Genomic DNA, 72,089 nt, shown 5'->3' with positions numbered 1-72,089 from the left:
TTTCCTATTATTATCTGTTTCCTCAGCAAACAACTCATATTCCTGTCATCTTCAACTTCCTGGATTCTCCACTGCACTATCAGCTTCAGTTTCACAGCTTTACGCATTGTCACAGGGGCACACTGGTTGGACTCCAAGCCCTTTGACATATAGGTAGAAGCATCCATGATCCCACAGCATTTTCATTCTGAATGCCTGAAATCCAGTGACATGTGGATGGTGCCATAGTTAGTCACTAGCATGAACAATAGCCAGATCCCCTTGGAGCAGGACTGCAAAAATCTCTTAGTGCTTAAACTGATGGAAAGACTTCATTAAGTGACTCTGAATAGGCTGGATGACCAGGGAATCTTTTCTCAAAGGAAATTCTTTCAAAGAAAGAATTCTTTCGCTCTTCTACACTAGGCCCCACATTCTAGCAGTGCAATTTGGATATGGACTTATCTATGAATCAATCCACTGATGAGTATAGCACTGACATAAAGTCATTATCCAAAAACCTGAGCACAAGACACTTTCAGTGACATACATTCTAGGTATACATCACAGCATGGGTCTACCTGTCTACCAGGTCTACAGTTGTGCCTTCCTCTATGTTAGTTTAACTGTCTTTCTCGTTGCCATTTCAATTTCCAAAACACATTTTCATTTAAGATTCTAATTCCTGGGGAAATGTAGATAAAAATGTAACAGTTAGTGTCTTAGTCTATTTGGGCTGTGTTAATAAAAATAACATTAGCCAGGTTACTTATAAACAATAAACATTTATTCACAGTTCTGGAGATTGTAAATGCAAGGTTAAGTTCCAGTAGTTCTATGTCTGCTCTGGGACACCTCTCTAGATCAATGTCTTTACACTGTGCCCTCATAGTAGAAGGAACAAGGTGGCTTTCTGGAACCTCTGTTATAAGAACACTAATTATGTGTTCTAACAGATTTGGATCAGAATCCTCATGATCTAATGTCTCAAAAGTCCTGTCTCTGTATAATGTCATATTGATGATTAAGTATCAACAAATGAATTTTAGAGATAAACAAATTTGCAGACCACAGAATCAGATAATAAAGTAAAAAGCATTATGTGATAGTCAGTTGAGACCATTATTAAGATGTAAGCTTCTACAAACAGCAGCTATGGGTTTTGTTTGAAGTCCTGGAGGGTGGGAAGGAAGCAAGGCCTCCACTGCATTGCTGTGTTTTGCATTGGTTCATTTATTAGACAGACAATCCTTCCTCCTGTTTCCCTTCTGGCTGCCAAAATTGTAACTGTTACTTATTAAAAGCCCCAGTAAAATAATTAAGCCTTTAGTGTATTGATTTTATTTTAGGGTCAAATTAATTTCAACAAGCTCTGATATTTCAATAATAATATCCATGAATTCCAAGGAAAATGAACATTTTGTGAACATTTCATTTTATAATTCTTTGCTTCCATATTTCTGGAGGTGCTTTATTTACTTTTAGTCTATTTTCTGCCCCTTATTTCCGGCCTTTTGTTGAATTTTTATGAACCTTATTTTGTGAGTATTGAAAGTTTCTCTGGCTATTATTTTACCAATTTTCTAATAATCCCTAGATTGGATGGTTAGAAATGATATTAGACATGAACAAAAAAAGCCTACTAGAAACAGTGTCATTTCTTTTTAGTGTACAGGCCACATGTAGGTGAATTTATGAGTGTCACGCTTCCAGGGATGGGTCAGAACTCTTGTAAGTATTGAATGTAACCTTAGTTCATAATGTTTTTTTATTTAGTATGTATCTTGATACTTTCACATGCAATTATCTTTATGATTAGATTTCTGTAGAAATAAATTCAAAAAATATTTATTGTCTTCTTACTTAATGTTAGGTACTCTGGTAAACTCTCTAGTTACATAAGAATAGCACAGAATTACTTTTTGATCCCATGAAATGTCTACCCAAGAAAGAATTCATAGCAATGGCTACATTCATTATTTAACCAACCACTTTAACTTGTACTGTTTCATTTGATCTTTGCTTCATTCTGTGAGTAACAAGAATGAACATTAACATTCCAGTTTCATAGAAGAGAAAATAGTTTAGAGTGATGAGTTGAAATTCTCAAGGTGATGGTTAGTAAGGGAAGGTTTTAGGCTAGGTGAAAAGAACTCTAACTTAAGATTGTTTTATATAAATTATAGTCTTTACATATCCTTAAAACATGTGAATAAGGACATTTGTTTTATCACATCCTAAAATGCATAATAGCATTTTTCATAAAAGTCATCACCATTATCCATTTTTAAAAAAGAAAAGACCCAATGAAAGGAATTGCTGTAAAGGCAAGCTGTCTGACACTCTCCATAAAATATTATTGTTGTTTCTCAGTCTTATCCCAGAGGGACAGTTAAATCTAAGAAGCACTAATTTATATGTCAGACCAATAGTACAGTCCAACAGAAGATCAATTTAAATGGACATTTATTCGCTGATTTTTATTTTTAAAGAGACACTGGTAGAATAGAAACCATTGCATAAAAGAAATCGCTATCACTTCCTCTGCTCTGTTTCAGTTCCTGCTGAAACTCTGCTTCATTCTTGTGTGCCTTTTACAAAGCAGAGAAAAGTTGCAGGACCACTTTTTCATTAGTTGAAAGCATTGGCTTTCTTGTTACTATTAAAATGTATGCATGGTTATTTTAATTGACACTTTTACTCACATGTAATTCATGGGCCTTATCACTTTACTTCTTATTGCACTAGATCAGCAAACGTATGATAAATGCCCAAAGTTCCTTACAAGAGAAAATATTTTCTTGTCTTCATGTAGAATTTGACATTCTTAATCACTTCTTTAGTAATTTTCCCCTTACATCCTATATCTCTGCACTAATTCTTTTCCTTTCTTCAATTTTCTGACTTACTCTTTATTTTCCTTTTGCTTTCAAATGTAGCAATATTTTGAAGTTTTCTCCTGAGCTCTTATCTGACAAATTTAGTCTCATATTTTAACTGCTTTCATATTTTTCTCAGTCATAATTCAAATGACATTAAAATTATATATTTGGTTTTGAATACCAATGTATCTATTTAAGTGTGTCATCTTATATTCTGTTACTGGAAAGTCAGCATTTTAAGAACTGAATATTGTATTTAATCCTAAAATGTGTTTCACTCAGTGCCTTGGTTACTCTTCCCTTGTTGCTAAGACAAACTATCTGAAATCCAAAGTTAAGAATGGAAAGGTTTATATATCTCATATTTTGTTAAGGTTTCAGTCCAGAATCAGCTGGCTCCAAGACAAAGCAGCACGTGGCAGAAAAGCAACAGTTCATCATGGTGGAAAACAGCACAAGCAATAAGAGCAAAAGGGGAGAAGCACAGAGAGAAGACTCTTTCCCTGGTATTGTATGTAAGCCACACGTTTTTGGGTGTAACATACACACCCATACTCCCAGCATTGGACCAAGAGTCATTCCCAAACTGCAGAAGCCTGCCTCCATGACTGCATGAGGCTTTGAGGGGGCATCCAGACTCAAACCATAACTCTCAGTGTGATGGTCTTCCTGTACTTCCCTTGTCCATACTTTTCATTTTCTAATCTTGAAACTCAGTTGGCAATCTGCGTTCTTACTCTTTCCTAGTCCTTCACATTTTAAAACAGTTTCACCAGGTTCTATAATCTGAAATTTTTATCTGTAAAATTTACAATTAATTTGTATTTGTTTAGTTACATTGTCACCATGGGATTTTTTATTCCTTGGGACTGTTCAATTTTCTTAAACATGCTTATCAGTCTGTGATCATGGACAAAGGTAGTTAGTGTTTCCTGTCAGCCTTTTGATCTACGGAGAAAGTGTGTCAATATCTGCAATATCTCTATCTCACACTCATTTCTTCAACATATATTCCAGGTCCAGTGTTACATGCTGCTCAAGATGGATATTTTGTCCCACTTTTATCCTAGGATGCTGTCTGTACCTCCTCTAACTACATCACTTCACCAATGGATGTGTCTTCCTTTAAACCACAGATAGTGTTACCTGTGGCATCTAGAGCCCTCCTTCTTGGCACATGAGGAAAGTTATCCAGCATCACACTAGTAACTGAGCATTCGGGTTAATTTTATTGTTAGCATTTTGCAATAAATAATGGGTTTTGGGGTTGTAGTTTATGTACTCAATCTCTAAAACATTTGCCACCACTGATAAATAGAATTTCCAAAAATCCTCCATAATTAGTTTTATGTCCTATATTCTGTTGAAGTCATCAATGATCATCCAGTTTTTCCTGTGGATCTAGAGTGACTAATTTCATTTACTGCAAATAGTAACATTTTAATTTTTCTTTTTATGAAACTGTTTTATATTTTCCTAACATTTTTTATATTGTCTAATATCAAGGATTATGAATTATCTGTCTTTGCAGCTTCCACAATAAATCCTGAAAGGCATTTTAGGCATTCAATAAATAATTGATTGGTTGCAGATGAACAAAATAAATGCACAATGCAATTATTTTTATGCCAATAATGCCTATATGTGTGCTTTTAAAGATCATTAACAAAGAATATGCATCATAATAATTCCTCCCAAATGACTTATAATTTTGTTAGGCACACAATAAATAAAAAACTAGTAAAACTCCATTCATCACCTTCAATTAGTTTGGCAGTTAAACAAATCCCAAAAACAAATCCTGACGAAAACACATTGTCTGATTGTCTGATCATTGTCACCATGGGATGTTCTTATTTCCTTGGGACTGTTCAATTTTCTTAAACATGCTTATCAGTCTGTGATCATGGACAAAGGTTGTTAGTGTTTCCTGTCAGCCTTTTGATCTACGGAGAAAGTGTGTCAATATCTGCAATATCTCTGTCTCACATTGACACATTGTCTGATGGTTTGATCATCTGTCATTTTATTGTCTGATCCTCCAATCCAGGCCACAGACTTTGAAAGTTTGCATCCATTTGCTATCTTTCTTCTAAATGAAACAATTTTCAAGAACTTTTCCTACTTGATTGTGTTTAGGGAAGATAAACTTAGGAACAAAAATAATGAAAATAAAAAGCCCAACTTATATGAGAATTGTGCTGCAGTGGCCTGGTGGTGGGGCAGTTGCATTGTACTACATAAACTTGGTCCTGTATCTTTTAATTAGTTGGTAGTTGGGTTTAATGGCCACAGGCAAGGTCATACATTGCAAGTTAATAATTTTCTTTCTTTCATTATTCTGTACAGTCTGGAGTGCAAAAAATATGCTCTACTGATTTCAGAATATTCAATGCCCCATGGTTTTGTGGTTTTGTGTTTTTGTTTACATAATCTGGGTGTGTGATTTGTTCATTTATTTCTGTTATTAACAAGGAGGAGGGGTCTGTCTTCTCTGAAGGGAACTGCTTATTGTGCCAATTTATGAAGCTTATGTTGGGTAGCACTTAAGAACTATACAAACTAGATAAAAATATGTGCATGAAGAGAAAGAGCCCTTCCATTCATGTATATTTTTCTCTTTCCACTTGTCTTCCCACTTAATTATTTACTACACAAAAAGAAACAAAAGAATAAAATCAATCCTCCAGAGTTCTAGATTGTAATAATGTCATACCATGTTCCACCCCCTAAAACAGGAAGAATAACTTTTACCTGCAAATGGCTACCAACACCCTTTTTTTCCAAGAAAAATTACCATTCCCCTTGTAAATGAGAGTTATCAACATTATGCATAGTGTGTAAATGGAAACTTCTTGTGACTCTATTAAAGAACAGCAGCTCTGGACTTTCCTAGAGCATATTTGTGATGGTTAATCTTGATTGCCAACTTCATTCACTTGAAGGACAGATAGGAGACTAAGGAAACACACTTCTGGATTTATCTGCATGGGCCATGGAGATGTGATCTTTGGGGCCGAATTTTTTTTTCCTTGGCTCCTTTCTTTCCAAGTTGTCTTCGGCTCTCTGCTTCCTGGATGCCAAGAAATGAGCAACTTTCCTTTGCCATACTTTCTGTTGTAGTCAGTGATGGTAAAGAGAAGAATTGCATATAGAACACATAATTTATAGTGGTAACTCAAGAAGTCAAATACAATGAAAGTGCAGGAAATCTATCCATAATACTAAAGACCTAGAAAATCCAGCTGAGATTCTGTATCCGATGACAATAACCTGCATGAGTTTAGCTGAAATCTTAGAGGTCACAATAATGACACATGCAAGTCTATCCCAAAGATCTGCACTGGGAAGGCAAAAGGTCAGTGATGGAAGCTAGAAAGTCTATGCCTTCAGGGTGAAGGATCTGTGCCAGTAGGTTGAGTGTTTTGCAGTGGAGTCAAGAAGCAACATTCAAAATAAGGCCCAGAGCTCCCTCCAAAAGTACCACAGCCATCCTCAGCGACCATGAGATCCCTAACTCCTACAAAAATGAGAAAAGTCAAGTTCATATTAAGAAGCCAGCATGACAAACTTCTCTTGGAGATTAAACAGCCAACATCTTCCCATGCAGAGCCAGGAACTGATGTTTAAAGTAAGGATCAAAGATTCGCCACAGCCTTCTCATCAACAAGGTCCCAAACTCCTACGATCATAGGTAAGTTCATAGCAGGGAAGCCAACATGACAAGCTCCTGCAGGAAAAACAATTGCTCTGAACAACAACACTGCTCTTCCTCTCCAAGTCTCCTTTTTATGCTGACAACTTTCTTCAGGTGTGCCATCTACACTCGGCATCAAGCTGATTCAGTTCAGCTGGTATTTAAATTGACCACCAGTTATCAATCCATCACACTGTCTTACGTACTTTTGCCACTGCTGAGATAAAATACCTAACATGAAATTTAAAAGAGGAAAGATTTGTTTGAGCTCATGGTTTACAATGTTTCCAGTGCATAGTCATATGACTCTTAGACAGGGTGGCATGGCAGAGGAGAAACTGACCATCACAGGGGAGGCAGGAGGCACCAATGGCAAGCAGTCAGCCCCCCAACTTTCCTTTTCTGTTCTAATCAGAGTTCAAGCCTATTCATTTATGCCACCTACAACCTGGGTAGACCTTTTATTATCCAGCTGAAGAACAGTCCTGAATCAATTTAGTTACCATAGACCCATAATCTCAGTGGCACGCACCTTAATCCAGTATCACACATCCCAGCCACCTCACAAAAGCCCCACTTATGAACACATGAGGCTTTGAGGGTGTCTTTTTCACTTTTCTTGTTGCTGTGACAAAATATCTGACCCAAAGTTAAGGAAAGAAAGGTTTGTTTTGGCTCACAGTGTATAGAGATTTCAGCCTATAATCAGTTGACTCTAAGGCATGTTGGTACAGCAGAAGAGCATCACAGAGGAGGAAGCATCTGGTACTGCAATGCAGATAAAGGGCAGCAAGGAGCAAAACAACAAGGAAATATTGAAGCACGAGAAGCTTCTGTCTGTCTCTTTCTAACCTATCCAGGCTATAAGTCTATTGATTGGCGCTGACATACCCATGGTGAGGCACCTTTAATCCAAGCATCACACACTTAATCACAGCATCACTTAACCTAGATCCAGCCACCTATGAAAAGCCTCACCTATAACTCCATTAAGCTTTGGGGGGACATCAAGCAGAAGCCATAACAGTGAAGTGTGTAGATACAAGCCAAACACATATCCTTCAGCCATGATATTTCTGTCCTAGAGTTAGCCAACTAAACATTCAAATCTCCAAAGCTGAGCCAAAATAAATATTTTCTCCCATAAATTGACTTTCTTAGATATTTGATCACAATGATGGAAAACCTGAACAATAAAGAAAATTAATATCTGATAAGTGAGGCTGTTTCTATGACTATTCCTGACTACCTAGTTCAAAATCTTCTGGATGTATTTTGTGGGAAGAGACGAAGGGCTTGGAGATGTAGTTCTAGAGAAGCTTTAGAACCTGTAAAAGGAACAGTAAGGTCATTTCTGGCCAAGTTTCAAAAGCTCATAGCAAAGCACAAAGTAAAGACCTTACTCATGAGCTTTCAGAGGACAACAAAGACTCTTTTTTCATGTGCTTGTATTTTTCCCATGCCCTAAAACTTTGTGATAGGATAAGTTTAAGGGTGAGGGAGGAATTGATCTGGCAGAAAAAATTTCATGGCAGCCCTATGTTCAGGCAATAGTATTCTTACTGCTGACTGATTTTAGCCAGAACAAAAATCAGAAATATTTAATACACTTAAATTTTGTTCATAAAAGAAACATACATGCTTAAAATTAAGAACAAGGAAGATGTTGTTTTTAAAGACTTCAGTACCATTAAAAATAGGCTCAGTAATTTACACTGAGACAATAGGAAAGATACCTAAAAGTTATCTCAGAAATAAGTTATAACCCATGTACCACAGGCAGAAGGATAGACAAGTCAAGTATTGTGAAGGAGTTTGGTTTACAAGAGAACTCCAGGGAATTCTGCTCACTCAGAGTCAACTAAGGGAGTGTTTCAATGCTTACAGCCATCAATAACTATTGCAATCATCATTTAAGGAAGCCCAGCGATGGCTTGAAATCAAAGTAAAACCTGGTATGGTGTGCAGGATATGATACCAACTTTTCAGGCATAAAAGAATGCAAGACATGTGGAGTCATGAAGGAATCTGCTCATATTTCATGGGAAGACACAGGAGGCCAGACAAAATATCACAGGGTCAGAATACTGCTGACAGGTATTCTGAGAGAGCAATATATAAAGCTGTGAGAGAAGCTGAAGATGAAGTAAAAAATCTGAGGAGGATAGAGATTTCAAGAACATGTAATATTGTTGAAGAAACTTCAGACAGCAAATGGAACCAGCCCAAGTGCAACCAGCAAGGCCATAAGGGCCAGACTTCAACAGCCCTTTAGAGCTAATGTTTTACTTCCACATGCCCTGCATGCTACATGGAGATACTTGATTCACCCTGCTGTGTTTTGATCTTGCTTTGGTTTTATTTCCTTTTCTATCACTAGTGCTCTCTTGGAAAGGAAATGTTTACCCTGTAGCATTGTATCATGGGAGCATTTAATTTTTTTTTTAAACTTTTACAAAGGCTCACAGATAAGTTTGCTTGAGTGTTGGAGGACACTTTGGCCCTGAACTCCTTTTTAAACAATAAGAAGACAATTGAGATGTTGAGGAAGATATTATGATTTCTGGGTATTAAGCAGGATGGTTACATCATACTAAGTTTAATAATGCCATTATTATTGTCTCTTTTTGGAGATTAAGCATGGCCAAGGAAGGTGAGGTTGTAAAAGTGTGGAATTTGATGGTTAATCTTATTCCTCAACTCAATTAGTTCAAAAAGCTGCCTAAGAGATTAGTAAGACACAGTTTTGTGTGTGTATGGCCAGGCCAAGATGTGACCTTGGGAGCTGTATCTGTTCCCTGCATTCTTCCACTGTGACTTGTCCCTTTCAGCTGCTTCCTGGATGCAGGAGCTGAGCAGCTTTTCTTTGCAATTATTTTCTGCCATAATGTGTCTCCAGATGACCGTGGAATGAAAAAACTTCAAGTATGTGCCAAAATAAATATGTTCTCCTATAAATTAACTTTCTCAGATACTTGATGACAGCAATGAAAAATTTGACTAAATTGTTATCATTTTCTTAGGCATCTGTACCAAAATGTGTGCAGAACTTAGTATTTATCAGACTTCGTGCTAAATGCTTTTCATGGATCATCTGATCAACTTGCTTCATTCTCCTGACACTAGTATGACATGCACACTACTTTTATTCTCATTTTACCAATAAGTAAATTGAGACACATTAAAGATTTAAATTCCTGATCTGGACTCTAGTGATTGTTAGAGATAAAAATCAAAACACAAGCCTTTTAAACGATGCTATCCTCTCAATTATTGTAACATCTGTAAGATTTTCTGATTCAGTGTGTAATTTGAGACATTTGGACAACTGGATTATTTTGAGTGTCTCTAAATTTAGTAGTAATTTATATTGGATTAGTTTTTGTAAGGTGTTATACTGCTAATGTCAAATGTAAGATCTTTCAATGTTTTAGAAAAAACTTGGGTAAGGAAACCTTCAAATGAATAAAATCAAGGACTTACTTAGGGATGAGAAAGGTAAGGGGTGCCATATAGGTTGGTCGGGAAAAAGATCAGGAAGTAAATTGGCAAATGTTTTCAAGTTTAGAAAATACTGAGGGAAAGGCGAGAGTGACCATCTGTTGACCATCTAAGTATGAATACACCCTGAAGCCAGAAAGGAAGTCGCCCTGTGACGTTTGATAGATTGGAGGCCATTAATTAGGAATATTAAGATATTTTACTTCTGGAAAACTTTATAGGATCCAGAAGACTGACCATTATCCATATCAAACTAGAGGCAGCTGACTGACCTGATCCTCTTTTCATGGAATCCAGGTTTTAGTGCTCCTTCATTCCAGTATTTTGTATTATTTTTAATATTAGATTTCTCTTAGGGAACATAACTTTGGTTCTTTGTTGCTCAAATAAGCTGAACATGCCATGTGGCCATATTTTCTTCAGGGCTGCTGTTTCAAACACTGCTGGGCTGAGATGAATACAAGTCAAGTGAAGCACCGAGAACAGGGAAAGTGGAACTACTTGCATAGCTCTGAGGGTGAATGTACTCTTAAATTTTGTATCCTAGTCATGTAAATTTCCTCAAGTCAGACCTGGTTTAATATTAGTAAAGACTACCTAATTGCTTGGCCATTACCATCAGCTTCTCTCCTCACCACAGGGGAGTTAAGATAATTCTGAAAACTAAGGATGCAATCTTTCTGGGCTGGGAACATGGGGCCTCTGTTGCTTTATTAAAGGGCTGTGATTAATCTGGCCCATGACTGCGAGTGAGACAGTCTTTGACATCACTCCACTCCAGAGAATATAGCAACTGACTCAGATTTTTCAGGATTGAAAATGAATGGATGTTACCCATCTAGAAAACAACATCTTTAACTTCTGTTTACTTGAGAATTCTGCTCTTCTGCAGCATCTGGAACAAAACTTAAGGTCAACTTGATACAAGTTCATCCATGTCTTTGTTCATGTATCTCTGTTTTCAAGTTAGTGAAGAATCTTGTTGATGTATTTATTACCTTCTGTCTTTCCCAGTGTTTTTATTCTGTTTTATTTTTCTTCAGGGTATGAAAGCTAAGAAAGTTCAAATAACTGCCAAATTTTTCTACTTTTTGTTAGCTCAATGAGGACAGGAATACGATTTTTTTTTTCACTTCAGCATTTCCCAACATAGAAAGATTTGCTGACATTGAGTGGGCACTCAATAAATGTTAAAAGGTAAAAACATACAAAAAGACAGCTAAACATAAAAGATAAAAACAAATGTATGAAGTATTTTCCTCAGTCTATTTTTCTCCAAATAATGGCAATAATTACTTAATGAGTGACGAGAGTAGTGGAAGAGGCAATATTTTTTTAAGAAGGCAGATTCCCAAATTTATGCTTTAAATCAATTGTTCTGAATCAGAGATAAATTTTCCCCAAAGAAAATATCTGTTTTTGTTTGGAGATAATTTTGATTGCCACAACAGACATTTGTCTCTGTATGTGAGATTGTGCTCCAGTGATTTTGTGGGTGGAGATCTTATAAAGCACAGGACAACATGATTGAGATTGACCTCACAGTTATTCAGTCCCAAATGGAAATAGGGCCATGGTTTTGAAACTCCAGATTCTAATTCATTGACTAACCTGGGATCTCAGATTTACATTTTCAAACAAGTACTCTCTCTCTCTCTCTCTCTCTCTCTCTCTATATATATATATATATATATATATATATATATATATATCTGACTCTCTCTCTATATATATATATATTCTGACACTAATGATTCACAGATTCCTGAAATATCAACTTGTCCTCTAAACAATTATTTTATCTCTGTGTGGTTCAGTTACATGGAAAATTCAATTAAAGTATTCAGTGATTTGCATGAATAGGTATGCTTCTTGTGATTTAAAGCATTTAAAATGAACTGCATGGAATACCTGCATGGAGAGAAGTAAGCCAAAGTTAACACCCTCATCATATACTCCAGTCTAACAGGCTTGTCAGTTCTATTGTAAAGGTGTAGGCTTACACAATTACAGCATGTAGTCTGCTTCGCTGCCCCACAAAAGAAAAGTATTGTAGCAGATAAATGCTTTCAAGATCCCTACTGTCAAAGAAAATAAGAACTAACATCTTCTCAAGGGCCCTGCTCAGTGAAATTTCAGTGCTGTCTATTACAGTTTAGTTAGGTGTTTCATGGTGCTTCTCTCTGTTAAATGGTCTACCTCACTTTTGGTTTTATATTAGGTCACACATCATACTGATTTTTGCATAAAGTTGTTGAAAGATTAGCCTTTTCCATGCACCTCCCTCTTGTAAAACTTACTGCTATTTTTGATATGGTAACATGTTCTCAATCATTTCCTGGGGTGGAATCATATTTTAATGTATGTTTTCATGACATAACTTAAGTCACTGATGGAAACATCTACAGAACTCCATAAAATGGCTTGGATTTTTTTTATTCCTCCAATAATGAAATTCCAATCACAACCTTCCCTCCCACTTAAAAAGATTATTTATTGACTTGGTGTAAGAGATACTATTGTTATTATTCTCTTTCTATGCAAGGTACAATACCTTTAATTTAAAGGAAAAAAGGTTAAATTTGGTTCATAATTTTAGTTGGTTCTATCCAAGGTTGGCTGACTCCAAGATAGATGTAACATGCTAGAAGAGTAGTCACATCATGGCAGCCAGGAAGCAGAGCAAAGAATGGATTTGGGAGGGAGATATTCCTTTCCAGGTCACAACCTTACTGAACCATTTCCTTTGATCAGTTCCAGTCTACTTAAACTACAGTCAGCTTTTAGATCTTTAGTAGATTAATACATGTGAGCACAATATCAGCATGATCTGACTATCTTCCAAAACTGCCACCTCTGAACATTTTTGGGGACTTTCTATATTTAAGCCATAATCTTCTGCATCTGGCCTCCAAAATACTCATGTCCATTTGTTTATGTGAATAACATTAGTCTATATCTAAGAGACATCAACGTTTTAACAGTTTCTGCTTTTCTTAGACATCCAAATCCAAAGTCTATTCTGAGACTCAAGGCAAACTCTCAGCTGTGAAGTCCTGCAAAAATGAGAAATAAAGTTAAACGCTTTCAAAAATACAATGGCACAGGGTAAACATCTTTCCAAAACGGAAGGTTAGGGTAAAAGAAGGAAGTATAGGAAAAAGTTAGATCAAAGTAAGAATAAAACCAAGCAGTGCAAACATTAAATCAAATGGCTTTGTGTCTAGCATCTGGGGCAAGCTGTGATGACACCATGAAATCTAAAGTGTTTCCAAAGCCCTATCCAACAACATTGCTGGTTGTAGGTCTTGTAACCTCTCTCCTGGACTAGATTTGCTCACTGCCTGCAGTTTTACTTACCAGATGATCCATATTTCTGGCATCTCCAATTTTCTGGAGTTTCCTCCACATTTATCTGTTGCTCTTACAGCTTCATGCAATTCTCTATCAAAACACAGTTGGCATCCAAAGCCTTTCTTTGAAATCTGAGTGTAAGCCTCTATGGTCCCAAAACTTTTCTATTGTGTTTATCTGTAAAGCCAGTTCTGTGTGGATGATGCCAAGGTCTGCCACCTGTTTTAGCATGCCTGAAGTAGCCTGTGACTCTCTGTATAATTGAGCACTGTGAAATGAATCCTGTGGAACTATTTCTCTAAGTGTTCTATCTAAAGCAGGGACCAAAGAACTCATTTTTCAAATCAAAATTTTTTGGTTTTTCAAATTTTAGACTGTATGAAGTTGATTCTTGGATGATTTCAAATAATTATTCTTATTGTCCTGATGCAAAGTAACAGGCTTCTTTACAATGCTAATTTTTCAACAATTAATTCTCCATGATCCAATTTGCAGACAATTTTTTCCTGGTAAAACAGGAAACTGTTCATATGCCTTTTGGTTCTGCTTTTTGCTTCGAGTTTCACTGTCAGTCGGGTTAAGAGAGCCAGTAGTACCTATGCCAAAACTTGAACAGTGGGCTGCTTTGAACTTTCTTCTGCCAGATTGATTAGTCTTAGACACTTATTCTCAGTGATCCATGAAGTTTCATAGGCAAAAACCAGCAATTATTTTACCAAAGTATAACATGGACCATACCAAGTCCAACCACAAATGGAATCCTTGTTCCCAACTAAAACATCCAGAGACTAGCTTTTACTGTGTACCTGTCTATAATCATTCTCATCTTCTAAACGGTCTGGCCAGTATTGTCCATCAATCATTTTGCACAGTACTTTAGGGCTTCCATAGCTGGAATCTCCAGACTTTCAAACTCCTCTTAAAAATGAGATCCAAACACTTTTAAATCACATGATCAGGTATAATCAGCAGTGATCTCACTTGTGTGGTCCCCAAAAATGTCATAGTCACTTTTTCATTGCTGAGACAAAATGCCTAACACCCAGAATTTAAAGGAATAGAGGATTATTCTGGCTAGCCATTTCAGTTGCTTAATTCTATGATGGGCAGCTCTATGGCAGAAGTGGCATAATGGAGGAATTCCTAAAGGAAAGTAGACCATATCCCTGTGATCAGGAAGCACAGAGTCCAGGGAGAACCTTGGGAATGACATATAACTTCCCAGATTAGGCTCTCAGTGACCTACCTCTTCTGACCAGACCCCACCTTCTAACAGCACATGCAGCTCTGAATTCTCAGTGAATTAGCCCATTGATTAGCAGTGTCTCTCTGTTTTAATTTATATCCAAATCCTCATGTGCTCATAGGTGGGCCTTTGGGAGTTGATTGGATCATGGGTATGTGATAATTATCACCCCATTCATAACTAAGTGTGTTCATAACTAACTGTGTTCCTAACTAAATGTGAATGGGAGGTGAAGCCTAGTTGCAGGAAGTTCATTTATGTGGGCACAGCCTGGTTCTATTTCTTTTCACATCTTTCTTCTCTCTCTCTCTCTCTCTCTCTCTCTCTCTCTCTCTCTCTCTCATCTTCTCTTCTCTTCTCTTTTCTCTCTCGGGTGTGTTCACACACTCTCTTTCCATTTTTGTCACCAGGTCAGGAGCTGTAGTCTTCTTTGCCTGCCTCTCTGCCCTGCCTCTGCCATGTCATCATGCCTTGGAGCCAGCTAACTATGCACTTAACCTTGACAAACTGTGAGCCAATTTAAACCTTCCCATTTTTAACTTGTTACTGTTGAATATTTTATCTCAGTACAAGAATGTAATTCAGATATACCATAATCTTAGCACCTTCCAACAGCTTCACCTATGGATACATTGTATATCTAAGTCAGAACATTCTCCTCCATCTGGATTCCTGACATTCAGTTATCTGACAGTGTTTTCACTACCTCTAAGACATTGCCGGTAATCCTTCTCTATTCACCTTTCCTGCATCAGTTTAACCATTGCAATTGTTTTCCCCCCAAATGTTGCTTTCTTCATTCCACCTTCCATGTTTGTTTCTTAGTTACCTCTTAATTTATCTTCCAGATCTTTTGATTTTCTCAGGAAATGATCCTCATAATGTGACCCTGTTGGCATGATCTATAAATGACTGACCTGTTACTGATGGAATAAAATCCAATTTTGTCAGTTTTACAGTTAGAACAATTCATAATCTGTCTCTGTTCCCTGTGGCATTGTGATGTGTGCCTTTAGTATTCTAATAAAATTGTATTATTTACTTGGTAGGCATATACTTCCAGGTTTCTGATACCTGTTGTATTGTTCCTACTGGATAGAGTATACCTTTTTCTTTTTTATTAAATAAATTCTCATTAATCGTGAGAGATTTATCTTAAATTGTACAACATGTAGAAAGACCTCATTGGTCAGATTTGTATGTAAGATATTTACTTGGAATAGGTTCTTGCAATGAATATTATTATAAATGGAAAAACAAAATGGAAGCGGGGTTGTCCAGATGGAAGCTGAGCTGTGATGCATTCATAACAAGGCCTTGGCCAATTCTGCAGGTTATCTGGAATTGACTGTTATGACCAATCAGAACTGTTCTGAACTGGGGAAAAAGGGATAGCATTGTTCTGTAACAATGGTGACTCTCTTAGTGTGGACTGGAAGAGGTGCACGATGGAGCAAGGCACAAGGATAGTGGTAATTGAAGGGCTTCCTAGGAGTTTTGGCATCCACTATCCTACAGGGATCCATGTTACCTTCACACACATTTATTTTAGGACTTGGCAGTTTATCCAATGACTATTTGTTTTTTCCTCTGCTTACTAACTAGGCTAAAGTTTCTGAAAGAAGCATGTCTTGGAGTTTAACTTACAGCTCAAAGAAAAATGGAATATGTACCCAAAAGTACTAGAATAATTTGTTATTGCTGTTCTTTAAGTGTAAACATGTATCTATGTTAATGTAATTGGTGGGTATTGTGAAACCCTGTCTCAAAAAGAGAAAAATCAAAGATTATATTGGCATTCTTATTCGATTTACAATTTTAAGTGAGATTGGATTCTGTTTCCTAAATATAATGTGATCAAAATTCCACCCACCTTTCAACAGACAATGTTTATGCCTCTCATAAATAAAGAAGTTAACTTTTTAAAACATCAATAGCATAATACGTGTGCATTCGAGAGTGAAAATCTTGTCATACAAAAAGTTGGAGAAATAAATGCAAAATAATATTAAATAATTTTAAATGTATAAAAGTTCACTTACAAATAGAACTAGCAAGCCAAATATCTCTTTAATGTCTTGCAGCATAGTTATATTAAATTTTCCTCTAGAGGAAAATGTTACTTTATCAGACGGGTACACTGACAGAAAAACAACTGTGATCTTTAAATGTAGCTCATTTAGTTGTGTTCCTTAAATGATAAAACACAATTAGCTCATGATTATGAATAAAATTTGAAGAAATGTAATGGAGTTTTAATAATATGTTTAGCAAAGCATGCAGTTACTGATTTACTGTTTATACTATTCATCATGAGTTGCTTCATACCGACATTAACATTTATTTTGAATGTACTTGCCTTCTCTTTGTTTGTCTTGCAACTTGAAAGTTAAATTCTAAATGCTTTATTACTAATTATTATTTGCTTACTCCTTCAAATACAAGAACATAATGAGAAAATAAACACTTTCCTTACTTATCATTAAAGCAAGTTGCTAGATAATATTATTCAGAAAAAATATCTCAAGTTTAGGCAAGTGATGGTGTGATTTCATATCACCAAGTATTCTACAATATAAATAAATGAAATGCAGAGCAGAAAAGCAAGACACTAAATCACCTAAACTAAAAGTTTAAAATGGAGTTCCTACCCAGTGTCAAAGAGGATTCCTGTCTTTAGCCTCTTCCTATGCATTTGTCTAGTGCAAATGTTACTAGATTTTAGGATGCAACAGTCTCTTTTGCAGGTGGGTTCTAAGTTCTTTTTACTCTGATCAAAGATTTGGTCAAGACAAGCACAAATGGCGGCAAAGTACAGACTCTGCTGAGTGAGTTTGGGTCAAGTAAAAATAGTAAAAGAGTCTACCCTACTGCACTAAGGTGGACCACCATGCAAAAGAACACAGGGGAAAAAAGTCAAAGTGGACTGTTTTGGTACACCTGCTCCCCAGAGAGATGTCAGGTCTAGACTATCCTATCAATGCCCTACTTGAGTTCTCATGAGAAGACCATATGCAGGGGGCTCTGGGAACAATGTTGTTTATGTGATCCGGTATGTTGTCACACCTCCTTCCCCAACCTACCTTCTTGTCTCACTTCTTCGTGAGGGACACATAGCTCCACAGTTCTTCATGGGGTTCTGAGGGAGTGGAGATCTTCTATAGCTTCTGCTGGCAGAAAGGGGCTCTAGACCCTATTTACTGGGGGTTATGTTCTCTCCAAAATATTTTGCAGGGTTATGGGTCACTTGGCTTGGTTGAAGAGAAAGATTGTTAGAATGCAATGAGGAAAAAGTTAGCAACAATTGAGCTGTCTATTTGATGGGAGAAATATTTCATTGGGATGTAGAACCCAAATTTGAGGACATCAAATTTCCGTTTCTTGTGGAGGACAAAGTAATGCAAAGAGGGAAATTAGATAAATTATTAAGATCCTGAGAGCCACAGTCTTAGCAAGATTACCCATACTGGCTTAATTAATGTCACAAACCTCAACACAGATGCCCATTTAAAATGTGGTGAATTTGGGTCATTAGTGTCTCTACTTATTTACGACTGGAGAAATACAGGAGTTTTGCTTTCTGAAGAGAATCCTCAGGACTTGCTGAAGATCTCAGGGATAGGTTACTTCTTATTCCTATGAAAATTCTACTGACCGTTTCCTATGTAAGATTTTTATATCTTGCTCTTGAGGAAGAACAAGAATTTTTTCTCAATAACTTGGAAGAAGGGTAGGGTCTTGGGGGGCTATGGAGGCTGTCTTTCATGCCTCACTATAAGCCTTTTGCTTTTCCAGCAAGACTTCAGGCATGTCTCTTTAGAGTACCTTACAATGCATGACTGCAGCATGCTTAGGAATAGGGAATGACTCTGGGAGTTGTGAAATTTCCTGCTTCGGTTTTATAAATGTTTGTTAATTAATCAAGAAGCTCTTTTAATCTAGATTTTTGTATATTCATGTAACATCACAAATGCTGACTTGAAATCTCTACAGATATATAGCTTTTTTTTTCTTTTTTCTTAATATGAATATCCAAATTAAAGCATTCAGATCCACTTTGTAAGCAGAGGATTTGAAATAAATTGTTCTCAGTGATCTATTGTAGACTGACAGTTGCATATCCTGCCTTTTGATGTCCTCCTGGGACACAGCTTCTTCTACCAGTGACTCACACTTTTTAAGCATCTCAGAGAGGCAGGTCACTGATGCCCTGCCTGGGTTCATAGGCCTGGAAAATCATTGTTTAAAATGATTTCAGAAGTGGCTAACTTCTGAATCTATAGATAGAAGTGGCTAACTTCTGAATCTATAGATATCGAAGAGGCGGATTTAAGAGTGGTGCCAGTTTTTTATAATAATATCAGGGATGTCTAATGACATGGCCTTATAAATGGCAAGACATTTCCCTGGTAACTGCAAGTAAGCATTGGTTCCCAGAATGTTCTGACCTGATGGACAGTAAGAATACCAATAAAATTAATATTTCAGCTTTCCCTTAGTATAGCTGTAGCTACTGCTCTGAGGTAGTATGACTATTCTGAGCTACCTCATCCAACTTTTTTGAATATCATTCCACTGAGTATTGTTGAGGTCCAGCTTTGGGTCAAGACACTCAAAGTAATTCTTTTTTTTTTTTTTTAAGATATAGAATATGAAGGCTTTTCTTAAATTGAGTACTTTATTATACCGTGCAGCCGTATACATATCTTGGCTCAACAGGTCAGCAATACCTGGTATAGTCCCACAGGTAAAACCATTTTGGCCTTTCCTAGAATTGAGAATCTCTTTCAATTTTCTAGAAAATCTCTTCTTAGCAAGGAAGCAGGACTCTGTGTAAAAATTAAAACTCATAATTAAACATTTGGCTTTCAAAGTGAAATGTCAGAGGAGGGGTAAAGCTTTTGACCCCAACTACAACTGTAGATGTAGAGAAGAGTTTTACAGAGAAATAAATCAAAACTGAATAAAGTCATTGAATTAGCTCACCCATGATTTCCCGCATGACCAAGAGTTCCCCATAGCAGATGATAATACCCATGAGCACGGAATGTGTAAATTTCTTTAGGTATTTTTAGAGCAGGAAATGAGTCCTTTGTCTGACTTACCCCTCTCTGAGAGCATCTCAGTCAGTTCTCCAGTGCCATGAGTCAGGAACATTGCCTGCCTCACACTTGGTGCAAGACCCATGCAGTGCATTTCTGTGCCCAGTGTCTAGCTTTTTTGTCTTCAATCACCCATTATTTTCCATAGAAAATTTGGGTGAGGTTTTATGTATGACTGATTTCAATTTCTAGCATTCCAGCTTTTCTCTTTTCACCCTCCTCCAGATATTGACTGTCAAACACAGAAAAATCCATGCCCAGAAATTGGGTCATAGGTGTCTGGCATCTCATCAAAATTTCTACATGAAACAGAAAGGAAAGAGACATCCCCTGGAGACATAGGTAGGGATCTAAGGACAGGGCTATTAAAACTATTTCTCTCTCAAGGTTAATAACCATAGCTTTTGAACTTTTCCTGAGGTAGAGTCACACACAAAAGAAGAACACATTGATTTCATTCCATCATGTATATTTAAGCAAAAATTGTCTAACTAAAAATAGCCTCATACTTTAAACTATTATCTTTTATCCATCTTTCAGCATGTCCTAGCTCATATTGAAATTGTAGATAAGTGATTCCTTTTTCAATTGTCATGGTTAAACTTTCACAACGGATCAAATGACAAAGTCAGTGAAATTTGCGGGGCATGGTTCATAAGATTTTCCATGGCTGATCTTGGGGCTCATGGAGAGGTTCAGCTAGGTCTTGGTTTCTTAGCATGGTGTTCCATGCAGAAGAAGAAGACTCAGTCTCAGGCCACAAAACATTGTCCCTTGTGAAGTTCAAGTATTCACCACATACTTGCCTCTGTTTGAAGGTAGGAATTTGCTTGCATCTTTCATAGAAGGATAGAAAACAACCATTCTAAGGCACTGTTTTCTCCATGTTGAGGCACACCAACTCTGCATGCAAAGGGGTTTTGAGCCACTTTTTTGTGCTCCTTAGTAAAGCTCTTAAGAGTTCTACTTAAGCAGAGTGAGTCATTTGAGAAACTGTATCTTTTCCATTTATCCTAGAGGAAGTACTTTGGTACTTTCTTGAAGGCAGTAGGGATAGGAGCTTCTTTTTTTTAAGACACTCTACTTTTACAAAGTCCTAGTAACAAATTCACTCTTCCTTTGACTCAAAATCACTTGAGTTATGCTGTATTGTCTGTTCTTTTTTTCTGCTTAAGCTATCAGACATATGTTTGTAAATTATCTGTGTTTTGTTAAAGGAAATAAGGCAGGGATCTAGCCAAGTTAAAAAGAAAGGAAGGAGTAAGACCACATGCTCCTTGTAATTGAAGACTTAATTCTGCTCTACAAGTGTGCTATTTTCTGATAGACCATGAGGTCATTTGACAACAAAGATGATAGAACTCACACAGATGATTCAAAACATGTTGCAGCCATGTAACAAAATGGCAGCCAGGCATATGATGAGACAAGATGGTGGCCCTCACAAAATAGCACCCTGGTAAGGAAAAATCCACTCAGGGAATTAGTGCAGAAGACGATTTGTGGGGAAAAAGTAATAAAATGGTGTAGGTGGCTACTGAAGAAGTCTGTCAAGTTATCAACAGCTATATTTTCCCAAATGAGAAAGTTGAGAAAAGTATCACAGAGAAGAGAAATATGAGCAAAAAGGAATAACTAAAGTCTTGGTTGCACCCATGGTGTTTACATGATCGGTTCTATACCTGGGTTAATAACAGGCTCTCTGACTGTTGTTTACTGACAAAGTATCAATGATGACTGTTCAAAAATGGGAAACAGAAGAAAAGAGGAGATAAATCTGAAGTGGGCCTCTGGGCCTCCTAAATCTGGAAGGAGAATGCAGAGACCTTGCATTCTCTTCCTGGAAAATGCAAGAAATACTTCTTGGCTCAATGAGAAGTTCCTGTGTTCCCAAGCCTATAATAGGGAGAAAATGAAACAAACAAACAATAATTGCAACAAATGTACCCAAAAGACTTTACCTGTTCTCTGGACTGGCTAACTGAGTTATGTTATTCAATTTGGAGTGCTGGAGTCTCTTCTTGGTGGTGGTTTTTTTGTTCTTTCTGCCCTGAGCCAAGCCAAGCACAGATGGTAGCAAAATTATACTAAATATAAGAAAAAACAAACAAACAAACAAACAACAAAAACCAAGCTCTGCAGAGTGAGTTTGAGCCAGGTAAACGTAGAAAAAGAAGTGTAGAATCAGGGCCATCATATAAGAGGGGACATAGTGGCAAAAACTCAATGTGGACTGCCTTTTTGTATCAACCAATCCTCAGGCTAGGTCCAGGTCATCACCTTGAAAACCTGCTTGAGTTCTCCTGAGAGGTCTACCGACAGAGCTTTGGGAATGATTCTGTGTGTGTATTCTAGGGTCTTATCACTTTTCTTTCTCAGTCAGTTTTAACCATCTCCTACCTTCCTGTCTCACCATAGCCAGTCCCTTGAATGACATCCTCACATGGATTTTATACAATCTTCAATGCTTTCATATTAAGAGATTCTTTTCTAGCCCTGTGTTATAGCTTGTGTCTAGATGTCCCTCTAAAGCCCTGTGGACTTATATGGGGCTCTCTTGTTGTTCTTGCTGTCTTTCAACATCAGGAACTGTGGCCCCTCTGCCATGTAGCGAGAGCTGATTATGTGTGAACCTCTACAAACTGGGAAACAAACAAACCTTTTTCCCTTTAACTTACATGTCAGGTATTTTGTCTTAACAATGAAAAAACTAATTAAGACAGTGAGTTTTTGAGACTTAGCCATATCCAAATGATAGCACACAGGACAACCTACAGACACTTGAAAGTGAAAATGGCAAGGAAACATCCTTTCAGAGGGCTTGTGGGTGAAGCCTGAACCTGGTACAATCTTGACATCCTTATTTTGGACTCTGATCTCAAAAATCAGGAGATAAAATTTCTGTTTTATAAGTCCTGTGAAACTAATACAGAATGTATGGACTTTCTGAATAGTTATATTTTAAAAATTTAGCCAGAAACAGTATAAAAATTTTAGTCATTCTCCAGAGAGAGGGACTTCATGAACCAATAAGAGAAAAAACACAGCAAAACTGTGTAAATATTCCTACCCCATTCTCAAACTGAATCTTCACACCTTTGTCACTTAACAGGAAGAGTCTCCATGCCTTAGTTTAAAAAAAAAAGTTCATTTGCATTATTTTAGAAAAGAAAAAATTGAAGCAGTACATTTCACACATTTATTCACAGTGACACTAAGAATTAATATTTGGTTCCTGTTGGTCTAGTTCTTACAATGTTTTGCCCTCTTGTGGAGGAGATAACTGGACCTTTCACTGAAACATAAGCATTAGAAGTTTAATCGACTATAATCATTTATATTAAGAAGAAAGTATTTGTAAAAGTCTCTGCAATATTTTAAAAAAATATTTTTTACTCTCAACCTTTGTTGTGCAAATTGTATAGGTTGCTACTCAGAGCAAATAAACATTTCTAGATCACCTTTCATACACAGCACATTTTCACTTCTGTCATCGTAATGACTTCAGGTAAAGTTATTTTCCCAAGCTGAATGACAGGGCCTGGAATTCAAACACTTACTTTCCAGCTTTCAATCTACTTGTTATTGGAATATTTGTAAATGGTAGTAAGTGCAGGGTAAACATATAATTGACTGTTAAATCTGAACTACATTTAGAGTAAGTACAGTGTCATTCATAAATACACTGGGAAAACCGGTTTAAACCTGGACCATTCTGGCAAAACCAGACATAAAGGGTAAGTAAGAAGGGCATGGAATATTACCATATTTCTTTCAAACTGAATTTTTTGTTTTAAAATTTTATTTAAGGAGAAAAAGAAAAAAAAAGAGAAAAAAAAACAGCAATACAGAATTTCAAAAAAATAAACAGTAGGAAATCACTACTTAATAGATTACATACTGTCATCTTAGAAATAGTTGTTCAAGTTACAAATTAAAGCATACAATATGGACATTCAAACAGTGACACTACAAATAGTTCTGTTCAATAATCCAACAAAAATTCAGTAATATGGTTATATATCTTATACACTTAAATATACATGTAGTTATATCCTTTAGAGCACTTTCTTTTCCTCTCTTTATTAAAATGACCATTACATATTTTGGGTTTTATTACTCCCACAGTTCTTATTACTTTTTTTTAAGAGAATAAAACCAAATGTGACATAACAAAACAGAGTCAGTCAAATAAAAAGGATAGACATAGTACATGATGTAAAAATAGAATACAAGGTGATCAATGATGGTTACCATAATGCCTCTTGCTGTCTTAAAAAGAATTGCATATATCATCAGGTATAATAAAATTGAACAAAATGGTACAGAACAAAAACAATAAAACTGATAAATTAGAGACATAACAGGAATTCAAAAGAACATAATAGTCAAACCAGAATGGGTATCATAGTGAATCTTATTGTCTTCAAAGTAGTTGCATATACCCTCAAACTTGATACTATCAAGCAAAACAGAATACAGCAAAATCAGTCAAAACACGATGCTGAGAGCAATACAGGGTTTCAAATCAAGTTAATAGGATATCAAAGTGGGTTATTATAATATATCCTACAATTTTTTATTCATTGTTTCCTTTAATTAAAAATATAAAAATAAAAAAAATAAATAATAAAAAAGGAGATTGAGATAAAAGAGGATGTAACACCACAATAGCACAGGTCAGAACATAACAATTTAAGCAACATAGTGTTTCAACACAAAATATCCTGACATAACAGTAGTTACCATAGTGTCTCTTTCCTTGAAATATTTGAGTATAACTTTGTATACCATAGCATGAAACATATCAAGACAATGTAAAACCATTCAAGATAATGACAGTATTACAGAATATTTAGAACCAACTAACAGAAAACAAACAACAGTTTCCATATTATCTCCTTGTCTATAGAAATTTTTGTTTATACTATCACATATAATAAAATCCAATAAGATACAACATGTTAAGACCAATGGAGACAGAAGAACAAAAGCTTGATGGGACTTCAAAGCAAGATGATATTAAATCAACACTAGCTATTATGATGTCTTGATTTTTCCAAAATAGCTTTTCATACCTTCACAGACAATAAAATCAAACAGCCCAGAATAAAACCATTACAATTAGTGGGTGAAAACATTATAAGGCTTCAAAGCAATGTAGTGGGGAATCATGATTACCACATACTTTTATGTATTGTTATCATTTCTTACAGTAGGGAAACTATTTGGTATTTATACATGTGTGTTGGGAGCCGCGGCCAACACCGGTCGCCTTACTTGGCGGACGTAGGGCCTGTGGGTGGGAGCGGAGCCTGAGCTAGATTGCCCCTCCCATCGAGTGAGTCAAGTTGGCGCCTGCTTCCTGCCCCCTGATTGCGCTGGCGACTTAAACAACCCGCTCTGTAAGATAGTCTGCCTAGCAACAACTGATGTTAGCCAATCAGCCCGCATCGCGCGCTTTGAACTGATTGGCCACTGTTACCCTATAAAAGTAAATGCCTCTCCCGCCACAAGAGAGAAGCACAGAGGAAGCACAGAGAGAGATAGAAAAAGTCCACCGGCGAGAAAGGGCTGGTGGCAGAGTGGAGGCCTCGCGGGGCCCACGCGGAGATAAATAAAGGCAAGGTTGCACACCGCCAGACTTTGTCGTGTGTCTTTCCTGCCGGCCGGGAGCGACCCCGACACATGTGGGTTCAATATATTTTGCTTATGAGTATGGTCTCAACCTGTGCCAATTTATTTATAAATATCTCAATGTGATCCAAATTGTGCTGCTACAAACATGGGTGCACATATATCACTGTGGTACAATGCTTTCAGTTCTTCTGGGAATATGCCATAGAAATGGAATAGCTGGAACAAATGGGACTTTGATCCCAGATTTTTGAGAAATCTCCAGACTGACCTCCACAATGATTGCACCAGTCAACACTTCCACCAACAGTACAGGAGCCTCTACAACATTTGTTGTTGGTAGTTATCTTGATCCCCACAGCCTCTCCAGCATTTGTTGTTGTTGGTTTTCTTGATCCTGGCCATTCTTTCAGGAGTGAGATGGAATCTCAGTGTGGTTTTAATTTGAATTTCTCTAATAAGTAATGGCGATGAAAGTTTTTTCATGTATCTATTTGCATTTGTATTTCTTCATATAAGAATTGTGTATTCATCTCAGATGCCCATTTTTGGATTGGATTTTTTAATTTTGAGGACCTGATTTTTTTTTTAACTCTTTGTACATTTTAGATAGAAGTCCTTTGTATGAGGGACAGTTCACTAAGATTTTTTTTTTCCCAGTTAGTGGGTTTTCTTTTCACTATGCTGGAGATTTCTTTTAACATGCAGAAATTTTTAATAAGACATGATCCCAGTTATTGATTCTGGGAAGTATTTCCTGTGCAGTTTGAGTCCTGTTTATGAATTCTCTACCTTTTTGTCTTCAAGATTTTTACCCAATTTGTCTTGCAATGGATTTAGTGTTTATATTTTAATATTCAGATCTTTGATCCTTACCTAGCTTTGGTACTTCATAGGTTTCTAAGAATCTGTCTATTTCTTCCGTGTTATCAAACCTATGAGAGTAGAGGTTTTTGAAATAGGTGTCCACAATCTTCTGTATTTGTACAGAGTCTGTCGTGATTTTGCTTTTATCATTCTTATTGCATGAATCTGAGCTTTTTCTTTCCTTTTTTAAATAAGGTTGGCTTGGAGCTTATCAACTTCATTTAATCTTTCAAAGAATCAATTCTTTGATTCATTGATTCTTTGGATTGTTTTCTTAGTCTCTATTGCATTAACTTCTGCTCTGATTTTTTATAATTTCCTATCTTCTTTTGTCTTTGTGCTTGACTCACTCTTGTTTTTCTAGATGTATGAGGTGCATCATCAGGTTGTTTATTTGCATTTGTTCTGTTTTCCTGATATGGGAACTCAGTGCAATATATTTTCCTCTGAGGATGGCATTTCATTGCATCCCACAGATTCCAGTAAGTTGTATTTGTATTTTCATTTGCCTGTAGCTATTGTTTAATTTCCTCTCTAATTTTGCCTATGACTCACTGATTACTTGAGTATTATATTCAATTTCCATGTGTTTGTGGGATTTTTGCAGTATCTTTTGTCATTAATTTCTAATTTCATGGTGTATGATCTGATAACATGCAAGAGATAATTTCAACTCTTTTACATTTATTTAAATATGCTCTGTGATCTAATATATGGTCTATTTTAGAGAATGACCCATGTGCTGCTGAGAAGAAGGTTTATTCTGATGTTGTTGGATGGAACTTTCTGTATATGTCTATCAAGTCCATTTGTTCACAGGTGTGATTCAGTTCTGTTATTTCTTTGCTGAATTTCTGTCTGGTTGATCTGTCCCTTGTTGTCAATGGTGTGTTAATGTCTCCTGTTATAATTGTGTTATTGCTAATTTGGTTTTTCATTTCCATTAATACTGGTTTCATATAACTGTGTGCCCTGGAATTTGGTGCATATATATTTAAGATTGTTATCTCTTCCTCTTGAAGTGTTCCCCTAACCAGTATGTAATGACCTGCCTTATCTCTTCTGATCATTAATATTTTGAAGTTCACATTGTCTGCAAACAGAATGGCTACTTCCACTTTTATGGGGTTCCTGTTGCATAAAATATTTTTTCCATCCTTTGACTTTCGTCTGTGAATATTCTTTTGTGTTAATGAAGTTCTTGTAGACAGCATATGGTTGGATTTTGTTTCTTGATCCATTCTGCCAGTCTGTTTCTTTAATTGGTGCATTGAGTCCATTTACATTAAAAGTTTTAACTGTTATATGCTTGTTTATTGTTGTCATGTTATCTTTCTGCTGTTGCATCTTTATCTTTCTGTTCTGTTTAATTTTCTGCTTTGCTGAGTGGTTTATTTCCTAAGTGTATCTAAGCTGTCTTTCAGTTTTCTTTGCAGGGTTGGCTTGGTAATCATGAAATTCTTCAGCTGTTCTTTGTCATGGAAATATCTTATTTCTCCATCCATTCTGAAGGACAGTTTTTCAGGGTACATCAGTCTAGTTTGAAAATCATTTTCCTTTAGGATCTGAAATACTTCTTTCCATACTCTTCTTGAGTTCATTGTTTGTGTTGAGAAGTCTGCTGTGATTCTGATAGGCTTTTCTTTATAGGTGACCTGTCTTTTCTCTCAGATGGCTTTTAGTATTCTATTCTTATGTTGAACTTCTGCGATGTTGATTATCATATACCTCGGTGTAGTTTTATTTTAGTTATGGTTATTTAGAGTTCCATACATTTCACTAATCCTAATGTCAGTTTCCATTCTCATGTTTGGAAATTTTCAGCTATGACTTCTGTGAATAGCCTTTTGATATCATTTGTGCCATCCCCTCTTTTTCATTTATCCCTATTGATCTTATGTTGTTCTTCTTTGCATCACCTTGCAGCTGTTGAATTGTTATTTCCTGACTCCTTGTTTTTCTTTTTTTTTTTAAAGGTATTTGCTTTCCTGTTCATTAGCTGCAATCTTATCTTTGAGGTCTGAAATCTATCTTCACTTTTGTTGTCAGTTTTTACAACTGTTGCTCTAATTTTTGATTTCCTGTATATCTCTTTGAATCTGCTTCATGCATTCTGTTTGTTTCTTAAATTATTCATCCAGAGATTCTATCTTTTTGTTTTGTTCCTCTAATATTTTAACTGTGTCTTCTTCAGATGTGTTCAGCATCTCTTTCATTGCTTTTATCATTACTTTTTTGACATGCAAGATTATTTCTAGTTTGAATTCCTTTATGCTTCCTGGAGTTGCTTCTTTACTTCAGTTGTTATTATTACAGGTATTTCAGGTGTATGACATACATTTTCTTGTATGTACATAGCTCCTAGGTTTTCTTGGGATGGACTGGAGGCTTGAGAATGCATTTTGGTCTTTTGTTTTGTCATTTTCCTATATTTCTGTGTTTCAAGTGTTTTTCTAAGGCTTCATCTGAATTGTTGGAAATTGTATCTTATGCCTTTGGATCCTGGAACTGAATGGAGGTGGCTGAGCATCGCCCAGTCAGGCCTTCAGGCCCTCCAGTGCTACCTGCAGTATTCCAGGTACCTGGGCACATACCTACTCACTGTGCATGATGGACTAAAGCTCTCCCTGGGCAAAGACCAATGCCTTGGAACTCATTTCAACTGCTTTCCACTTCCTTTATTGAAGAAGATTGGTAATGGTAATCCACTCAGGCTGCAAAACCTCCCATGGGGAGTCTAGTGTGGCTGGGCACTGGGCAGGTCCTTGAGCCCTGGGAGCAATGATCTTAACACAGTCTCCTGGGCTCTAATTGGGGAGCAAACTCACCCCAGCTGCCAGTTGAGGTTCTGGGTTCTCGGTTCTCAAACTGAATTTCTAACATTATGTTTAAGCCTGTTTATTCTTTAGTACATGATATGTTTGTAACATAAGAAGATGACATCTCCCCAAGACACTTTAGAAGACACTCACAAATACATGCATAGAATCATATTTATACCTGAAGATTGAATATGGTGCCCAAGTTTGTGAGGAGACTCTGAGTACACCCGAAGAAATCAAAGATAGATGATTCATCCTAATTTTAGTTTGGGTTGACTCAGAATGTGGTCCTATCTCAGCAGCTGTGCATTCTGTGAAATTCCTGCTCTCTTCCCCAGGCACAGCTGGGATTATTTTCCTTTTTGCCTCTTACAGTCTGTGTTTGCCTTTCCTTAGACTACTTGCTTTATTACACTTCAATTTTCATTAATGCATTCTGTTTACCTGGGAGAATTAGTAGCTCATCACTTCATGCAGTTCTTGTCACATGGTAACAGCCACTATACTGAGATAATGGGGTAGTGAAAACATATGAAGAGCAAAGGGCCAGAAAAGAATCAAGGCTCCTTTCTCTTAAGGTAAAAACAAATACTCACTAGAACATGGGCCACAGGAAAAACCCAGGCCATGTTGGCTTGAAAAGACTTGTACAAAATCTGGTATGTTTGATTTTAATAATAATGCTATCAGTCAACGTAAAATAAATGTTGAGTATCTCCTTTAAAGATACTTTCACACGCCCTGGACACTAAGAATTAAAGCCATTTGAATATAATATTGCTACTCTATAGCTTTCATTAGCATCCTCTTTCTACTCCAGAAGACTTTCATTCAGGAAGATAAAAGTCGCAAATAAATGCACAGCTTATTAGATAAACGAGTAAGGAGCCCTGACCTCTTTAATGAACAGCGCTGGCAACAGACTGCTCAGGAGTCCTAACTTTCCCTCTCCTTCAGATGCAATCTTTGTTGTTCCGGGATTATACAATCAGGATACTTATGTGATCCTCATCTAGACTTCATCAAAAATCCTGCTTTAAATCAGTTTGTCCTTTCCCAGCACAATATGCTACCAGACTCAATAAAAGAGTTGTTTTCTAGAGTAAGCGATAGATTCACCTGTGCTTTATTAAAAGCTCTCAGTATGTACTTTAGATATAAATAGCTTCACCCTGAAAATCATTTTAGGATCTTTAGTGTATTTGAATTCCCATTTTATGAAAGAGAATCTAAGTCTGAAGTTACACAGAGTCCTGGGTAGAACTGAGATTTGAATCCACGCTGTCTGACCCTACTGCCAATGTATCTAAGTTGCTGACAGGGATTTAAAAATCTCTACCAGTGACTTCTTTAGGATTGAATTCAAATTATTGGAATAAATGAAAGACTTTTTAAAAGACACAACTAATATGCAGCATTTTAAAGAACATGTCATTCACACAAATAAGCCAATGATTTTCCTGTTCATCTTCTCTTCAGTCTTTCACTCTTAACTGAACAAAATGATGGTGGTCATCATGCAAGAAAAGTAGCATAATTCCTCCATATTTTCTGGCTTTTGAAAAATAACCATTACTTTTATTGTTCCTGATGACTACAGCATTTCCACATGAATTTCAACTTGTATCTGCACTTCTAGGAAAAGTGAAGGATCTACTGGTAATGCTTCCTTGGAGTCAAAAGCAATGGGTAAAAAGGCAGGGTAAAATATAGGAATCCTGTGAGTGAATTTCAGTGAAAAGTGTCAGAGGTAGGGGAAAGGGAGAACAGGACTTATCAGGGAAACTACTTCAGTCTGCATTCCTGCTCAACCATTATCTTACTACCATAAGGCAAATTTACATGGTTTACTAATGTTAATATCTTGGAACAAAGGCTCTATATTTTGCCAAGCTAGAAAACTGTAGCATGAGCACCATCTATTTGTACAGAAAATTATGTACTCTGATTTATTTAAAATATAAATGAATTTTTACCAACTAAAGCTAAATTACAGCAAATTAACTGGATCTTAATACACAGTTAGCCCTCTACCATAAGTATTTTTAAAAACATATATGAATTACTAATTGGAATATTCTATGTAATAGTGATATAAAATGATGTGTTAGGGGATCTCCTGCTCCTAAATCTATGCTATGGAACAGCTTGTATTGGCAGATCCATGGCCTGCACTTAAGACTTAGACTTAACACTTAGTCTTTCATCATCTCCCAATTGATGTATTTAGCAGTGGCATTTTTGACTGTTTCCTGGAAGGGTTGGAGAAAGCCTTTTATCTACTTATATATTGGTGCATATTACTTTCATCATATTCAGAAATCCTGGAGAATAAAAGGAAACTAGAAGAGAGAACTTACTGAAGATCTTGGAGTTAAAGGAATGTTTACTGCATCTAAGCTAGTAGAGGAAATGAAGAGTTTATTTTAATTCTCTGATGTGTCTAGGGTGCATTTTTATATTTGCCACAGAACCCTGGTGATAACCTATTCATTTTTTGTTAGAATTATATCCATAATTTATTTTGTTTGATACCTGTATCATATATATATATGCATATGATATATATATATATATATATATATATATATATATATATTTGAGTTTATGTATACGTTATCTGTCTTTCATCATGCAAACATGATAAACTCATTTAGTAGTTTTGGAGACTGCTATGGATAGATCTTGGTATGCTTTTACATAAGTAATTATGACATTCATGAATAGCCACAATTTCATTTGCAATCAGTAATCCATTTAATTTCTTTTCTTTCTTTATTGCACTTGGTAGCACTTCTGGCAGTGTTGAACTAAAGAGGTGCAACTTGTTACCCTGATTTTAGTGCCAAGTTTTGATGAAAGCTGGTCAGTCATTTACTATTATGCATGTGTGTGAAACACGTTTCCTTTGATAAACTTTACCAAGTGAAGGAAGTTCTTGTCCCTTCATTATTTCCCTAGAGATTTATTGTCCCTTGCTATTCTTGAGTTCATCTCTCACTGATAAGAATAATTTCTGTGAGATTAAATACTGAGAAAGGAGAGCATATTGGGAGGACATGGAGAAAGTTGGGTTTATTGCTAAATGTAAAGGGATCAAAATTGCAGTTTCTAAGATGTTCAGAGAACTTTGAATTCCAGACTTGTGGAAAAATGAATAAATAACAGTTACAAGAAAAAAAATATTTGTTGGACAATGTTTACAGGTTGGATAACACTGAAAAGAGTATTTCAAGAGAAGATGTTATATTGTAATTAATAATGCCTTTAATAATTTCATAGTCTTTTATAAAGTCATCTTTATAAGAATCACATATCCAAATAAACATAGGACAGAAGTTGTCTGTAACTAATTCTTTATGATATATGCTCCATATTTTTCCAGAAACATTTGAATTTGAAAGGTTAAAATGCATACTTATAATTTGTAATATTGATTAATTTCAAAATTAATTACTTGTTATCAATGATTTTAAAAGTTGCATTCCTTTTGGTGGTTAACTTTACTCAGCTGTCTTTGCTACTCCTCCCCTGCACATTTTGTGGTAACAATCATAATTTGAACTGTTATTTTCAGTGTATACAGTTTAAATGAATAATTACATGACACACTATGTAACGAACTACATTTCCCTGGCCTCTAGTTATTGCTGAGTGTAATATAAGGCGCCAACATTGCTATATTAATTTTTATAGTTTGTAGTTTTCACTATATTAGAAATCATTGGTACCAAAAGCAATTTTAAAATAAGTGAGATTAGCCAATGGACTGCTACTGCTATTGCCTGAAATCTACCTTTGGGTGGATGGACCATAGACATTTACTGGTGTGGCTTCATCTAAGGAAAGTCTTGTCTGTCTCTTCCCAGAAAATCAATGTTTGCTTTCTCAGTAGGTGGTGTGAGGGTATGGATTGTAGATTTGATGGTGGTATCTTGAATTTTTATAGCTTAATTTGTAAAAGAGGCAGTGTAAATTATAATGTCATAAGGAATCTCATTTGAACGCCATTATTAGCTATTTTCCCTGAAGCAATGCTTGGAAGAGAACATTTAAAATTTAAACAAACATGCAGAGGGTTTAAGAAAATGTATGACTTGGCATAATTAAAAAACTACAGTTTATTCGGTGGGTTTTCTAGTGATATTTTGTATTCTTGGACTGCTTATCTCCAGTCCAAACTTCATTAGCTTCCACTTATTTCTTTCTCATGTTAGAGTACTGATATTTAGCTTATTTTATATGCACAGTTATTCAACATAAAAGATAAAATTTATCAATCCAACCCTGACTTTTCCTAGGAGAATTGCAGTGAAGTATTGATTAAAAATGCTACAAACTCTTTGTGCCTTTTCTTACTACATTATACTAGATGATTAAAAAATTAACCTAGCTATGTAATTTCTTACGTTTGTTGATGCTGTGTAACATACATTATATGTACAAAGGTAAAAATGTGGAAGGCATGCGATTTTATGTGTGACTCACAATCTAGAACCTTGAGAAGGCAGGCTGTGGAGTTCATAGAACTGCATTTAAAGGCTAGTTTTGCCAGTAGTTCAGTAACCTGGATAAATAATTTAGGTATTTTTTGGCCTTTTACTTCCTTAATATAAAATAGGAAAGAGTACAATCTGTCCTTTAAAACTATTGTGCTAAACTAGATAAATTGTATAAAGTGAAAGCAATTAGCATGAGATTCTCAGTAATGGTAGTTTCTGTTAACTACTGTTATGTTGATGATTTTATTGGCAATCTTCTGTGAATGATGATTTTTTTTTTCTTTTTCACTTAGCTTATAAGAATAAGCCTGTTAAAATTCAGGCAGTAAGCTCCATGTTATCAATTTATAGCACTTGCTGCAAGCTAAGCAATTCTAAGACATGAGTAATGTTACATCAGCTCACCAGCTTCTAGGTTCCTACAGTTAAGGTTGCCATGTCACCTGCTTGTGGTAATATTTCCTTCTCTGTCTTAACCCCCTAAATCGCTGGTATTTTCCATTAGCAGCAACTGTAAGGGAGAAAGAAGCTGGAAGAAAGGGCAAAGATGATAAATAGGGTAAGATGTGGTTTTAAAACAGGGAATTGGGATCTTATAACTGCAAAGCCATAACAACGAGTGAGCGAGAGATGGGGGAGAGAGAGAGAGAGAGAGAGAGAGAGAGAGAGAGAGAGAGAGAGAGACAGAGAGAGACAGAGAGAGAGAGAGAGAGACAGAGACCGAGATTGTGATTGACTGCTCCATTCCAGCATCACAATCTCCTGCGTACTCTGCTCACTATTCCATCACTATGACGATTCCTCTACTCTATCATTGTCTCTTATAACTGCCTTGTTTCTTCATCTTGCTCATTTTTGACTTCCCTGTGCTCACTTATGAGACTATGGCTCTTCATTTCATTTCTTATCTCTGTTAATGTCAATCTAAACTTCTCTACTATTTTTTTAAAGTTTTATTTAAAGGAGAAAAAACAAAACAGTATAAGGGTAGAAGCAATACAGAATTTCATAAAAAAGTAAGAAATCACTAGTTAATTGATTACATATTGTCATCTTAGAAATAGTTGCTCAAGTTACAGGATTAAAGCATACAAAGTGGACATTCAAACAGTGAGACTGCAAACAGTTGTGTTCAATGATCCAACAAAAACTTAGTAATATGGTCATCTAATTTAACACACCTAAAGACACTTGTAGTTGTATCCTTTAAAGCACTTTTTCCCTCTCTTTTTGATAAAACATTAACATTCTATTTTATTTTATTAAAAGTTACTCCCATGAACCTCCAGAAGACCTGAGGCTCCTCTATATTTATTATTTTTTATTATTATCGTTATTATTATTATTTTAGGTATCAGGAATAGAACTCAGAGGGGCTGGGGATTTAGCTCAGTGGCATAAGCGCCTGCCTTGCAAGCGCGTGGTCATAAGTTCGATCCCTGGTACCGGTAAAAAAAAAAAAAAAAAAAAAAATAGAACTCAGTACCTTGTACTCGCCAGGCAGGCACTTAGGCCACTGAGCTATTATATCCTTGGATCCTTGTTATTTAGTATTTTCAGCACTACCGTTTTACCTCATTCCAAAATGTGTCACTTTCCTTTTTTTCATACCTGAGTAGTGGGTTACTATCAGGAAAAGCTTATTCCATTATAAATTGAGAGCTAATATACACTAATGAGTCCTCAGCATAACCTGGAAATTTTACTTGTTCCCTGCAGTAACTGTGTTTATTGTATTTATATCTTGTCAGATTTCTCACCCAGGCACTTCTACCCATCTTGTTGGCATGTGACATTGTCTTACATTTACCAATAGAAGAAAGACCTTCTCACAGGAAGTTCTTTCCATTCCTGACACCTGGTTATACCCACATGTGTAATGTCTGTGATTATCTTTCTTTTAACTTTTATGTCTGAATCATTTATCCCTCATCTTCAATCTCTGCCATCAACCTCTACCTTCTTCTCTGGTGCACTTTTTTCAATATTATTTATGTATACACTTAAGGGTTTTCCATCTTTAAGATCACAAAAGAAAGACCTTTGAGCTCGCTCCTTTATCCTTCTTTGCAACTGGAGTCAGCTCCACAGTATGAAGTACTTTCCTTCTCAGTTCTTTAATTTATTCTATTCTGATTCCTAACCCAGCAGTGTATAGAAATAAAAATCAATGGGTCAATTATGGTTTCTATTTTATTAAAATTAATGGCTATATTGTCTGACTTCCCCTTAGTAGAACTCCCAATAGCAACCAACATCTCTGAAACTATCCATATTTCTTGACATCAATCTTTAATTCTATGGCTACTTTTTTCCTTCCTCCGTATTCCTTTTTGGTCTCTTTTACTGAGCCTTTATGGTTTATAAACCATGGGAAACCAAAATGTAGTCAGGGTCCCCCTGCTCGATTGCACGGACTGACTTCCAAATGCTCTTAGATCAGAGGTTAAGTTCTTAGTATTACTTGTGGGTTCTGCAAGCCCAGCTTCTCTGCACATCGCATCTGCGCACCTCATTTTTCCTTGACTGCCTCATGTTTTCCCCCATCCTACAACTTCGAACAACCTCATCTGTTCTCCCTCTCACCTTATTTGGTTTTCCTCTTTATTTAATTAAGTGCTATTAATGCTTTAGATTTCAACTCAAACACTCCCTCAGGGCAGTCTTCCTTAACACTTCCCCAAATCATATGCTTTTCCAAAATCCCCCAAATTAACTTATTTTAATTCATGTTATGTATTCTCTTTTGACTTTGTATTTTGCTTTTGAAGCACTCAAAACATGATGGGGTAATTCTGATATAATTTTAAAAATTTTGTGAATACCGTTTTAATTTCCACAGACTGTACATTCTATGAAGGATATATATATATATATATATATATATATATATATATATGTGTGTGTGTGTGTGTGTGTGTGTGTGTGTGTGTGTGTGTGTTTGTGTGTGTGTGTTACCATTTGCTCTTGCCCAGTGTAAGCAGGTGCTCATTACATAGTAGAGAATTAATAGATTCTGGGGAACAGAATCTGTAATGCATCTGTGTTCCAGCTGTTAAGCACACAGGACACATACAAAGAGTAGTGTACTGTGTTCCACTGTTACATGATTAAACATTTTACAAAGATTTAATGTTTTATTTGAATTATCTCAATATCAGTAAACTAGCTTTATATTTTTTTGTACCAGGGATCAAACTCACAACCTAGTGCTTGCCAGGCAGGCGCCTATGCCACTGGGCTAAATCCCTGGCCCAAAAATAGCTATTTATTTGACTTGGACATATGAAAATCTGTATCAGAGAGGTGATGAGTCAAGGCCACAACCTTACTAATTGGTAGAAATAAAATTTAAGTTTAATTTACACTTTTCTTTAACCCTTCATTGATTTATGACTATGTACTATGAACCACATATGTTTTAAGTATATAACACAATAGCTTTCAATGTACCACAGAATTCTTTAATCTTCAAACTATTCTAAGTTTATAGTAGAGATTCTAACTTCAGAAACTTTTTTCATACCATGAAAAGAACCACTGCTTCCACCAGTAGTCAGTGTCCACTTCTTCTTCCACTCCATCTCTCAATTGAAGACAAACACTGATCTAATTTTTGTCTGAAAGGACCTACTTATTCCAGTTTGTATCAGCAACATTGTAGACTATTTCACCTCAGTAAAGAACCTTTTTAAGCCTTATATAAGGATTTTGAGTGTATCCATGATTTATGCATGTTTTTCTTCTTAGGTGTTATGCATAATAATTCTATGAATAATACATATGCTTTCATTTTTCTTAGGAATCTCTAAATATCAGAATTACTAGATCAAATGGTAAGTCTATATTTGTACTTTGTAAAATAATCAAACTGTTTTCAAAAGAAGCTGTATCATGTTTACGTTCGAATCAGCAATATTTAAGGTTTAACTTTTAACATATGTTTACTAGAATTTATTATTTATTGTCATTTTGGATATAGATAGTCTAGCAAATGTGACGTGGTTTTATATCTTGGTATTCGATTATAATTCCTGGATTACCGTGCTAAATATCATTACAAAGATTAACCATCTGAATATCATTTTTGAGCAAATCTCTACACAAATCCTACTGTAACTTTTAAAGAATACATTTTCTTGGGTATATTTAAGATATATGACTTGGTGTTTTGAGATAGATGCAGTATATATAGTGAAATTGCTAGTCAAATGCATGAATTTATCTCTCGTCTCTCGCACTCATCTGTTTTCATACATGAGATGGAGCAGAATTATAATCTACTCATTTAACAAAAATTACTCTACCTCATTATTAAGTATAGTCCTGTTTTACATATTACATTAAAACATTCATCATGTTTATTCTACAATTCTGTTGCTTTATTTTGAGATACAGTCTCACTATGCAGTGCTGGCTGGCCTTGGACTCACTAGGTAGCTCAGGCTAGCCTCGAACTCACAGTGATCCTTCTGCCTCAGCCTCCTGAGTACTGGGCTAATAGATGTGCATTCCCATACCCAGTCATACCTACTACTTTGGATCATTAATTTTTTCCTTTGATCTACATTTTCCTACCTGTATATGTTTGGCTTTTTAAAAAGATTCTCCAATAAGTGAGCTTGTGTAACAATTTCCTTTCTTTGTCTAATTTATCATAATAATTCCAGTTTCATTTTTTGACATTTTTATTTGTTGATTTATCTCTTTATTAAGTTTTAAGAGTTAGTTATAAGTTCTGGATGCAAACTCTTATCTGATGTATAATGGATAGATATTTTCTGTCTATAGGTTGTCTTTTCTCTGTCTTGATGGTATCATTTTGAGCACAAATGTTTCTAATTTTGATGAAATAAGAGTGGGAAATCATTTCTTTGAACACTTTTACTAAGAAATCATGCTTAAACCAACATCAGAAAGACGTGGTCATTTGTTTTCCTGAAAGAGTTTATAGTTTTAGCTCTTATCTTTCACTCTATGTACATTTTTGAGTTACTGTTTGTATAGTAGAGGGGAGAAGTCCGCCTTCTCTCTTTTGCTCTAGTTGTTTGTTTTTCATATGAATGTCTTCTTGTCCTAGAGGAATGGAGGAGTAATAAGATCATTACATTCATCTAATGTCTACTTCACTCAACTATCATGGATTTATTTTGCTCAATCTAAGAAATAGTTTCCACAGAAGATTAAAACAGAATATTCCAGTCAACAACTCCCAATGCAGTTGAACCTGCAGTAGTAAAGAGCATTCTCAGTACAATAACAATAATGATAATAATAATAGATCCTCTGCTCAAACAATGAGAGGTATTTAGAACACCCAGATGATAACCTCATGCCTGGAAAACACAAATCACATTGTTCTGGAGAATATGTGAACATATTGTCAGCCCTGCATCTCAGATAATACTCTTTCTTTTTAATTCCTGGTAAATAATCTTTTGCCTCAGCACATGTGAACATTTTCTGTTAGAAGACTACTCAATTTCCTGATTTATGCAACTTGGTAAAATTCCCTTCTGTTTGATTTTAATTATTTTCTCAGAGTTTCCATTGATATATTTCCAGCCAAGGACACAGTAGCAGATTCTGCAACTAATAGTGTCAGAATCAATTATTGAATTCCACACTGAATTATCTTACCCTTTGCCTTTTGTGATCAATTGACCACTTAAAGATTAAAGAGTTTATTTCTGATTCTTAAATATATTCCATTGATCTATATTTTTACTTTATATCAGAGGCACATTCCTCGATGGTATGGTTAATATATAGATGTTTCCCCAAAGCTGATGTACTCACAGGTGGAGCCCTTGGAGATGACAGGATGGTGGGTGTGTGACCCAGGCTCAGTCCACTGATGAGCTGGTAGTTGAGTGTGATGTTGGGAGTTGAATCCTGATGGAAAGATCCTCACTTGGTCTTTTTGCTTCCTGTCTGCCATACTATAAACTGTTTCTCTTATGTTTTGCCCCGTGTTCTGCCTTAGCATCAGCTGACTAAGTACTGAAACATTCACAAAATATGAGCCAAAATTAACTTCCCCTTAATTTGAGAGTGAGTGGTATTTTGTCGCAGCAACAAGAAACTAATTGAAACTGCTTGATTTCTGCTGCTTTGGGTAAGATTTGAAAGCAGAAAGTGTGAATGGGCCTTGTTCTTTCCAGTCATGATTGTTTGAATTCTGGCTATTTTGAACCTATTGAATTTTCTTAACAATTTAAATATTAAGTTGTTAATTTTTGAAAAAAAAAAGAAAAGGCCAATTTTGGTTCTAATAGAATTTGTATTGACTCTTTAGATAAATTTGGGAAGCAGAGCCCTTAATAAGTCTATGGTTATGGATTCTCCATTTTAATCTTCAATAACATAGGTTTTGGTATATAATTTTTGTGCTTTAAAGATATATTCTCAGTTTTATTGTTTCTGGTATGATTTTAAATGGAACAGTTTCATTCCTATCATAAAATATAATTTATTTTTCCTTAATCTTATTTCTTGTAATCATGCTGAACTTGTTTATTAATTCTAATTTTTTCCAAAGATTTCTTGGAATATTCTATTGAAGACCACACCATTGGAAAGTAGAAAGAGTTTCACTTGTATTTCTCCATTTTTCTTAGATCCTTTTCTTTTTGTTTTCCCCAATTTTCTAGGTAGTACATGTTCACAATATACAATGTTTCCATTCCTTGTGTGAAGCTGTGCATGTACATAACTCAACTTAAATTCTTTTTTCAACTCTTTTCTTTTCCCTCTTCCCATCTCTTTATCCCAGACTTTTTTTCTTTTGCACTTGTTTGCAATACGCAATGTTTACACTCCAGGTATTTTGTTTTTCTTTATTTTTGCCTAATTCTCTCCTTTAAGAGGCATACTGAGGGACAGTGCATGTGGTTATCTTATTCTTGATCATGGAGGGGAGCAATTTCAAGCTTCCATCCTCGGTGTTCATTGTATGATTTTGTAGATATCTTTTATTGCAGAAGGTCCTTTTTGGTATTTTGCTGGATGTTAATTATCATGAAAGGACTTTAGATTTTGACCAATGATTTTTTGAGTCTCTTGATATGATCACATGTCCTTTATTTTTATCATTATGGTGCATTATAAGAATCAGTTATTATATGTAAATATAATTTTTGTGATTTTCCTTTTCTAATTTGCTCCTCTGTCATTATTCATTATAGTTCTACGCACAATTATACGCACATTCCTGTTTCATAGCAATTTGTACCACTCAGTGAATCTTTCACATTTGCTATTTTCGTCTTCATTTGTGCATATCACTTTTTTTTTGGTAGTAAGAGGATTCAATTCTTCACACTTCAACTACATCCCCAGACTTAATTTTTTTCTTTAGATAGAGCTTGTGTGAATCTCTAAGTTGTGCAGGCTGGGTTCAAATTTGTGATCCTTCTGACTCAGCATTCCAGACTGTGCATATCATTTTTGTATCACTTCAAATCATGCAGCCACATAAACCTGAGTGGAGAAAGCATGTCCAATGCTTGTATCAAAATTCAGAAGAATTAATCCCAGCAGAACATTACATGTAGAACATATGCAGAGAATTTGTTCAGTTAAAATTAATTGACTAGCACAAGATTTCTGGTCTTCTGGGAGACAATTTTGTAACAGCTTTGATATGAAGAGAGTTGGTGTAACCATATACACAATGGAAAATTTAAATGAATTACCAGATTTTCATTTTTATTGTCTTGTCATTAACATGGACTTTTCATATTTCTGTGAATTATGATGAGTATTATGATATGTCAATGAATATGTCTAGAGTATTTCAACAGAAAATTCATTTAAAAGTGTGTCCAATTGGAAAAAATGTGTGTTCAGTTATAACTCAAGAAGCGATAAAGTGTCCAACAATATTAACATGACATATATCCAATCCTCAGCCTTCACACATTGAAGACAGTTATACAACACTAAAGTTAACAGCTTTAATAACCAAACTTTATTGGTCAAGCACACTGTATGTGCTGAAATTATAGCCCCTCCGTAGCTTCTTTGGAAGACATCTTTTTGCTCTTTAGAAGAAACCCAGAAGGAATAAAAACATTTATCATCAGCTGTATTCTATCTTTTAGGCTCAAATGTGAGTGACTTGCCTGTGGTCAGAGTTTGTGGAAGTCTGACTTAGAGAGTCTCACGAACTTGCCAGAGGACATGCAACCTGGCTTTGCAGAACCCTGAAGATTAGTGTTCAGCTTGTGATATTTGCAACACAGGAGGTGAGGTCACAGTTAAAGAGACTGAGCCTGTAAGCCTTCTGCTAATTGGAAAAGTCATTTCATAAAGTCAACAACTCCTCCACTTATTTCATAGGTGTCCAGTACCATTTAAATCACATTTACTAGGAAACCACTTACTACACATGAATTTACTAGACACTGGGAATGTTTTGGGAGGGATAGGTAAGCAAACATGGAATTAATCACAATCCAGTCATTTTATTAAACTTTTTTTTTTAGGCTTATGAAAAACCAGCTATAAATACTGTGAAACTTGGTTATATTTTTTTCTTTTCTTTTTTCCTTTTTCTGATTAAAGTGTTCTTTTAATTTCTTTTTGCTTAAGGCATTGTGATCTAATCTGGACATTGTGATAAATTGGTTCCCACCAGCTGACCATGACATCCTGGAAAGGTCCTTTTACCACTTCTCCTCTGTTGATTAATTTATGAATTGAGGGTTTGGTTAAAAAATCTCCAAAGCAACTTCTTTCAAATTCTATAAATCTGCTGCTTTTGTTCATTTTACTTTTCTGCCAGTTTTAGAACTTAATATGGTTATAATAAAATTATCAAGGGTGGTCCATTACTTATATATAAACTAATGATTAATCAGTTAATACTAAAGCACTGGGTGCAGTGTTACTGAATACATAAGGCTTGCTGAACCCCAGAGATGTGGACTGGGTTATGATGAGGTGCAACTGCATTTGTTTTACAAAGAAAGCACATGAAAGTCAATTATCTCAACACAGAAAAATTAAGTCGTATGATTTAGAATGATGAAATCAAGAAGTTTCATCCACTAATGTGGGCAATATAGATAAACAGGTGCTGTATAAACTTTGACTGCCTGTGTGCTATGTAGTGTGTTTACCAAACTACAGTATATTTCAAAGAATAAGATAGTTGTTCAGGATGTGCGTAAATATTTTCTTCAGGGAACAGAGGAATTCTGTGATCAAGTAACCTCAGAAACTTTTCTTTCACATCTTGTTGTTGTATTCTTGTGAATAAGTTACATAGGCTAGTGAGCTGTATTTTGGCAAAGGCACACACATGTGTAATATGTGTTAATCATCTCCCTCATGTTCCATGTTGTTCCCAAGAAGTTTTACATTCTGGGTGGAGTTTCAATGTTTACAGTACATTATTTCATAACATATTTTATTACCCACCTTTAAACTGTCCTTTACCTTTTTCCTTTCATATTGCCCCCCATTTTAGAGAGTTACAATAATTTATATTAATCAAACAAAAGCTTCCAAGAAATATATCTCTTAAGAAAGCCCACTTTCTCATAGTTTTATGATTACAGATATATATATATATATATATATATATATATATATATATATCCTTATAAAGCACCTAAAAGTGCCCTGAGGTTTTAGGAATACAGTTGCAACTGGCAATTTTCAGGAATGTTTTCTTAATGGTTAAATTCTTCAGAGATTTCATTATAGTTGAAATTGTCAAGTTGTACTCCACATTTTTGCATGTTTTGGTAAAACATCTTGCTGTATATTGTTGTAGTCAGTGTTTTGTAAGGAGAACAATCACATACAGGACACAGAATTTTTAATATTATTTTATTATGGTCATCCAGAGTTAAATATGAGAAAGTGCAGGAAATCTGTCCACAGCACTAATGACCTAGGAAATCCAACAAAGGCCTGGATCCCACAGCAACGTCCTGCGTGAGTCCAGCTGAAGACCTAGAGCCCACGACAATGCTTCCCACAAGTCCAGATGGAGGGAGAACCCATGAGCATGACTCATGGAAATCTGTTTATGCATTTGAACTGGGAGACCCAAAGGTGGAACCTAGAAAATCTATGCAAGGGGGTTGAAAGTTCTGTGTTAGTGGGTTGAGTCTACACTGGACCCAAGCAATGACACTCAAGGACCAGGACTGCTCTGAAAAGTACCACAGCCATCATCAGCAACAAGGAGGTCCCGAGCACCTCCGATGATAACAGTTCAAAACGTGTCAGGAAGCTAGAGTGACAAACGTCTCCTGGAGATTTAACAGCACACGGCTTCCCCTTCTGGAGCCAGGAAGCAATACTCAAAAAAAGGACCGAAGTTCCCGCAAAGTGAAGCACAGACACTTTCAGCGACAAGGTTCTGAGCTCCTCCTATGATAAGAATATCTATTTTATGCAGAGAATTACAGTAAGCATTGCTGAACATTCATACATCCACCATATATCCTTTCATCATTTTTTTAAAAGTAAATATAAGAATACCTAAAGGAACGATAAGAATATGCCTCCACAAATTTCATTCTTGATTTATAAACTGAAGACTTGTTTTAATGGTGTAATTTAAGGTGCAGAAAAAATAACTTCTATAGTCTTTAGGAAAAATGAGTAAGACAAATTATTGTCAATAGTTATTTTACAAATGGTGTCTCAAGAACTGTGCTTGCCAGCATTCATGGTAACATCATGCCTATTTCATGTGGCATTTTCTTACAGAAAAAGGGCAAATCTCCATATAAAAGTCTGGTTATACTGAATTTCTTTCTACAAACAAGTTTTTGGCAATTATGACCAAGGCAGGCTGACTTTTTCTTAAAACAGATGTGATACCAACAGCATATTACAGTGAACAGAGAAGGTTAATGAGAGGATAGAGAAGAGAGATCTGATAAGTCTAGCTGTGTTGTCTGAATTCCAGGAGGTCTAAGCCGTAAATATTAGGATGCAAATTTCAGTAAATCTAAATTATTTTTTCTTCCCTTCAAAATCTGTTATAGACTACAGCTTGCCTCTCTGTGCTTGGTCCTTTTATTGATTTTTCTCTGCAGTGCCTTGCAATGCAATACCAAAGGGATTGGATCAGTGTATTTGTCCTTTGATTATTGCTGGAATTTTGTGAATCTCACAGATGCATTTATTAGATTTCCAAATTTTTAGTGCCTGCTTCACAAACAAGGGGTTTGCTGTTGTGTATAGTGGGGCTTATCAGAGAGAAAATAACTTGGTGGATCTTACATAGTGTCTAGCTTATGTCACAGTTTATGTTAACTCTGGAATTTATTACTCCATAGAAAAATATGATATTAAAATGGTTTGGGCCAGTTTTCCAGAGTGTGGTAATGACTTCTATGACTGTGGTGTTGGTTGTTATTTTCCTTTTCTCTAAACTATAATCTTCGATCTCTTTATTGCTTTCCTAAAATTTGCTAAGTCCCCACAGCTGACTTTCTCATGCAATTTTTATTTTTTCTTTGAAAATGTTATTTTATTTTCTGTAGAACAAATTGAGAGTTGATTTATTTAATAACTTACAAAGTAAAGCTGTAGTCTTAACTCATTTAAAGCATAGTGTGATTATTTTTAAGACAATCTTAAAACAATGCCAGTTTCCATCTTCTACGTTATGATGAGGTTTGCTGAACTCTAGTTTTAGAGGTCACTCAGTTTTCACTTCACATCTTAGCTCCTGATTCCTCTTCTTCTTCATCTTAGCCTGCTCTCAGAACTGAGGCACTCCTTATTTTATCTTTTCTCCATATTTGGACAAATTTTTTTAACAGATTCCTCAACATAAAACTATTGCTTTCTCTTCAAAAGCATCATATTTGTGAGGGAAAAATACTGTGAAAAAGAGAGAAATTCATGGGGGTAGGGTGAGAGAAATACAGAGAAAGAAATGGAGAAACACAGAGAAACTATTTATTTTGCCTGAAGAAATGCAGAGTTAACCAAATATTTTCTGCAATAATTGTCTGTGCATCTTGCTACTAAATTCTGAAAGCATCCTATGAAGTATGTTTTAGTAGCCTCAAACCTAGATTTTTAAATGAGGCAACAGATGCTTAGAAATACTAAATAACCATCTCGTGTTCCTGGGACTGGTGAGTGGAGTAATGAATCAGGAGAGGCTGGGTACACTATGAAGGCACTGGGTCCCTGAAACTTCACAGCAAGTGAGCAAGTTGCTTGCTCCTGTCACAGCCCACAGTAGGCAGGGCAGCCCCTCTGACTTCCAGGTACCCTTCTGAAATGCCCAGTGTGAAGGGCGCCTCGTGGCGAAGGAGCAGGGTAGCAAAGGCACACAGGAACTCACATTTTGATGTGAAAGCAATGCTTTTCCTGTTCCTTTGGTCATAACCCAAAATGATTCCCATTGATCTATCTAAATCCAGAGGGAGGTTGAACACATGGAAAATTCAATTAAATGTTCCTATCATGTAGTGAAACAAATTAAATTCAGATTATTAAAATTTCAATCTCCTTCCATAGCATCACACATCTTTTTCCTCTAATGAATTCTATTTAAGTCAATCATTAAATTATTTTTTAAGATTCCTTTAACAAATAAAATGGAGGTTTTATGTCATGAATGCACTAAAATAATGCTATAAAAATAAGATGTAGTGCTAGCATGTGAGAGATTTCATGCCGTGATTATTAGCTAACATTTAAAATGTATAATTTTCCATATATTATTTGCCACAAACACTTTTGAATAAATGTACCATAACATCAAAATATTTTTCTATTCTTGCAAATTTAATATTTGTAGTATTTGATGACTTAAAGAACACCATTAATGAATCCGTTATGTACTTCTTTAACTTCTGAATATTTACTTCAGATAGATTTTAGGAAGAAGCATTATTGAATCAAAGGATAATAGCAACTTTAATGTTCCTTATAAACATTAAAAATTTGCTTGTCTGAAAAGTACCAGTCTGTATTTCATTGAATGTTCATGAGTGCACATCTATCACTTTTACTAGTAGATTTATATCTACTTCATTATATGAATGTTACCCTCAATTCTCAATTCCTTACAACTGAATACTTGTTTTACCATTTTATGAAGCAAAGTAATGTTGCCCACTTTGTCACAGATTTTTATTTATTAACTTCCAGTTATAATTTCAAAATTATATTTTCTTTTTGCTCAGGCAAATTCCATCCTGTTTTGGATATTGGCAGTAGTCTTGAATCTCTTTTTTTCTTGTTTATTCCTTCATTCTTTTATTTACAATAACCATTCAGAAAAATAATTTGAAAGTGGTTTTCGCCTTATATTAGTCTGCTAATTTGAATACAGATGGTAGGGCATGCATAAACAGAGGTTAGCACATAAAGATACAATAGGGATATTTTTGCCATGACAATTATTAGATCTTCACATTAGGATGGAAATGGATGGCAAACTCCACCAACTTAGTCCATAGAGAGTTAAATAATGTCATAAACATTCATGACTGGATTCACATCTTGTCTTCTATCTGTAACAGGTTAAGCAGTACTTTGGAAAAAGTTAAATCCTTCAGTTTTGTGGATTATTGTTATAAGACACAAATATTGGACAAACATTTCAGGAATGTTGAGTTCATATGATCCTTATTTTGAACCCTGACCTGTGCTTTATTCCAAGAACTATGTCACCATCCTCCTACTGTGCATTTTTCCATCTTTTTATTTAATGATCATAAATACATTTCATCATACCTGTTCTATTGATTTTTGTAATAGATTTCAGTAGTACTTACAGACAGAAGTAAATATAGTTCCCTCTTGTTCTCTGATTGATGCATTCTTTTACTGTACATGACACAATGATGGATATACTTAGTTAACTTTCTCTAAAATCATTAATACTCTATTCACTGGTTGGCTACTTGGGGATTGGTTAAGGAGCTGTCATGCATTTGCTACCTGAAACATTGTGATTCTGAGTAAGAAGCCCCTGAATTTTTTTTCCATTCCAGTTTAAAAGGAAACGTATGGAATGCCTAATTAGAAAGTAATAGTGGAAGTATATACTGTAGACTGCAAGTAGATATTGGGTACAAACTTATTTTTAGATTAAAAAAGGAAAAGTAAATTGATTTTCACCTGAATTTATACTTGGGAAAATTATTTTAAATGCTAATAAGTTTGCTTATAAATCATAATTTACCTGTTGAATTTTCAGATATTCGTATTTGGCATCTAAGTTTTAATCCTGATCAGATTAAATTTAAAGAAAAACCAAATTAAAACAAAAAAATCTTTTAAAAACAACTAAAAACAAAACCTATTTTAGATAGGATCTAGAAATCGAAATAGTAGCAAGTATAAAGACTGAACTAAAGAGTAATACTTTCCTAGTTACCAAAGGAATGTAATGAATAATTAATACTCTAGGAAAGGAGAAAGCTACTGACAAAGAAGAAATCCATCTGTTAGTAATAAGTTAATGAAGCAATTTAAACACCCTCTCCTACATTTCATACCAATACTACTTATACAGACTTTTAAAGTATAATTGGATTTTCCCTTACGGAATAAAAACTGTGATTTGTCTTTAGCTTTGAACCCAAGATAATTTCTTTACTATAGTTAATGAGGCAGTAACTAAAGTTCAGAAGAAGCAGTTAGGCAACTGAATTCTATGCAGTTTTAAAGAATTGAAAATGCTGACTTGTTTTTTTCTCCTACTTGCTTCTGGTTGTTATGTCCAGGTAAACAGCAAATAAACTTTTTCTTCTGCGAGAGATTATTTTGCATGATAATTTGTCCCTGGAGTAGCAAATCACAAAAGAAACGAATCAGCAACAAAGAATTTCATTTGTCTTATTACTCTCATAGGTTGATGTGGCTTATGAGTAGCCAGGAAAATTGACACTCAAAAAGAGCATTCAATCGCAATAAATTTGGCTTGAACCTATCTCCCTTCTTCAGTGACAAAGTGTGGCCCCAAACTGCCTCCATACATAGTAAACTAGAGCCAACATTATTGTGCAAACCAATTTCAGTTTAACTCATAGATTATCTTGTAACCGAGCAACTGAGTATCAGAATATCTCAACAGTGAAGCTTCAGTTAATTATCATATAAAGTATATATAAACAAAGATGCATATCACATTATACCCATGTAAGACCCATGTCCACAATGGACAACTAAGTTGTGTCTCATTCCACTTCCTTCTCTTTGATGATGAATGAAATTGTGAGTGTGTGTGCGTGTGTGTGCGTGTGTGTGTGTGTGTGTGTGTGTGTGTGTGTGTGTGTGTGTGTGTTTGTGTGTGTGGTTGTGGTAGGATGGGAATTATCTTTGGTCCAGCATGCCTCTCAGATGTAGAACATTTCTTCTTACTCAAGTTAATTTTGTGAAATGTAACTAGTGGTAGCTATAAGTTATAGTTAGAGTCTTTCAATAATACCAAGACTTTTTCCTCACATATAGCTAGGATTTGTTGAAAAATTCAAAAATAACTTCTTACTACTGCATTTGACTAGTTTTGTAAAAAAAAAAAAAAAAAAAAAAAAAAAAAAAAAAAAAAAAAAACAAACAAGAATTCAAAAATGGAAAGTATCTAAGGGAATGAGCTGCATTGTCCAGTTTTTCAAGACACAAGTGACCAGGGGAGATGAAAAAAAGAGGTAAAATAGTCCTTGCTCTGCCATCAAGTTGCTTTCAACGATGCAGGTATGAAAGTTAAATGAATGTGCAACCTGAAAAAGAAACATTTAGCTAACCTGAGTCTGCATAGTTCTGGGCCTGGCTGAAGGGGTTTACTGAAGACAGAAGAACACTGAGACACATCTGGCACCAAGGAGTAGGCTGGCACCTGAATGACATAACAGGGAAACAAAGACTAAAGCCTCCTCTTTATTTCTTCAGAGGAGCTCTATGTTCACCATCACCTGGGAAGTCATCTACTGGCTTCCAGCACAGACTCTACACTTCTGACATAGACTCACAGGACACTACAGAGAGTGCTTTTGACTGGATTCTTTAGGTTTTGATCATGCAAACAATCATTTTGCAGGCTTCTACATCTGATTCTGTGAGTAGCCATTGTGAGCTTATCTTATAAATCTCTTTATATTTTATGCTTTGCATTAAATATGCTTCTCTAGTAAACCCTGAATAACATAGGAAGGGAGATGGCATATTACATATCAGAAAAATAGTTAGGGAGAATGTTTACTCATTGACAAATATTTGTTTCATATTAACTATTGCAAATGAAGTTTGTGAATCTGGGGAAAACAATGAATTAGATAGAAAATGGAGCTTCATTTTATTACACAGGAGACAAAATAAGCCAAGACAGAATTAACTGTAAGGAGGGGTGGACTTTGAAGAAGTTAGGATAAACAGAGACTGTGGAATAAAATAGTCCACAGGATTTTTCAAACTGTAATTGGTTTGGCAAGTTCTTTCCCAATAATAAGTGGCTTTTAAGAGGAGATGTGGGTGATGAGAAGTCCTAAATGATTTAAGATCTGGTTCAAGAGCGATCTAGGAATAGGCAGAAAAAGATAGCAAGTTTAAAGACCCAGACATAAAAGCAGAGTTTAGGAATCACAGCAATTTGAAGAATTGAAAGGAAATATAGCTAAAACGCATTGCTGGAGTGCAAGGGTGGGAAGTGAGCAGGGGGGTGCTGTGGTAGACACTGTCAGGAATTATAGTGATCGTTTTGGCTACCACAGTTTCCCAGTCACCTCAGATATGTCATGTCATCCTCAAATGCCTCAGCTTTATGACCTGAGGCATTAGAATAATAATGTTGTACATCTTGTATAAAATCACTCCCTTTCTATTGATTTTCATCCAGAGAGATCATTATAGTGTTAGCATGATTTCCATCTAGTGCTAAATTCTCTGTACTGGTTTGCCAAGCAATCAATACTCTTGGTCTAGAAAACAGAAGCCATCTTTATTTCTCTTATCTCTTCTTGGTAAACATGTGAGGAAGGTTCACTGTTTCACTGGAAAACAAACAAATTGCTGGGAAAGTCCAAGTAATAACATCATGTTTCTCCAGTACACAGCACCAAACTATATTGTTTATCCAGAAAGCATTCTTTCTGCTTCTAGTTAAAGCTTTGTAACACAGCAGCATTTGAAATTGCACACAGAGCCAAGCTGCCTTCACTGAAGGCAAAGCTGAGTCCTGAGGTAGTCCTGTGTTTGGAACAGGAATTCCTTTTCACCTAGGAAGTGGTAAACCAGTCATTGATTTGCCTACTTTTGCTTGAGATTTGCTCTAAAATATTCACTTTAAAAGAAAACAATATTGGCCTAAATATTTTTGCATGATATAAGTCTTACCCGTTTTCCTAGCCCTGCATTTGTATATCACTTACACGCATGTGGTGCGCGAGTAAAATGAAGTATCTCTCGCCATAATCTTCATTTTCTGTTTATTGTTGCTGTTCTTTACATTCTTGCCTATTTTTCTAGCTTTGCCAGACACTATGTAACACAATAAATATGCCTCTTATATATTCTAGATTAAAACAATGCACTCTTTTGGATGCCAAATAAAGGAATTCAGTTCACTGTTGAAACAAAGGGAATTTGATGCATACTTGTAGAATCAAATTTAGGAAAACTGGCAAATCATCGGTGATTTAAAAATAAACATTAGACACAATTATATTAGGAGACTTTGGTGAGAATTGAGACCTTCACAATAAATAGGAGGAAAACTGATAACAATTAGTAATTCATTGCACATGGACAGTTAAAAAAAAAACGATATATTTTAATGTGAATTCTGGTTTTCAACTTGATAAAAAAGAATAGGTAGCAAAACTCACTACGATATTGAACAAGGCCAGATATTAAAGAGTGAATTGTTACAAGGTTATTTTTTTAATTCTTATTAAAGTTACTGTGCCTATGGTATATCTTCAGTTTGAATGGAACTGAGTTAAATTGGCATGTTGAGCTTAAAAAAGACAACAGAGTCTCCACAGCTTTTGTCAAATTAAATAAATTATAGAGAGGAACCTTCAAGCAAATGAGTTTCATTTATAAGGATTAAAATTGCAGCATGGGTCAGAATTGCCCCAGCTATGTCAGAAGTGTACTATAAAGGAAAAGGTTATGATTTCCTGGAACAGGCATAGCTATGAAGTGTTGTGAAAATTCATTTGGTGCCAGTGTGGTGGGACAGGCAGGTTCTGACTAGAGACTGGGACAGTCAAAATTGTGTTCATCATGGTAGACTAGACATTGTTGCTTTGAGTTTGAGAGATAGCATGTTGGTCACATTCTGTTCTTGTGTGGCATGTGTCTGTGTCATGATTCATTATGAAAAGACTTCTTGTGAAAATTCCTTTAGCAGGCATGAGAGCCCTCCTTCATGGCCTTCCTTGGCTCTGTTCTCCATGGTCTGATATGAATGACTGCATTTTGCAGCCAACAAATTTCAAATGTTCAAGCAAATACAAATAGCTAATATATTATCAGATGCAGGAGTCTGAAGCTCTATTTGAGGATTTCTAGGATTAAGGAACCTTATATTCAGAATAAGCATCTGGATTGAGGAATATACATTTTGGATTCCAAGAATATGGGTAAAAAAATCCATAGTTAGTATTTTTATTTAGAAAACAATAAAGCTTGAGGGTAGAACTCATTGCCAACACTAAATCACTCCAATGGTTAAGGAATGAAGACAGAATGAAGAATCCTAAAAGTATATTGAAAGTTAATGACTAGGGACAGGGTAAGAAAACAGACAGGAAAATGGACTTGAGAAAATCTATGAAAAGGGAATTTCAAGAAAGTGAAGTCTGATCCCCTTTGGATAACTCTAGACACTTGTCAAAGCTGGTGATTACCAAAGCAGATTCAAACAGTACGAATTTACTGATGATCTAAAAGAAATGCATTGACTGAGTAGAATGAATGTCTTAAACTTTGAAGAAAAATATTATCTATGAAGATAATAAAAATTAAGTAGAGTATACACTTTAAAAAGAGTAGTACTCTGCCATAATGAAAAATATATTTCAGTCCTTATTAGGAAAGTGAATGCACTTTTAGACTGGGATTTTAAGTGAAATAAATCAAACACAAAACTCTTGTATGAGAGATACAAAGTACAAATATATTTTTTAGAAATAGTACATACTCTCAAAGAAAAAAAAAAACTGTAATAAATCCCTAGTTGATGTTTACAAATTGTCCTCATATAAATTGTTCAGGATACAAAAGTAGAACATATATATGGGAATTCAAACAGGGAGACTACAAATAATTGTGTTCAACTATCTAATAAAATCTTAGTAATATGGTTATCAGTCCTATACACTTAAACATACACACATTTATCCATATCTTTTTTTTTTAAATTTTATTTAAAGAAAGACTAAACAAAACAGAAAGTGGGTAGGAATAATACACACATTCAGAGAAAAAATAAACAGTAAGAAATCACTAGTTAATGTTTACATACTGTCCTTTTACAAATAGTTGTTCAAGATACAAAAGTGGAACATATAAAGTGAGAATTCAAACAGTGAGACTTCAAACAGTTCTGTTCAACTATCCAACAAAAACTTAGTAATATGGTTGTCAATCCTATACATTTAAACATATATGCAGTAATCCATATCTTCATTTATGTTGGGATTCGACAAACTAAAGCAAGCTAAAGTTATTCTGAACAATTGAAATCATGCCCTCTCTGGGATCAGCACTGGGTACTGTGGTGTCTTTTTCTTAAATTTTATTTAAAGAAAGACTACACAAAACAGAAAATGGGTAGAAATAATACACACTTTCAAAGAAAAAAATAAGTAGTAAGAAATCACTATTTGACGATTACAGATTGTCCTTTTACAAATAGTTATTCAAGATACTAAAGGGGAGCATACAAACTGGGGATTCAAACAGTGAGACTGCAAGCAGTTCTGTTCAACTATACAACAAAAACTTAGAAATATAGTTATCAATCATATACACTTATACATACATGCAGTTTTCCATATCTTCAATTATGTTGAGATTGAAGAAACCCAAGCAGTCTAATATCCTTCTGAACAAAGAATAATACTATTGCTGGATTTCATTATGACCTTCCAGGATCAGCACTGTGTACTTTAGTGTCTTTTTTTCTTCAAAGTATCTACATTCATTTCACCATGTGTCATAAGATCAGTTCTCATAAACTGTTTATAGATTCTACACATGCATAAGTCTTAACATGTATTTTTATCCTTTCTATACTAGCAGGAGAAACAAAAAAAATAAAGACAAAACAAAACATATTTCTATAAACACATGAACTGAAATAGACAAAGCCATTGTACAAGGAGGTCTACCATAGTTCCTTGTTGTCTCTTGTTATCTTCAATAGAATTGGCTATATTATCGGACATAGTATAATTGAATATATCAGTACATAAGAGTATTAATAAAAACAGAACTTTGTATATCGTATAAAATTTCAAAAGTAGGCAGTTATCAAACCAGAATGTTTATCATAGAGTCTTGTGATCTTCAGTGTAGTTACCTATACTCTCAGACTTGACACTATCAATCATACCAGTTTTGAATAAAATCTGTTGATACCAAATGGCAATCAAACAAACAAGATTTAACTAAGCTTAATCCATATCCTCATTAATGTTGAGATTAAACAAACCAAAGCAGACTAAAATCACTCTAATAGTATTGCTGGCTTTCACATCATGACACTCCAGAATCAACACTGGGTACTGTAGCACCTTTTTTTCCTTCAAAGTATTTGTTCATTATTTGTCATAAGATAATTCTCATAAATTGTACATTTTGTGCAAGTATGAGTCTTAACATGTATTTCTATCATTTCTGTATTAGAGGGAGGAACAGAAAAAGCAGGACAGAAAAAAACATATTCCTATAGACATATAAAACTAAAAAGACATGTAAGACTGTTGTACAAGGGGTTCTACCATGGTTACTGAGTTGTATCTTATTATCATCAATAGAATTGGCTATATCATCAGATAAAGTATATTGCATATATCAGTACATAGCAGTATTAATATAAATACAACTTCTTAGGGAGTGTAGAACTACAAACACAGGCAGTAATCAAACCAGAATGAGTATCATAGTGAATCATTGTCATTTTCAGTATAGTTGTCTATACTCTCTGACTTGATACTATCAACTTTAACAATATTGAATAAAATTTGTTAATAACAAACAACAATCAAGCAAATCAGAGTTAAGTAAGGTTAGTCATGATATAACAGTATAAGTTATACAATGATCCAGATTAAGTTAATAGGAAATTAAAAAGATGATTGCTGTGTTATATCCTGATATTTTGGGTATAGCTGTCTGTGCCCTCAGATCTAGTGCTTGTATACAAACTGGGACCAAATAAGTTCTATCTAAGCAGTGTGGTGTGAGTAATACGGGTTTTAATTTCTGATACACTATTAGCAGTATCTTATGCTGTCTGTTTTTGAAGACTATTCCTCTCCTTTCCCTCCCCAAGGATATAATGTGCCTTTTTGGGCCTCCCCAACACGCTTGGTTTTATATTGGGAGGGCAACCTGCTATTTACCTAAGTGTTTCCAAACTTTTTCACTCCTGGACTTGATATCTAGTTGTATTTCTTTACCTATTAAAGCCTGTCTTTCCAACCTATCCATAAATACTGGTCCAGTTGCCCCTATTTTTCGCTGGTCCCTATCATATAGAGTTCTGTTTTCTCATATATGATTTTCAGTGCATATATCCTTCTTCAGGTTAACTGTATTTCCTATTAAGTGCATCTCGGTGGACCCTACATCTTGATCCACTCTACCTGCAGGTCTTTATTTTTTTCCTTAATTTAGTGTATCTATGCCATCTATATTAGAAAATATATTCAACCTCCTCTGCCTCGTTTCTTTTGTGCTCTTTTTCTGTCATTAGTTGTCTATTTGTCTTCTTTATTTCACTTTTTGCACCATTCATTGAGGCCCCTCAGCCACAGTTCCTGGAATCCTGGTGCTTTTCTTTCTCTTTAGAATGTCCTGCAAGATTCTCTGTAGTGTTGGATTGGTGGCTGCAAATTCCCCCAGTTCCTCTTTATCTTGGAAGCATCTTGTTTCTCCACTAATTTCTAGGGACAATTTTTCAAGGTACCTCAGTTTGGGCTGAGGATTATTTTCTTTCAGGGCTTGGAAAACTTCGCTCCATGCTCTTCTTGATTTGATGGTTTGTGCTGAGAAGTCTTCAGTAATTCTGATGGGCTTTCCGTTGTAAGTAATGTGTTTCTCGTCTCTGACAGCTTTTAATATTCTGTTCTTATATTGGATCTCTGGAATCTGGATTATTATACCCCTGGGTATAGTTCTGCTTTTGGTTGTAGGTGGCTGAAGTTTGTATGCCTCATACATCTGAATATCTTTTACTTTTCCTATGTTTGGGAAGTTTTCCTTGATTATTTTTGTGAATACCCTTTGCCGTTCCTTTGTTTGTACCCCTGTTACTTTATTCACAATCTTTATTCCTAAGTTATAGATCTTTTTGTCATCTTCTAGCCTTTGTATTGTTACTGCTTGTTTCCTTGTTATTTTTAAGAAATTTTTCCTTTCATGATCCCGCATTGTAAACCTGTCCTCTAGTTCAGTTTCTTTCAAGCTGTTTTACCAGCTTTCAATGGAGTTTTAAATTTTCTGGTAATCTCTTTGAATCTGCTTCATGTATTCTGTGTTTTCTCTATTTTCTTCATCAAACAATTCTCCCCTTTTTTTGTGTTCCTTGATTCTTCCATCTGTTTTTTCTTGAGAGGTGCTTAGCATTTCTTTTATTACTCTATTTATATCTTGCTTTACTTGGTTAACTACTTCACTTTTGAATTCATCTAAAAAGTCCCGAATATATCACTTTATGTCCACTGGTGCCATGTCTGATACTGCATGTTTGACATCTTCAATGTCCTTTGCATTTACCTTTCCTGGATCAATGTTCTCTGGGTTGGGTTCTATGGACCTTTTCTTGTTGCTTCCTCTTCTCATATTTTTTGTTCCTTCCATACAGGTGTATATAGGAGACCCCACTTTCTTTCTTTGTTGGTTATGGTTCATCTGATATGTGCTGGCTAGCTGCTCCCACCCACTGCAGTGTCCTATGGAGGTACTGAACAGGGCAGCCTATTCTGAGCCCTCCCCTCCAGTGCTGAGGACTTCATTGTATTAGGTGCACCACCAGGCTTAGGGACTTGGTTTGGGCTAGCCTATTGGGTCTCAGTCCAGGATGTGACACAGGTCAAGCACTCCTCACCAATCCTGCTTGAGAAAGGAGCAGCTGACGGAAGTCACTGCAGGTCCTTGTTCTCGCCCATCTGCCCAGTCCCAGAATGTCATCTGTTGCATCCCTTTTTTCCTAAGGAAAGGTTTTAATCCTGTCACTCACCACAGGTCAACGCAGGTTCCCTGACAGCTAAGTTTCCTGTTTGGTCCATCAATTCCCATTCTCCGTGCAAGTGCATTTCCACTGAGTCAATGCAGTGGGATTTCAGATGGCTTTGTAAATCGCCACCACATGAGTTCAGGTGCTGCAGTGGGAGCTACAAACCTTTAGCTGTTCCAATCATAGCATCCGGACTGTATGTTTGATTGGTTCTTCTCATCTTCGGTTGAGAGAATTCATCTCCCTGTGTTTGGGACTCGTCATGCTGTACTATGCTAAATTATAAATTGACTATCTCAGAGAGCCTATGTAGCCTGCTGTTGAATATCCACCATCTTTACTAGAATCCCAAAGTACAAATAATTTTAAGACCAAAGTGAAAAATAGAGAATAGAAAACAGAAAAATGCATACTTTGCAAATGGGCAGAGAATCAAGAAGTAGACAGAGGATAAGGACAAGGAAGGGTGACTTCAGAATAACTAGAATGTGTTATGCACATATACCAACTCCCTCTGATGAATATCCATATGTACTGAAAGTATATGTGGAAAAAAATCAAAATTTAAAGAATGGGGTAAGCCTGATATGGTAGCATATGCCTGTAATCCAAGCATATGAGAGACTGAGGCAGGAGGATCACCATCAGTTTGAGGTAAGCCTGGGCTACATAGGCAAGTTCAAGGCTGGGCTATACTATATAATGAGACCTTGCCAAAACAAACAAACAAAACCAAAACATTGTGGTAAGCTTCAGTGTTTCTGTTTGATATAGAGAGTAGAGAAGATCAACACTGAGAATTTCCTGTGCACAATACATTACATTAGATATTTCAAATGGTATGTTCTCTTAAGCAGATGGCACCATGGAGAGAGATGGAAATACAATTCTAAAATGTGGGTAAGGGAACTGATTTTCCCCCTTAAGCAGGAATTATATACATCACTTTTAAACCCACTGAATCACTAAGTAGTAAATAGCCACCACTGATGTTCTATGCCCAGAGAAAATAATCTTTTTTGTCTGTTTGTTTAAAGAATGGATCCAAGGCTTCAAATGGAACTTTAGAACCACTGTTAATAAAGAGAAAGAAAAAATTATGACAAAAGACTGCCACTATCACTCTTCACACATGGTAAAGCTCCTTGATTTTTCTAGTTCAAGGCCAACTGCTGCTTCACCATCCTCTTGAAGATTTACATATTAATGAAGCCACTACCAATCAACCAGAATGATTCCAAGGGAATATAGCCCTCCATACTCCTGTGCCCAGATGAAAGATGTGACCATAGGCAGTATCAGGGTACTGACTCCATTCTGAGGTCATTGCTTCAGTGGAAATGCTATTGTTTAAGTGATTATCATTAATATTGCTATGATCTTGGGAATTAGGTTAGCAATTCTGCAAGTTCAGGCACAGTTAGAAGTGAAGGGTGTTTAGACATTTGAAGAGAAGTGACCCTGTAAAACAGAAAGTTGATGTATGGGTAGTATGGATCGAAGGTGGAGGGAGAGAAGGGAAGTGGTCTGTGTTGGGTAAAAAATGAATGTGTGGGTGTTAGTACAAGGGGAGAGGTATCAGAGATCAAGATAAAACAATATGGTAAGTTTAAGAAAATGAGAGAAAGAGAACTCAAAACCAAGTCATTGGGTGAGAGAATTAAAATTGTGTTTATGAAAATGAGGAAGGAGAAATGGCCATGAAATGAAACCAAATAATCCCTGTCTATTGTGCCTTTGTGATGCAGAGATTGCTTTGGGATGAAGCCTTTTGAAGTATATAGCAGCCGTGATGGGGTATTCTTTCTCAGATCTAGAAGTCAGTTGCAGCTAGTGACCATGAAAAGAAATATATCTCCAAAGTAACCAGACCATGAAAAATCACTCTGACAACTGCAGGATGAAGCAAAGAATAATGTAATATTCACTTCAATCAGCAACAAAGTCAGAGATAGTGCAAAAGATATAAAAAAACAAAAACAACTCTGCACAGAAATAATGGCAGAAAATGTTTCAAAAGTGAATAAAGAATTTAACATGCAAATAAATGAAGCACTTACAATTCCAAATGGCCATGACAAAAATAAATCTGTACCAAGACATATAACAATCAAAATTCTAGAAATTCTGCACAGGAAGAGAATATTAAAAGTGGCTAGAGAAAGGGAACAAAACACCTTTAAAGGAAAACTCATCAGAATCACAGAAAATTTCTCAACACAAACCATCAAATAAAGAAGAGTTTGAGTAAGGCATTTCAATCCCTAACAGAAAATGATCTTCACATTGATATAACTCTTCAAAGCTATATTTCAAAATCATTGGAGAAATAGGATACTTCCATGACACAGAACAACTGAATAAATTTATGACCATCAAATCAGCTCTGCAGGATGCTCTCAAGGATATATTAAAAAGAGATAGGGGTCAGGGACATAGCATAGTGGCACAGTGTCTACCTAGACAGCATGAAGTTTTGAGTGCAATCTCTGGTACCAAAAGAGATAGGTAGAGAGAGAGAGAGAGAGAGAGAGAGAGAGAGAGAGAGAGAATGAATATCAAGAACACAAACACATGATCACCAATAACAAAACAAACAAAACAAAAGCTGTCAGGAATAGCAAGCAATTAATTAGAGGAGAAAGGGAACCAACAACAGGAAAATAACATGAAAAAGGTAAGTCAATACATGTCAAGTATAACCATTAACATAAATGATCTCAACTCACCAATCAAAGAAACAGACTTGCAGAAAGGATAAAAAAACAATATCTAACAATGCACTGCATTCAAGAATCACATTTAACACCCAACAAAATTCATAGACTAAAACTCAAGTGATGGAAAACATTTCCATGACACAGGAAATCAGAAAAGAGCAGGGGTAGCAATTCTATTTGCAGATGATACAAACTTTAAGCCAAAAGTGACCAAAAATAATAAAGAATTTCACTACATACTTGGCAAGGGAAAATTCCAAAAAGAGATACCAATCATAAATGTATATGTACCAAAACCCAGTACATCCTACTACATAAAACAAATATTAACAGATATGAAAAATTAAATAAGTACTAATAGAGTTGTTGTGGAGGGCTGCAATACTCCATTCTTACAAATAGATGGATCCATTTGACAAAAAATGTAAATATATATATATATATATATATATATATATATATGTATTAGAACTAAACCAAGCCTGTAAATAAATGGGCTTGGTAGATGTCTACAGAGCATTCAAACCTCAAATGTCAGAACATATATTCTTCTCAGCTTTACATGGGATGTTCTCCAAAATAGATGACTCACTAGCCCACAAAACATGTTTAAGTAAATGTAGAGGAATATGTCATGTCATACATACTATGTGACTGTTGTGCAGTGAAACTGGAAATTAACAATGAAAGACACTCCCCCAAAACCTACATAAACAACACTCTTATGAACAACAAATGTGTCACAGAAAAATTAAAGATGAAATTAAACTATATAGGCTAGGGATTTAGCTCAGGGGTACAAGTTCCTGCCTTGCAAATGTGCGGTCATGAGTTGAATCCCCGGTACTGATAAAAAATAAATAAGTAAACGGTATACACAACTAAGCAATAATGCCAGTAAAACACACGAAAACCTATGAGATGCAATGAAAGTGGTCCTATCAGGGAAATTTATAGCAACTAACTCACACATCAAGATTGTGTTTTGAGACAAGGTCTTGTATGCAGTTCACACTGGTCTTGGGCTCACTTTGTAGCCCAGGTTGGTCTTGAACTTGCAACAATCCCGTTGCTTCAGTCTCCCAAATGCTGAGATTATAGGAGTTTACCACCATGCCAAGCTAAACTCACACATCAAGAGAACAGAATGAACTCAAACAAACTGTTGAATGTCAAACTTTTAGAAAAAGAACAAATCAAATCCAGTGCTCATATGAGAGAGAAAATTATAAACATAAGAGCAGAAATTAGTGCAACTGAGACTAACAAAACAATAAAAAGGACCAATAAATTGAAAATTTGTTTCTTTGAAAGAATAAAAAATTAATAAGCAATTAGCAAACTCCATCGAAAAGAGGAAAGAAAAAGGACAAATTCAAGCAATTAGAAATGAAAAGGAGGAAAACAATAAAGTACAGAAATACAGAAGATTACCAATATCTACTTTAAGAACCTATATTCTAACAAGATGGAAATACAAAAGAAATGGACAGATTTCCAGATGCAAATCGATTACTAAAACAAAATAAAGAAGATATAAAAATCTAAATAATATATATCAGCCAATGAAATTGAAAAGCTAATCAAAAACTTAACAATGAAGAAAAGCCCAGAATCTGATGTATTCACTGTTGAGTTTTACAAGAAATTGAAAGTAAAATTTATGCCACTAATGCTGAAACTTCTTAAAGAAATCAAAAGGGAAACAAGACTTCCAAAATCACTCCTGGAAGCAAATATTTACCTGACTCCAAAACTAAAGAAGAACCCAACAAAAAAAAAAAAAAATTATAGCCCAATGTCTCCAATGAACATAGAGGCAAGAATCCTCAATAAGATACTAGCAAACAGAGTTCAACAAATTGTTACAATTATACACCATGACCAAGAAGAAATAATCTCAGAGATGCATGAATGGTTTAACATCTGCAAATCAATATATGTTATATACCATATTAATAGAACCAAAGACAAAAATTACATGAACATCTCAATAGATACAGAAAACATTTGAACAAGTTCAAAAGATATTCATAATAAAAATAACCTACAGAAAATTGGAATAAATGGTCTTTCTATCAATCTGATCTATGCTGTCTATGACAAACCAAAAAAAAAAAAAATTCAGCAATGTAGTTGAATACAAAGTCAACTCTTAAATATCAGTAACATTCATGTACACAAGCAATAAACTTACAGAGAGAGAAATCAGAGAAGTGCACACTTCATAATAGCACACACAGAAAGGAAAAACTTAGGAATCACTCTAACAAAAGATATAAATGATCAACATATTTAAAATTACTGTAAGTTGAAAAGAATATTGGAGAGGATATCTGAAAATAGAAAGATATTCCTTGCTCATGGGTGGGAAGAATCAATATAGTGAAAATGGCCCTACTCCAAAACTCATACAGATTTAATGCAATCCCAATCAAAATACAATTAACATTCATCAGAAAACTAGAGAAAACATTTATAAAATTTATTTGTAACCAGAAGAGATATAGATTATCAAAAGGAATTCTGGGCAAAGAATGCAAGTCAAGACATCACTATCCCTGACTTGAAGTTATACTAAACAACTACTGTGGTAAAACTAGTATATTTTTGGCAAAACAAAACAAAGCAAAACAGACATAAGGGTCATCGGAGCAGAATAAAAAATGCAGATGCAACTTCAAACACACTCAGCCACCTTATGTTTGACAAAGGAGCCAAACATACTCTTTGGAAGAAAGACAGACTCCTTAATAAATAGTGCTGGGAAAACTTCCTTTCTGTTTGCCAAAGACTAAAACTAGATACATGTCTATTATCATGCACTAAAGTTAAAATGGATCAAAGATCTAAATATTAAAACAAAAATATCAAATTGACCAGAGAGAAAATAGGCAGAAATCTCAAATACATGTGTTTTCAGAGACTTGATGAACAAAACCCAGACAGCAAGAGAAATACTAGAAAGAATCAACAAATGATATTGCACTTTATTAAAAGCTTTGCACAACAAAGGAAGTCACCAATGCAGGGAAAAGACAACCCAAAAAGTGGGAAAATTATAACCAATTGTGCCTCAGACAATGGACTTCACTCTAGAAAAATACAAAGAACTGAAAAAACCAGGCCTCCGCAGTACAAAGTCCCAATCCAAAAATGGGTGTCTGAGATGAATGAATATGTACTTCTCAGATAAAAAAAATACAAATGGCAAATAAATACATGAAAATAAGTTTAACATTGGTAATTTGAGAAATGTAAATTAAAACAACACTGAAATTACTTCTCACTCCAGAAAGAATAGCTATTATCAAGAAATCAACCAATAACAAATGCTGATGGGACTGTCATGTAAAAGGAACCCTTTTTCATTGTTGATGGGAATGGTGTAGACTGCTGCCATCCCTGTGAAAATTAGTATGGAGACTCTTTAAAAAATTTAGGCATTGAGATTCCATTCAATCCAGCTATTTTCCTTCTGGTTATCTTTCCAGTCCAGAAGAATAAAAAACATTATACCACAGCAATATATATATACACCTTTATTTATAGCAATAGGGATTCTAATAGCTAAGTCTTGGAAATACCTTCAATGCCTATCAACTGAGAATGGATAAAAGTTTTTTTTTTTTTTAACATAATGGAGTACTCAGTCATAAAAGGATAAACTAGAGTTTTATACTTAAATGAATACAACTCAAGAGCATATTTATAAGTGTTATAAATCAGCGCCACATGGTCACACATTGTATTGTTTCACTATTGTGAGAAACTAAATGAGTTAATATATTTCAAAATGTATGAGAGGTATTGTAATTTGGGAAGAAACTGTTCAAAAGAAAAGAGAAACTTGGATTGGGGAAAAGTGAAAGGAAGCAAGGGAAAACTATACACGCACAAGATAATTATAGAAACAAGTTTCTTTTACTTCATTAAAAAGAAAGGTTTGGGGTAATGATGTTTTCACAATATTTCTTGCCTGTATTTTGTACTCTGAATAACTACTATGAAGATAACAATACTCATCATATAAATATTTTTACTGTTCTACTAGCCTGGTTAGAAAATGTTATTTTTTTCATTGTCTCTTTAAAATAAAAGAAAAATAAATCAAGCATAAAAAGAAAAAAATACAGATATTAAGAACCAGGTTTATATACTTTGTGTAGATGTGAAGGGAACCCATGGATGAAAAAAGGCTGGATGGAAAAAAAAAAAAAGGAAAGCGATGAAAAGAACCAATTTGCAATATATGTTATCTACAAATTAGCCATGATTAATGTATTTTTTAGTATCATGATCATATAATTATAAAAACTTTAAAAATACTTTTTAGCTTTCATATATAATTTAGCTAATTTTCCAAAGTTATTTATCTTCATTAAATCTAAAACTTTTGGGTTGGGCATGGTGCCACACAAATCTAATCTCTGTACTCATCAAGCTGAGACAGGAGGATCACCACAATTTGGACACCAACTTGGGCTACATAAGGGATTCAAGAGCAGTGTGCATTGCAAAGTGAAATCTGTTTCAACTCTGCCTCCCTGATGAAATAAAATAAAGGACAAATTTTAATCTTGTAATGTTTTAGGAACTCTAACTACTTATATGGGCTCCTATAGACTCTAAAAGAATCGAGATAATTTTTTTTTGTCTTTTTCATTTTTATTGGTACCGGGGATCGAACTCACAACCACCTGCTTTCAAGGCAGGTGCTTATGCCACTGAGCTAAATCCCCAGCCCCTGAGATAAAATTTTGCCTCACCTAAATGACAAAATATGACCCCGAGTGTTTGGATCAACAATACTGAAAGGATGAAAGCAGAGAAGCCTAACATGTCAGGAACAGTTGTTAGATGTGAGCAGAATAAAGGCTGGATTTGATGTATTGACAGAGTTGGTGAAGTACTAAAGCCTTCATGCACATAGACAAGGTATCAGTAGAAAACTACAGGTGATTTGATAAAGAAAATAATTTAATCTGGAATAAATGGAAATTAGAAGTGGCAAATGGCATCAACAAGAATACTTATCTCTGCATTACAGGCTCTAAGGCAATTTCAAATACTTTTGAATGCAATGTATAATGGAAATTCATCCTACATCACTATAAGGAACATGCAAATCAAATAGAGATTATATACACACAGGCATGCATGGGTGAAAGTACATGCATCTGTGTATACCGGCAGGAGCACCCCCATAAGCAGTGTGAATGCTCAAAAACATCAAAATAGTATTTAGTTTACTAATTATAATACATCTTAATAGTTTCTATTTAACCTATCCTACTCTACAATGTTTTGCTTATATTATATAAGCCCTGGTAGAAGCACAGTGATTGAAGTTTTAGCACACATGGTTCAATTATGACTTGTGGTTTAGTCAACTGGTTTTAATTGTGAGATTTTAATTGTGAGAGTTGGAAGAGAGACTCTGGTAAAAAGTCTTTGGATGTAAAAGAAGGTGAGGGTGAATATAAGCCCAAGAAGGTTGCACTTTGATGATAAAAGATAAAAACACAAGATCATGACACCAAGGAAAGAGAAAGCTTTCATATGGGGATGCATAAGGGGGAAATAGCCCAGTGTTCATTGTATGAATTTTGCTTTATTACAGCATGATTATGTAGAATCTCCGAAGATCATAGGCCATGAAAAATGGCTGATGCTAACACTAATAAAAATAAAGAAATCATTAATTAATATTAATTACAAGTGTTAATTATATTTCATTTGTTTTTTGAGCATTCCGGGAAGGAGATTGAAGCAATATGATGATATGATTACAAGGCCCCAAATGTCTTTAAAAACATATACATTTCTAAATCTATATAAAATTTGTATTTAAAAAATGAAATACGCAAGTATGGGATTAGAAAAATATAATAGAGCATTAGAGTTTTGAGATTCAGGAGCATCATCATTATCAACAACGGCCCTACCAAAATAAGTCATGGTTTAGATTTATTGAGTGATTATTTCATCCAGGGCCTGGCCCTCCATTCTATGGACAATGTGCAATTGTTTCCTCACACAAGCTTAATTAACATTATCATGGCCACTTCTTGGTGAGAGACTGAGTAATTTGTCAAGATTATCTATTCAATAAAATAATGGTGGTAGTTAGGTACTGATAGTTAAAGAGAATTCATAAGATAGAACATAACAACTATGAATTTATGGATTCTTATAGGACAAGGGTAAAATATAACAAAATAGTAAGAATATACAACCTAACTAAGGGCAGCGTCTCAGCAGAGTGGTCTGAGAAATGGGTGGTGGGTTTCAGTTATCTGCTGAGGTCTGTATTGCAACGAGCTGCTTCTATCAGTTCAGAAACCACAGTAAGTGCACAGAACACCTTGGAACTAATATGATACAAATGGAGTCTCACCTAGGGTTTCTGTTATTTTATTGCTCATTTGATTGTTTCTTACTGTGAAACCATTTGTAACAGAAAATAATTCAGATGGATGTAGAAGACGCCTTCTTGATAAATAATGCTGACAGGCGACACAGATACCACGAAACTCCTTGAACTCAGAGATACCAAACAAGACTTTTGCCAATGTATTTAGAAGTTCTAAGAGGCAGTGCTTGCAGCTACAATTCTCAGACATCAGTGAAGTATTTCAAGCCAATTCCAGGCTTACTAAAGTTAACCTTCACAGAGTGTCTAGTAATCAATAATATCTTGACTATGTTTCAGATTTGCCCGAGGAGCTAAGTTAATGTAGTGACCATATTTCCATACTTATAGTAATTCTTTCTTGGATAATGCCACACTTCTTGTGTTAGCCACGCTTCACCCTACGCTACCTGCCCTAGAGTGCAGATTTTATCTCAAACGTTGCACATTTTAAAGCTGATTGTTTGATATGCAGAAACTTAATCATGAACCTGAGAATTTTTGAGGATTTTCAGCCATGAGAAACAAGACTGAGAAACAAGACTTTATATTCTCATTAAGGAATTATTTCAAAGACATCTACTATGCATAACCCCAGGAAATTTCACCCCCCCCCCACAGAAATGATTTACTTTGTAAGATCACAGTTCCATTAAATGTACCTAAAAACAACAAGACAGAAAGAAAAAACATTTTATGTAAACTCAGATTTTCTAGTTTTTAAAAAAATATGCAAAAATGTGAACTATTATTTTATCCTGGAGCAGCACTAACGTAATTCATTTCAATGTTGAAAATGTTATGGCATCATTTCTCCAGTGCCTTATTCAAGATCCACTTTTAGCTGCTGAGCACTTGAAATGTTAACTACTTTGACTGCAGAACTGAAAATGTAATTTGTCTAATTTTAATTCATTGAAATTGAAGTAGACACATGTGGCTACTGACTATTCAGCAGTATAGAGTATTTGCTAAAAATATAAGACAATTTTATTGGTTCCCCAAGCCACATTCTCAGGTAAATGTGGATGTCTGCATGTGTGTATGTTTCTCACACAAACACTGCCATCATTGAATGCTATGGAGTTTCCAATTTTCAAAAAGGTCAATTTACACAGCAAACAGATTTGAAAGTAACTGGAAAATCTTTATTTAGTTTCCTGCCACAATCTAGACAAGAATTACATCAGAAAAGTGCTGGCTTCATCATCAGTTACTTTCTCTGGAAAATGCGTGGCAACCACCGCATAAAGAAGGAAAGGCTAAGTTTTGCTCATGTTTTGGAAGATTCAGTCCTTGCATGACTGAACGGAAGGTGGAAGAAACTGCTGCATGATGAAGCAGCACAGAGCTAAGGGAGAGGCCAGGATGGGGACAAGCCTTCCAAGTCAAACTCCTATTGCCATTTGGCCTTCCTCCTAGGACTGAGCACGTCCCCCAATACCAACTCCGGTGCAGCAAGTACCACATGCTCCAATCCCCATCCCAAATTCCTGCCTAAGAGCAGAGGTGGCTCTTGGGGGCCACCTGCATATAAACCATAATTTCTTCATGACTCTTTTTCCTCACAGAATGCCACGCAATGAGGCTATAGCACACAGCACAGTCAGGAGGATTCATCTCATTGCAAGGACTTCTGGGTGAAAGAGCCAAGCTCCTAATAAGGAGGACCCTGAATGGAGACTTTAGAACTGTGATAATGAAAGTCAGTCATGACGATGGCTTCCCCAAGCACCTTGAATGCACACCTGAAACTCTGTCTCAGAACCTGGGAATATATTCATTGTGTTTTAAGTCTGCTACTGGAAATGCTGATTTCCTTCTCCAGCCCTGCCAGGCAACACTTGCAGCTGCCTACAGAGGACCTGAAGAATCACACAAGTTTTACCTTTATCTCCAGGGAGCTATTCGAATTATAAATAGCAATGTAAGATCTTCAAATGAAAATCTACAGTATGTTTGTGAAATAAAACTTCATTTTTGTCGCTTTTGTTGGTATTTTATTTTAGATTGACTAGTCCAGATTCATTTTGGTGTGCTCAATTATAAGTCCCATTTTCTTATTTCTCTGTAGAGAAATATATATACTTTTTTCCTGAAGGAAGCATCTCTTTTTTACCTCACAGTAAAGTACTATTCAGATTCCTAATACTGATGGCAGCACTTTGTCTAAGAAATGGCTAAAGGGCTTCCTATTAAAAATGTCCTTGTAATAATAACCTCCAAAACAGATTCTTTCAGTTTTCTCTTAAAATACAAGTGAAAACAGAGAAAAGTATTCAAATACACAAAGCTGAAAATTTGGACAAGGAAAACACTGCCAAAGTAGGAAGGATCTGCCCTTACTCGGAGGCCTAGTGAAGGCTTGGGCTAAGTGGGCCTGTGGCCCGCATTGGATTGTGACATCTGAAATTATAGTATTAATTGTCAATTTTATCACCTCCTATCCTCCAGCTGTTTTTTTTTTTTTCTAGAATTAAAGAAATTTGCACCTAAGATAAAAGGAGTCATCATAAATATCGGTAATAGTAGAAATTAAAGTGATAGTAGAAATATTACTGATAATAGAAATTAAAGCCAAAGCAGCTGCACAAATCTGTAGGTAAAAGTAATAATTTCAAAATAAGAGAGAATAACCAGATAACTTTGGCTCAAAGAGGTGAAAGTAGGGCAATCCTAATGGTACCATTTTGGTTAGGTGGGGGCAGATCATTTCCTGCTGTGTAGAATTTTTGGAGATAATTTTCCGAATGTCTTAGGGGATCTACTCCTGCAGTAAGAAAGCCATGGATCACCCGTTACTTTTGGCATTGTGACACCCCCAGCCTCCAACCAGTTATAACACACCAGATATTTGAGAAATAAGAATAAAGGGTTAAGCAGTGTTCATTCCATTCATGGTTAGCAAAGGAGGATAGGAATACAGAGCATATGTTCACTTTTAGTAAGAAATAGGCCGTGGATTAGGGCTCTCCCATGAGCAGACCTGTTCTTTGTCAGTATTGCATAGGTAGTACTGTATACTTTCTTTAAAGGCAGACAGAGTAAAATATTCTCCAACACTAGTCTGTTGCTCTGTGTAATTAAGTTTTAATATCTTCAAAGCAGGTTGGTTAAAAATGGGATAGAGGCTCTACTCAGTGACGACTACTCAGTGACATGTTAGGTCTTGTGTCATATAGTTCTCATAATCAGATCCTAAATATGGAAGTAGAAAGACAATGAGCTATGATAGCATTAATAATAGTATTAAGGATTTATTATATTAAGCATTAATTCACAACTGAATTCAGCATATCTGCACTAGAGATAACTTCAGAGTGTGAGATTAGCAAGGACTCTATGGTATTAGTTAACTTTACCATTCTTGGACAAAATACCTGACACCTACAATGCAAAAGAAGAGAGGTTTAACTAGGTTCAACTTTTAATAGGATTCAGCGCACGATTAGCTGGCTGCAAAGCAGAAATCTCAAGGGCAAAGCTGTCTGGCTGATGGCATCAGGGAAACAGAGCAGAGGGACAGTGCCAGAGAAGGAGGGGCCAGGAATCAGTCATGGTACCCAAGGTACTGTCTGCACGATCCGTCTAAGCAACCCAAAAGTATGCTCCACCAATTTTGGGGGAATATCTGAAAACCAATCAAATTGAAACTCCACTTTAACTGCCACTTACACCTACAAACAGAAAAATCCATATGCCCTCATTTTTTGTTTTACAGGTAAACACTAGGTTTCACAGTTTAAATATGAGTAAATAGTCACACACACAACATCATGAGCTCTACAAAAAAAGCTATGGAAGCTACAGTCAGGGGAAAAATGTCTTTTTCATAAGCAGATAATAGATAACAAAAATAGGCTGATAATTTGTATGGCACAAGAGTTGAAATAAATATTGAGAGAACAAACTGAATTAAAACACAAGAAGATAAGGGGAAAAGAGAAAACAGAAAAAAGAAAGTACTAGGATGAAGAGAACTTGCAAATGGAATTTCAAGGTAGTGATCTGCATTGGAGATAGGATAGATTAAAATTGACATTATAGACAGTCAGTGACAAGACGCCATTGTTCCTGAGAAAGAAAAGGAAAAAGTCCAAGAAATGCAGTATTGGTCTAATGGCTAAGATGTGTGAGGGTCAGAGAACATATTTATATTAAGTTTATTGAAACATGAACTTAAAATGTAAAGAAATAATCCATTCTGCATTTAAATTTAATTCTGAAATATTATTCTGGATCCTGCAGATACACATGTGAAGAATATGGAGCAGTTTTGTTTTGCATAAGAGGGACAGACAGTAAATTATGAGAAAATAAGAAATCATTGATTTTAATGCTGTGATGGATCCTATGAGGAGTGTACTGTCAGTGAGTGAGATAAGAATGGAACTGGAGGTCACTTAAGTTTGGAAGGTCAGGGAAGGCACTTCTGGGAAAATAGCTCTTTACCTCTGTAGCAAGAACAATATGCAAAAGGAGTATGGGGCAGGAAAATTGCAAAATTTCCTGGATAAAGCAAAAATCCCTGAAAATATCAAGACAGCTTGATCTTTCAGAACAAGCTGGTGTATTTTAAGGACTTGAACTTTGAGTGCATTGTGAATACCCTAGAGGTGACAGAGAGGATCACAGGTCTGAAGGGAAATCATGCAGATTGCTGAGAGTTTATAGGACAACCAGAACGAGGACTTGACATTGTGATGATGATGAAAAACCTATGAAAGCTATTTATGATGAGCATTGATGAAATTGAGACCTTTAAAAAAGTTACAGTGTTACAGCCCTGGAGTTTTGAGCTCAGAGCCTTCACACAGAGATTTATCCACAACTATGTGTGTGTATGTGTGTGTGTGTGTGTGTATGTGTGTGTGTGTGTGTGTGTGTGTAATTGCTGAGAAAAAATCTCAATTCAAAATTACTCAGACTAAGCTCAAACTTGTGAGCTTCCCACCTTTTTCCCCCAGATTGCTATGGTTATAGGTTTGTGCCATCATGCCTGACTCAGACTGATTTTTCAACAAAGTTGCCTTAGCTTCAGTGGGTTTAGTGGCGAGATGAAATATAAAATAATACCTAGGAAATCAACTGAGAGGTTACAATACTATTCAAGGTAAGAAAAAATAGGCTAGTTGATTATCAATAGGCATGGAAAGACATGACCATATTCAGACCATACTTTAAGACATAATTCATACTTTCATTGAGATATTTATGTTAAGTATGAAGACATGTAAACAACTAGATAGCTACACTTTTGATCTTCAATGACCCCCAAAGACCAGATGTAAAAGGCATGGTCCTAGCTTGTGGCACTGTAGGAAGATTATTCCTGGGGATATAAGTCCCAGTGAGTGGGAATGAGGTTATTGGGGGTGTCCTAGGGATATTGGAACCCCAAAGACTCTCTCTCTTCCTCTCTGTCTCCCTCTCCCTCTCCATCTTCCTCTTCTCCTTCTCTGCTTCATGGCTGCAATGAGATGAGCAGCCCTTTGAGCCACATGCTTCCTGTGTGATGTACTGCTTTGCCACAAGCACAAAGACAAGAGGGCAAGTGTTCTTGGACTGGCCTACAAAGCAAAATAGAATTTTCCTACATGTGCTACATTTTCCTATGTATCTTCATTTACCCCAATTTGATTATATAAGTATTTTTTCACAGAAGTAGAATACTGATTGACAGGTATTTTTCTTAAGTATTTGTCTTAAACACTAAACAGTCAATAATGGATGTTAGAATTTGATAAGCATGTGTGTGTGTGTGTGTGTGTGTGTGTGTGTGTGTGTGTGTGTTTCTGTTTGAGAGTTCTGTTTGTGAGGGTTAAATTTAAAGCTCATACTGCAATTGATATGTGTGTTATATTCCAAAGTAAGTAGTGAATTGACTATTCTGCATATGTGTTTAGTTTTCAAAGGATTAATGTGAACTAAAGATACAGATTCGTGAGTTGCTGGTAGATG

This window comes from Cavia porcellus, unplaced genomic scaffold (genome assembly GCF_034190915.1).
Source record: "Cavia porcellus strain 051 isolate PalLab524CR breed Dunkin Hartley unplaced genomic scaffold, mCavPor4.1 scaffold_1, whole genome shotgun sequence".
Classification (NCBI taxonomy): domain Eukaryota; kingdom Metazoa; phylum Chordata; class Mammalia; order Rodentia; family Caviidae; genus Cavia; species Cavia porcellus.
This window is presented reverse-complemented; position numbering follows the sequence as displayed.